This window comes from Rhinopithecus roxellana, chromosome 11 (genome assembly GCF_007565055.1).
Source record: "Rhinopithecus roxellana isolate Shanxi Qingling chromosome 11, ASM756505v1, whole genome shotgun sequence".
Taxonomy (NCBI): domain Eukaryota; kingdom Metazoa; phylum Chordata; class Mammalia; order Primates; family Cercopithecidae; genus Rhinopithecus; species Rhinopithecus roxellana.
In genome coordinates, this window is record NC_044559.1 from 95283448 (window position 1) to 95355536 (window position 72089).

The 72089-nt window shown below is 40.3% G+C and overlaps 1 protein-coding gene and 1 non-coding gene across 2 annotated transcripts; both read left to right on the top strand.

Moving 5' to 3' along the window:
* The first annotated feature begins 1638 nt into the window (after positions 1–1638).
* On the top strand, positions 1639–39495 carry MTPAP (mitochondrial poly(A) polymerase). Its single transcript, XM_010357042.1, has 9 exons — positions 1639–1850; positions 10012–10184; positions 11211–11435; positions 14999–15223; positions 25576–25787; positions 29551–29777; positions 36156–36248; positions 36330–36403; positions 38365–39495. Exons 1-9 carry the CDS (start codon positions 1682–1684, stop codon positions 38725–38727), a joined length of 1761 nt encoding a protein of 586 aa, XP_010355344.1. The 5' UTR covers positions 1639–1681; the 3' UTR covers positions 38728–39495.
* An 11293-nt stretch (positions 39496–50788) lies between these two features.
* Positions 50789–50892, top strand: LOC115900542. The gene has a single exon (XR_004060225.1). It is a non-coding gene; the product is annotated as a U6 spliceosomal RNA (small nuclear RNA).
* Positions 50893–72089: the final 21197 nt, after the last annotated feature.

The window sequence follows — 72089 nt, forward strand, 5'->3', positions numbered from 1 at the left end:
CCTAACTTCGAGATTCTTCAGCATCCATGTGGGAGTGGCAGGACTCTGTGTGGCCTGAGGGTGGCCTTGAGTGTGTGTCCGAGTGGAAGGCCCAGGATCTAGGGACCAACCTGGGGTCAAATGGCACAGCCAACTTTTTTTTTTTTTAAGACAGAGTCTTGCTCGGTTGCCAGGCTCGCGGGCAGTGGCACAATCTTGGCTCACTGCAACCTCTGCCTCCTGGGTTCAAGTGATTCTCCTGCCTCAGCCTCCCAAGTAGCTGGGATTACAGGTGCCCACCACCACACCTGGCTAATGTTTGTATTTTTAGTAGAGACAGGGTTTCACTATGTTGGCCAGGCTGGTCTCAAATTCCTGACCTTAGGTGATCCTCCCGCCTTGGCCTCCCAAAGTTCTGAGATTACAGGTGTGAGCCATCACACCCAGCCAGCACAGCCAACTTCTAATGAGGCCACCTTAGTTACTTACTGTCTCTGAGCCTCTGTGTTCTCATCCATGAAATGGGTTTAATCACCCGGAGTTGTTGAGATGATTAAAAAAGAAAATAGCTGCAAGGCAATATAGCACTATGCTAACACAGAGCTGGCTAGTTAGTTGCAGTGCTGGTTTGTCCTCTCTCACTTGAGAGGCCCCTCGCTTTCCTTTCGCCTCCAGCAGCAGTGTGTACCCCCGGGGGGCTGCCTTCAGTTGCAGGTTTCTCTGCACTGTTTGGTATGTCCTTTTCCCAGGCACCGGAGCAAGGGCCACGGGTTACGACACAGGTACTGAGGAAGAGCCTTGAATCGAGGGCAGAGCTCTGACTTTAAGCTTTGACTCCCCATGTGTGACCTATAGCCAGTCCTTGTCTGATCTGTGCCTCACTTTCTCATGTTCAAAATGAGAAGACTGAACCAGTCCTCTCCAGTGCCTTTCCTATGCCTTTAAGATGAGGTATGTACTTCTCACTTGGAGGAGGGGCTGGCAAAACCACTTGAATTTTAATTTGAATGGAGGCATATTGGCAGAGGTTGTAAAATGTCCTCACATGGTTCAAGGAAAAAGATGATGCCCTGCCTGCTCCTGGTGCCCTTTCAGAGGTTAAAAGCCTTTCCGTTATTTTAACTTTTTTTGTTTGTTTGTTTGTTTTCTGGAGACAGGGTCACGCTCTGTTGCACAGGCTTAAGTGCAATGGCGCGATCTCGGCTCGGTGCAATCTTCGCCTCCCGGGTTCAAGTGATTCTCGTGCCTCAGCCTCCCAAGTAGCTGGGATTACAGACGTGTCATCACGCCCAGCTAATTTTTTTTTTTGTATTTTTTAGTAGACACAAGGTTTCGCCATGTTAGCCAGGCTGGTCTCGAACTCCTGATGTCAGCTGATTCAACCGCCTCAGCCTCCCAAAACGCTGGGATTACAGGCAAGAGCCACTGCGCCCGGACTCTGGCTCTATTTTCATGACGCTATTTACAAGAGTAGATGGCGCGCTCCTTCTGTGGAGCTTTTCATTTGGTAAACTGTATGACTGTGGAAATAAACCATGTCTGAAAGCTCAGGCATCTTCTTTTCGGCCTCAATTTCCTTTCTTCCTCTAAAACCGAACTTCTTTCGCGTAGTTTGACCCTCGAGGCTTCCCATTTCTTTTGCCCCCTCCCCCCCCCCCCGGGCGCATGCGCGAAAACGCGCTGACCTTTCAGCTTCGCGCTCATGCTTTTAATCATGGCGGTTCCTGGCGTGGGGCTCTTGACCCGTTTGCACCTGTGTGCCCAGAGAAGAACTCGAGTCCAGCGGCATATCGTCAGACTTTTGAGTTGCCCAGGAACTGTGGCCGAAGACCTCAGGAGAGACGAGCAGCCTTCAGGGAGCGTGGAAACAGGTGATGGCGCCGTGGCCTTGGTTTGCTCTGTAGCTCCGTCCCACAGCGGGCGAGGAAGGGGGAAGAGTCCGGGATCACGGGGGAACACGTGGCCTGTGGAAACGGCCGTAGACCCTTTGGCAAGAGAGTGGGGCTGTGTCCTGTCCTCCTCTCCTCTGATCTCTCTAGGGGAACCCAGGGTCGCCGCTGTTGCTGAGGCAGAAGTGAGATGTGTGATATTTTTTCGGGGCGACTCCTGTGTACAGTAATGGAATTGTTTAGACTTCCATGAAATTCAGATCAGGAACCCAGTTTGCTAGCACTTTACAGTTTGACGAAATAGTGTTCCCAATGATAGTAATGCTACACATCTGAGCCAATCGTTGCATCATTTACGTATATTTCTGATTTTGATACATTAAGTTGTTGCTGGAGGCCGAGTTATAGTGTAGCCTGATGAATCAAGAGGATTCTTGGTTCCTAGACATGGGGTTCTGCCTAATAAAGTACTGCCGTTTACTTTATTCTTTTTGGCCATTTTGAACCCAATCAATCTGGTAACAGATGTGAATTCACTACAACAGGCTGTTGTCCCGCGTTCTCTCTACATTTATATGCTTCTTTGTGTATTGAGAAGCCAGTGTTATTGAACCTCTCTTGTGACTCAAGAGCTTGTGTATTCTATTTACAGTTCTTAAAACAATCTTGCAAGAAATGTATCACTGTGTCCATTTTATAGATGTAGAAAATGGCTGAAAGAGGTAAATAGCTTAGGCAAGGTCACTAGCTCAGTTAATTTAGACGTTTAGTTAAATTATTAAACAAAATGTATTGATTTCTATGATTCCTTGGAGCTATTTTTTTCCCTAAAATAAACTGGTGTCTTTATCGGACTGTATAAAAGACTTACGTTGACAGGCAGTGAGAAATCTTTATAAAATATTTAATTGAAATATTGATTGGATTGTATTTAGTGGAAGCTACTTCTGTTGAAAATTTCTAAGTAACGCTGAAAATCTGAGTATGGATTCTGCCAAAAAAGCTATTGTAATTTAACATTTGTATGGGAATTTATATTTGAGAGTGTGTTCATATGCACTTTGATACATAAAACAACCCTGTAGCGTAGGTGTGTAAGAAAATACTGTCATTCCATTTTATAGATGAGAGAACAGGGTAGTCCAACGGTAGCTTAAGTAGTTCAAGCTAAACTCAGCTCTTCGGTGGCAAAAGTAAAAAAAACCTACTCTTTTTTTTTCTTTTCCGGGACGAAGTCTTCCTCTGTCAGCCCAGGCTGGAGTGCAATGACAAGATCTGGGCTCACCGCAACCTCGGCCTCCCGGGTTCAAGTGATTCTCCTGCCTCAGCCTCCCGAGTAGCTGGGATTACAGGCACGTGGCACCACGCCTGGCTAATTTTTGTGTTTTTAGTAGAGATAGGGTTTCATCATGCCGGCCAGCCTGATCTTGAACTCCAGTACTCAGGTGATCTGCCTGCCTTGACCTCCCAAAGTGCTGGGGTTACAGGCGTGAGCCACCACACCCAGCCAGTAAAACCCACTTCTAATTGCAAGGCTGTACTCTTCATTTACTGTAGCTTTGCTGTTTTTTTTTCTTTTTTAAGAAAATTTTCATTTTGTATCATTAGAATAATATGACTAAATATTCAGGGATTCTTGCAGGAAATAACAAATAACAAAATGCTCATTTGGATGTCTTTACCATTTTAAAAAAGGACAGGTAACTACACCTTATACTCACCTAGAAGCATGCAATTTTATAATTGGAAGGAACCTGGGAAATATCCAATTCAGTTTTTCATTCAGTGTGCAGATTCATTACCAAAACATTCCTAGTAACAGTTTATAGCAATAAGGAACATTGTTTCATAAATCAGTCAATTCCATTTTTGGTTAGGCTCTAATGGTTGAAGAATATTTATAGTGAGCTAAAATCTGTTAATTTCGCATTTCCACATTGTTCAGTTTTGACATAGGTTTCTTGTGAATAGTGGAAAGAGCTGTAGTAGAAAGAGAAAAAGAGTATGTAGTATATTATTCAGGATTCTTTCTGATACAGGTAACATAAAATAACTCAAAATAGCTTAAGTAGAAAAGGGAGACTATACCAATCTGTGTAACCAAACTCCAGAAAAAGACATATAGTATACTTTAAGGTCAATTGGATTGACGTGGTCAGTGTGAGATATTTTCATTTTCCTTAGCTGTTTTTTGGTGGCCTTACAATCTTGGGCTCTTATACATGGGATGTTAATGGTGGGGGTGATGGTCACCAGCAGCTCCACGTTCACATGCTTGCGACTTCCAATTGATCACATGCCCACCCTTTGGATGAAGAGGAGGTATCCAAAATAGTCTGATAATCCCTATCTCATGGGGCGGGGGGTAAGTATGACAGTTCCACAACAACTACATAGAGTGGTTTTTTACTCGCAGGGGTGTGCTGTTACCAGAACTGTTACCTGAACAGGTTTAGCTGTTGTTTGGATGCCAGCAGCCAAACAAACAACAGCTAAACTGCCGGAGGCTACCCATCTTATTAGGTATTTGACTTTGGGCAGTTTTTTCACCTGCAGTGATACCTACCCTGTCTATCTTAAAAGGTTATTGTGAGTTTCAGAAGAGTGACAGTGCTTGGAAAACTATTAAGAGAAGGTGCTATATATTATGTTTAAAGCCAGTGCTCAGCTCTCAGATTCTTATTAGTTTTTTTTCCCCAGACTGTAAATCCTCTTTTATTTGTAGAAATTGTGTATTAGAGTTTCTAGACTTTTTGTTATTCCTCTCTGGTTGCTGTCTGGCTTGTTAATATCTTTCATATCCATTACGTCCAGAGCAGAACGTATACTCCATATGTGGCCTGATTAGTAAGTAGCAAAGAGGTGCTATTACCCCTTAAATTTGGATTTTTAAAAACATTTGTCTTAATAAGGCCTGAAGTTCTTTATATGAATTCATTCTCTTTCTATCCTCAATCCAGAAGTTAAGACATTCCTTTGATGCATCAAACTTTCAGGCCTCTTTTATAAAACTATGCTAGGTTAGTTTTTCCCCCATTATATACATGCATCTTTATTTTGTTTTTAATTCTAAATACAGGGTGGTATTCTGTCTTTTTTTTTTTTCTTTCTTTTGAGAAGGAGTCTGTCAGTAGCCCAGGCTGGAGTGCGGTGGTGCTATCTCGGCTCAGTGCAACCTCTGCCTCCAAGCGATAATCCCGCTGGGATTACAGGCGCGGTTACCACACTTGGCTTTTTTGTATTTTTAGTAGAGATGGGATTTCACCATGTTGGCCAGGCTGGTCTCGAACTTCTGACCTCAAGCGATCCACCCTCCCTGGCCTCCCAAAGTGCTGGGATTATAGGCATGAGCCACTGCGCCTGGCCTATTCAGTCCTTTCTTAATGTTAGTTTGTGCTTACCATATTGTATTATCAAGACCATTGCACATTCAATCTGTCATAAAATATTAGCACTTATTATTTCTTCCTTTTAATTTGTTATAGATTTGATAAACCTGTGGTGAGGCAATAAATTACCTCAACTTTCTGTTCCTGCCTTCACAACTTTGTCATCGTGTCTACATCATTCTTAACCTACTGTTGTTTAAGGCTTTAGATTCTGCCTTTTTCATCTTCTCAAGCACAATGCTCCATTTTTTTAATGAAACTTTTCTATCTCATTCTCAAATGTAATCCCTGGTCTTTGCCGGCAGTCCACCTGCAGGGATATATTTGCATAAATGTGCAGAGAGACATTGCATACAGATGACATTGCAGTGTTGTTTATAATAGTGAAAAAGTGATAAACCACCTAAATATTTATCAATAGAGATTTGGCTAAACTATGATAAATACATATTTAAGAGTATGTAATTTTTTTTTTTTTTTTTTTTTTTTTTTTTTTGAGACGGAGTCTCGCTCTGCCGCCCAGGCTGGAGTGCAGTGGCCAGATCTCAGCTCACTGCAAGCTCCGCCTCCCAGGTTTATGCCATTCTCCTGCCTCAGCCTCCGGAGTAGCTGGGACTACAGGCACCCACCACCTCGCCCGGCTAGTTTTTTGTATTTTTTTAGTAGAGACGGGATTTCACCATGTTAGCCAGGATGGTCTCGATCTCCTGACCTCGTGATCCACCCGCCTCGGCCTCGCAAAGTGCTGGGATTACAGGCTTGAGCCACCGCGCCCGGCAAGAGTATGTAATTTTTTAAAAAAATAAAGTAAATATGTATCTTCTGATATGGGAAAATGTCCCCAGTATATTAAATATCTTACAGCATGTTCCACAGAATATATGGTAAGATTTCAGTTGTGTAAAAGATGTGTATCTATGGATACGAGTGTATATGTTTACATATGCCTTGAAAATGTCTGAAAAGGTAAGTACCACAATTTAATGGTTGGCTGTTAGGGTAAGAGGACTGGGAGAGGATTTATGCTTCTACTTTAGAAAATTCTACACTGTTTGGGTCGGGCGCCATGGCTCACACTTGTAATCCCAGCTCTTTGGGAGGCCGAGGCAGGAGGATCACCTGAGGTCAGGAGTTCAAGATCAGCCGGGCCAACATGGTGAAACCCCTTCTCTACTAAAAATACAAAAATTAGCCTGGTGCAGTGGCATGTGCCTGTAATCCCAGCTACTCAGGAGGCTGAGGCAGGAGAATTGCTTGAACCCCAGAGGCAGAGATTGCGGTGAGCTGAGATCACACCACTGCACTCCAGCCTGGGCAACAGAGTGAGACTCTGTCTGAAAAATAAAAAATAAAAAGAAAAAAGAAAATTCTACACTGTTTGACTTTACTTTTGCAATAAGCAGTTGGACATCAGTTTAGACTCAGTAAAAAATCAGAGACAAGAGTGTGTAGGTGTCAGTCACAACTGAAAAAGTAGTAAGGTGGTCTAGGCAGAGCCTATAGCATAAGAGAAGGAAATAAGGACCACTTGGAGGAAGGACAGTTGGTAGGCTGAGGTCTGATTGAAAAGAATAGCCTCTGTCCTCAATAGGGAAGAAAGTATTCTTCCGTATTGTTAAATAAATATAACACTATGAATTACATTCTTTCATAGTTGTTAAAGTAAGTTAATACAGAGGTGGAAGAGATTCTGCCATGGAGAGTCAGAAGTCTTCACAGACCTGAGCAAGATTTGAAGGATAAATGGGAGTTTGCCAGACAGAAAATGAGAAGGTGGGCTTTCCAACTACAAGGAAGAAGACATAGATAGTTCACAGCATGTGATAGTATTGTGTGTGTATAGTACCATATGTGAAAAATGCAACAGAAAGAAATGGTATAAGTGACATGAAAGAGGGGAGATGGGACATGGTGCAAGCACTTTATAGCCATGCTATGGAGTTTAGATGTGATCTTAAAGGCATTTAATCCTTTAATGGGTAATCCATTAAAGGATTTAAGCAGAGAAGCCAAAGAAAAGACTTAAAAAAAAAAGACCATTTTTTAAAGAACATTTTGGCAGTTATGTGGAGGATAGCTTGAGAAAAACAAAACTGGAGTGAATGAGACTAGTTTGGGAGTCAGATTATTGTGATACAGGCCTAAAATAAGAGATTGATGTTAAAGAATTGTCATTGGGAACGGAGGCGAAGGCACATAGTTAAAAGCTGTATTTTCAGGCTTGGTGTGGTGGTGTCATGCCTGTAATTTCAGCACTTTGGGAGTCCAAGGAGGGAGGATTGCTTGAGGTCAAGAGTTCAAGACCAGCCTGACCAACGTGGGGAAACCCCGTCTCTATTAAACATACAAAAATTAGCCGGGCGTGGTGGCGCATACCTGTAATCCCAGCTACTGGGGAGGTTGAGGCACGAGAATCACTTGAACCTGGGAGGCAGAGATTGCAGTTAGCCGGGAGTGTGCCACTGCACTTCAGCCTGAGTGACAGAGGGAGACCTTGTCTCTTTAAAAAAAAAAAAAGATAATAAGATAGTGGGCTTGGAGTATTTCCTTGATCCATCAGTTTCATAGCCTTTTTGAAGAAAATGAGGCTAAAAGTTGCTGCTGATTTCTATCCATCATTTACATTTTCTGTTCTATTTAATTTCTTTGGAATTTTAAGGGTTTTGTTGTTGTTGTTGTTGTTGTTGTTGTTTTAAGACAGAGTCTCCCTCTGTCACCCAGTCTGGAGTGCAATGGTGCAATCCTGGCTCACTGCAACCACCCGGGTTCAAGTGATTCTCCTGTCGCAGCCTCCCAAGTACCTGGGACTACAGGCACACGCCACCACGCCTGGCTAGTTTGGCCAGGCTGGTCTCAACTCACGACCTCAGGTGATCCTCCTACCTCGGCCTCCCAAAGTGCTGGGATTACAGGCGTGAGCCACTGCGTCTGGCCTTGTTAAGGGTATTGATATCAGACTTGGTGGTTTATGATCTCTAGAGTCTACCATTCCAGACTTTTTAAAGAAACACCTGGCCGGGCGCGGTGGCTCAAGCCTGTAATCCCAGCACTTGGGGAGGCCGAGACGGGCGGATCTCGAGGTCAGGAGATCAAGACCATCCTGGCTAATACGGTGAAACCCCGTCTCTACTAAAAAATACAAAAAAACTAGCCGGGCGAGGTGGCGGGCGCCTGTAGTCCTAGCTACTAGGGAGGCTGAGGCCGGAGAATGGCGTAAACCCAGGAGGCGGAGCTTACAGTGAGCTGAGATCTGGCCACTGCACTCCAGCCTGGGCTACAGAGCGAGACTCCGTCTCAAAAAAAAAAAAAAAAAAAAGAAAAGAAACATCTAAAACTACTTAACTGGAAGTTAAAATCTTGGGGGAATTTAGTTGTTAACATTCAGGTTTGCGCTTTAATACTCTCTTAGAACTTGAATAATTTTTTTCTCTCTACGCTTAGTTCATTTGTTGGCTTTCCCATCGTGGCTAGTGGGTTATTAATATTTAATTCTTGACTGTCACAATTCTTGTCTTGATTCCCTGTGATTGTAAAACTCCTGGCCTCTTTCTTTCGTTAGTGAAATTATCAGTGAACTCTTCATGGGCAGCAGCGAGGTTTTAAATTCTTTGATTTCCCTGATACAGAGCACATGATAGTTGGTTAACTCATTGTTAATTGTTTGAGCCAGATCAAGACCCTTGAGAAAGAAAAATGCCTTAATAGCTTACTTCAAAACACCAAATTTCCCAACTCATTGTCTTGTTACAATCAGCCTTGTAATAATTTCTTTTAGTCTTTGGAATGTTACAATTTGCACAATTTTGTATGTGCTTATTTGTGTAAGTATTAAATAAGTGATTTTGCTTTCCCGGTTTTGTTTTTAAAGTTTTGTGGAACTCCGTTTTCAGCACTTTGCATCAAGCGTAGTAAATCAAAACAGAGAAAGTGGGCAGTTTTAATAGTAGTCATGGGAGAGTAGCCAAACGAACACTGAAGGTGCAGTAATTCCACCTTATCTGTGTTTCCATTGTCCACAGTTTCAGTTCCTCACAGTCAACCGTGGTCCACAAATAGGTGAGCACAATACAATATGATATTTTGAGAGAGAGAGACCACATTCATATAACTTTTATTGCAGTATATTGTTAGAATTGTTCTATTTCATTATTAGTTGTTGTTAATCTCTCTCTCTCTCTCTTTTTTGAGACAGAGTCTTGCTCTGTTGCCCAGGCTGGAGTGCAGTGGTACAATCTGAGCTCACTGCAATGTCAGCCGCCTGGTTTCAAGTGATTCTCCCGTCTCAGCCTCCCAAGTAGCTGGGACTACAGGCGTGCGCCACCATGCCCGGCTAATTTTTGTGTCTTTAGTACAGATGAGGTTTCACCATGTTGGCCAGGCTGATCTTGAACTCCTGACCTCAGGTGATCCACCCACCTCAGCCTCCCAAAGTTCTGGTATTATAGGCATGAGCCACCAAGCCTGGCCCATTGTTATTAATCGCTTACTGTGCCTAATTTATGTATAGGATAAAACATTGTATATATAGGGCTTGGTAATATCCAAGGTTTTAGGTATTTACGGGCATCTTGGGACATAACCCCTGTGGGTAATGGGGGGACTACTGTAGTATAGTTTAACCCTTATAAAGGAAGAGAAAAAGAATAGGTGAAGTTGGTTTTAGTCATATATAAAGTCTTTAAAACACCTTATCAAAATATTTTTAAAATTTTATGTGTGTGCGTGTGGTGGAAATGTTTTTGTCTCATTCATAGGCTTTGAAGACAAGATTCCTAGAAAGAGATTCTCTGAGATGCAAAATGAAAGACGAGAACAGGCACAGCGGACTGTTTTAATACATTGTCCAGAGAAAATCAGTGAAAACAAGTTTCTTAAATATTTATCCCAACATGGACCTATTAATAATCATTTCTTCTATGAAAGCTTTGTAAGTATTTGAAAAACAATATAACTTAACATTTATGCTTTTCAAGGGTGGAGGTCTCCATTAGTTGTTTTTTGGTGTTGCCTTTTGCAGTATGGTAGTTAGGTTCTCTTTGATACACTGCACCTTCCTTATCTGGATTTCTTTAATGAGTTTTGTTTTCCATATGAGACTACAAATTCTTATAGCAGTATTTTAGGATTTATAAGTCATTTATGACTGATTTCATTATTTGAATGCTTAATTTTAAGAGACGGAGTCCAACTCTGTTGCCTATGCTGGAGTGTGGTGGCTATTGGCAGGTAGAATCATAGTGCACTACAGCCTTGAATCCTAGGCTCAGGTGATCCTCCTGCCTCTGGAGTAGCTGGGACTATAGTCCTGCACCTCCACGCCCAGCTTGAATACTTTAGAGAGTCCCTTTAACTTGCGGATGAAGGCCAGTGGGAGGGGATCTTTGTTTTGCCTTTGGGTTTTTCTGCTTCATTCTTTTCAGTCTATTCAGCTTCTCTTAACTAACATCGTTTTAAGGTTCCTTTTCTTTTCTTTCTTTCTTTTTTATTTTTGAGATAGAGTCACTCTGTTGTCCAGGCTGGAGTGCAGTGGCATGATCTCGGGTCATTGCAACCTCTGTCTCCTGGGTTCAAGTGATTCTTCTGCCTCAGCCTCCCAAGTAACTGGACTTATAGACACCCGCCACCACTTCTAGCTAATTTTTGTATTTTTAGTAGAGTCGGGGTTTCACCATGTTGGCCAGGCTGGTCTCGAACTCCTGACCTCAGGTGATCTGCCCACCTCCACCTCCCAAAGTGCTGGAATTACAGGTGTGAGCCACTGTGCCCGGCCCAGTGTTCCTTTTCTTAATCTACTTAAAGTGAATAAAACTAATGCTGTGTTAGAATCATATCATTTGTAAATTTTAATAACTTGATATTTTGTAGCATTATAATTATTTTAAAATATGAGCTAAAATGGCATGTTAGATATATTGTGAAATGTGTTCTGTTTTTTCTTATGTTTTTGATATAGGGTCTCTATGCTGTTGTAGAATTTTGCCGAAAGGAAAGTGTAGGTTCACTGCAAAATGGGACTCAAACTCCAAACATGGCCATGGAGACTGCAATTCCATTCAGATCACGTTTCCTCAGTCTGAAGTTGAAAAACCAGACTTCTAAACAGTCATGCATACAGTCGAGTAATCAGTTGCCACCTTCAAACAGGAAGCTCTTTGAATTACTTTGTTATGCAGAAAGTGTAAGTTTTTAGATATACTTCAACTTTGAGAAATATGCATCTTTTTAATGAACAATAAAGATTCGTATAAAATATTCAAGCTACATAATTGTTTAATGGGTATAGATCTTCAGTTTTACAAGGTGAAAAGAGTTACGGAGATGAATCGTGGTGGTGGATGCATAATGAGATGAAAGAGTTTTTCTATTTCTAGCTTTCTAAGAATGTCATCATGCTCAACACATTGAGTAGATGTTGAATTTTGACATTTGAGATTATCTTGATGACTGCCGTATAATCTTGTGATTATATATGGTTTTTCTCCTGATGTCTTTTCTTTCCCCTCCTAATGTCTTAATGTAGTGAATTGTAGATTCACTGTAGATTTCCTCATGTCAAGTCATTCTTGCATTCACAGAATAAACCCTACTTAGTCAAGGTGTATTTTTAAAAATGCATTATTACATTTGTTGTGCTAATATTTGTATTACAATTTTAGTATCTCTATAAATAAATGGGATTGTATTTAAAAAATTCAAACTGCAGGATATGTTGAATGAAAAGTGATAGTAATCCTTATCTGCTCCTTCCCCGCCGTGCTCCATTTGTGCTCACAGGTAACCACGTTCTTCTGAAGTTTTGGGCCTTTTGAACAATTTAGGTTTTCTTTCTGTTTCCAGCATAATGACATAAAATTGTACATGGTTTTCTGTCAATTTTAAAATGTCTTCTTTCTGATTCTCTCTCTCTCTCTCTCTCTCTTTTATTTTGAGATGGAGTCTCCCTCTGTTGCCCAGGCTAGAGTGCAGTGGCATGATCTTGGCTCACTGCAACCTCCTCCCTGGTTCAAGCAGTTCTCATGCTTCAGCCACCCGAGTAGCTGGGACTATAGGCACGCACCACCATGCCCAGCTAACTTTTGTATTTTTAGCAGTGACGGGGTTTCACCACTTTGTCCATGCTGGTCTCGAACTCCTGACCTCAGGTGATCTGCCCACTTCGGCCTCCCAAAGTGCTGGAATTACAGGCGTGAGCCAGCATGCCAGGCCCAAGATTCTGTCTCTTTTCTCTGTTCAAATATTGTTTGTATTTGTCTTGGTGGGTTTTTTTTGTTTTTTGTTTTTGTTTTTTTAGACAGACTCTTGTTCTGTCGCCCAGGCTGGAGTGCAGTGGCATGATCTCAGCTCACTTAAAGCTCTGCCTCCCAGGTTCACGCCATTCTTCTGCCTCAGCTTCCCAAGTAGCTGGGTCTACAGGTGCTCGCCACCATGCCTGGCTAATTTTTTGTATTTTTAGTAGAGATGGGATTGCACTGTGTTAGCCAGGATGGTCTCGATCTCCCGACCTCGTGATCTACCCGCCTCGGCCTCCCAAAGTGCTGGGATTACAGGCGTGAGCCACCGCGCCCACCTGTCTTGGTGTTTCTTACTCAGACTTGCCAGACCTTGCTAGTCTTTCCAAAGAATCAACTCATGGCTTTATTTATCAAAATACTATTTTCAAGGTTTACTTTTCTAATAAGAAAATTTTTGCTTCTAGTCTATTTCCTTTTCTTTTATTATTATTATTATTATTATTGAGACAGAGTTTCACTCTTGTTGCCCAGGCTGGAGTGCAGTGGCATGATCTTGGCTCACTGCAACCTCCACCTCCCAGGTTCAAGCGATTCTCCTGCCTCAGCCTCCCAAGTAGCAGGGATTACAAGCATGTGCCACCACAACTGGCTCATTTTTTGTGTTTTTAGTAGATTCAGGGTTTCACTATGTTGGCCAGGCTGGTCTCGAACTTCTGATCGCATGTGATCTGCCTGTCTTGGCCTCCCAAAGTGCTGAGATGATAGGCATGAGCCACCAAGCCTGGTCTCTTTTATTATTTTTGAATTGAATGCTTAGTTCAGTTATTTTATTTTGTTTTGTTTTGTTTTATTTTATTTTATTGTGTTTTATTTTATTTTATTTGATACGGAGTCTTGCCCTCTTGCCCAGGCTGGAGTGCAGTGGCGCAATCTCAGCTCACTATAGCCTCAGACTCCTGGACTCAAGTGTCCCTCCCACCTCAGCTTCCTGAGTAGCTGGGACTACAGATGCATTCCACCACGCCCAGCTAGTTTTTGAATTTTTTTTGGTAGAGTCAGGGTTTCATCATGTTGCCCAGGTTGGTCTCAAACTCCTGAGCTCAAGCAATCCTCTCACCTTGGCCTCCCAGTGGATTATAGGTGTGAGCTACTGTGCCCAGCCAGTTCATATTTTCAATGTTGGTTTCAAGTAAGAGCATTTGAAGCTTTTTTTTTACTTCAGATACTCCAGTACACAGTTTCAGTATGTGATCATTTTAATGCCAGTCTTCTAGTGGATAGACAGGATTGTTATTCTGAGAAACTGAGAGGTCTTGGGCCTTCATTACTTGAATATTTCTAGTTTTTCTTGCCCTTTAACATTGATCTTTCATCCCCTTGGGTTTAAAATGTCTAACATGTGGTTTTAACCTCTTCTGGAGTACTTTACTGCTTTCATTTTCTTTTTTTTGTTTGTTTGTTTTTTTTTTTTTTTGAGACAGAGTCTTGCTCTGTCACCCAGGCTGGAGTGCAGTGGCCGGATCTCAGCTCACTGCAAGCTCCTCCTCTCGGGTTCATGCCATTCTCCTGCCTCAGCCTCCCGAGTAGCTGGGACTACAGGCGCCCGCCACCTCGCCTGGCTAGTTTTTTTTTGTATTTTTTTTTTTTTTTTTTTTTTTTTAGTAGAGACGGGGTTTCACAGTGTTAGCCAGGATGGTCTCGATCTCCTGACCTCGTGATCCACCCGTCTCGGCCTCCCAAAGTGCTGGGATTACAGGCTTGAGCCACCGCGCCCGGCCTGCTTTCATTTTCTTAAAACAATACTTTATACTCATTGCTTACAAAGTTTTAATTCTAGCCAACTTTTATTTTGCTAGTGGCATTCCTCAGAGCTTTTTAAAAATTTTAAAATATTATATAATTTATTTCTTTAATGAAATAGAGACGAGGTCCTGCTGTGTTGCTCAGGCTAGTCTCAAACTCTTGGCCTCATGTGATCCGCCTCAGCCTCCCAAAGTATTGGGATTACAGGCATGAACCACTGCGCCTGGCATCCTCAGTGGTTTTTTGAGTATTTTTTTTAATCCACTTTTAAGACTGAGCAAGAAAATGTTGCATATTTCTATCTTTTTGAGACAGAGTCTTGCTGTCGTTGCCCAGGCTGGAGTGCAGTGGTGCGTTCTTGGCCCACCACAACCTTTGCCTCCTGGGTTCAAGCGATTCTCCTGCCTCAGCCTCCTGAGTAGCTGGGATTACAGGCATGTGCCACCACACCCGGCTTATTTTATATTTTTAGTAGAGATTGGGTTTCTCCATGTTGGTCAGGCTGGTCGCGAACTTCCGGCCTCAGGTGATCCACCCGCTTCAGCCTCCCAGAGTGCTGGGATTACAGGTGTGAGCCACCGTGCCAGGCTTTGCATATTTCTAGGTTAGGTCTCCAAAGCCACCAAATCTTTCAAAGTAAAATGGTAACTCTTTTAGATGACCTGTACTTTTTCTCTATTTTGTTGGTTTTGTTTCGGCTAGCTAGATAGACGATCAGCTGAACACTCTCTTGAAGGAGTTCCAGCTAACAGAGGAGAACACTAAGCTCCGATATCTCACCTGTTCTCTTATTGAAGACATAGCCGCCGCATATTTTCCGGACTGCGTAGTCAGACCCTTTGGCTCCTCAGTCAACACTTTCGGGAAGTTAGGATGTGATTTGGACATGTTTTTGGATCTAGATGAAACCCGAAACCTCAGCACTCACAAGGTAAGGGTATTTCTCTTGACCACTATAATCATTTAAAGTTAAGAAAGTAGAAAAAGAAAAATCTTTGAACTTAATAAAATAAAACTGTTGATTTCTAAACTTATTAAACATTGTGGTTAAAGAATAAGGTATATTTGTTATTGATTCTTTGGAATTGTAAAGTCTTTCTTTGTGTTGTTCTATGTGATAATTTTTGTGAATATTCTGTACACATGCAATCAGAGAGTTCATTTCAAGGGTTCGGAAATTTTTCAGTTAGCTCAAAGTTGCCTATTTTGTTATTCAAAGTATGTATCTTAGCTACTTTTTTCTTTTTAACCTTGTGATCTAGTTACTGAGATGTTTTCCCATCTCATGATTCTTGGTTTTGTTTATTTCTTTTTAAAAATCTTTTGATTTTTGTTTTATCCAAAGGCTATATTAGCTACATATAGGTACATGATTATTATATTTTCTTATTGGATTGTTTTATTATATCCCTCACACCTGCTTTTTTCATCACTATGCTTTTGTCTTAAGTTCTATTTTATTTGTTAATGTGGCCGCTTGATATTTGTCTCACATGTCTTGTGTTTCTTTATTTTCAACCTTTATATATGTTATTTTAGTTTGGGTGTATCTCTTATAAATAGCAGTATGCTTTTGCTCCAGGCTATCAGTCTTTGAGTTCAATATGTTTATTGTTACTACTGATCATTCTTTTTTTTTTTTTTTTTTTTTTTTTTTTTTTTTTTTTTTTTTTTTTTTTGAGACGGAGTCTTGCTCTGTCACCCGGGTTGGAGTGCTGTGGCCGGATCTCAGCTCACTGCAAGCTCCGCCTCCCGGGTTCACGCCATTCTCCTGCCTCAGCCTCCCGCTACTGATCATTCTTAGGCTGATTTCTCCTGTTTTATTTTTTATTTCCTATTTTCTGTGCTTTTGCTTTTCACTTTCTTTTTTTTTTTTTTTTTTTTTTCTGAGGCAGAGTCTCGCTCTGTTGCCCAGGCTGGAGTGCAGTGGTGCAATGTGGGTTCACTGCAACCTCCGCCTCCCGGGTTCAAGTGATTGTCCTGCCTCAGCCTCCTGAGTAGCTGGGATTACAGGTGCCTGCTACCACGCCCAGCTGATTTTTGTAGTTTTTTAGTAGAGATGGGGTTTTACGTCCTTGGTCAGGCTGGTTTCGAACTCCTGACCTCAGGTGATCTACCCCCCTCGGCCTCCTAAAGTGCTGGGATTGCAGGCATGAACCACCATGCCCAGCAGCTTTTCACTTTCTTTCTTCCTTTTATTAGATTACTCCTACTTTATTCCTGCACTTCCTTCTTACCCCTTTTTTTTCTCTTGCAAGTTTGGATATTATTTCTTCCATTTATGTTCTCTTTAGCGTGCATGTCTAACAGGGTAAAAGTAACCAGTATCTCTTCCATCCTCCCAAACAATGTAAAGGATGCCTTAATTTAATTACACTGTTGAAAAAGCTATTTATTTTTATTTTATTTTGTTTTCATTATTATACTTTAAGTTCTAGGGTACAACATCTGCACAAGGTGCAGGTTTGTTACATATGTATACATGTGCCATGTTGGTGTGCTGTACCCATTAACTCGTCATTTACATTAGATACATCTCCCAATGCTATCCCTCCCACCTCCCTCCACTGCACAACAGGCCCCGGTGTGTGATGTTTCCCTTCCTGTGTCCAAGTGTTCTCATTGTTCAATTCCCACCTGTGAGTGAGAACATGTGGTGTTTGGTTTTCTGTCCTTGCAATAGTTTGCTTAGAATGATGGTTTCCAGCTTCATCCATGTCCTTACAAAGGACATGAACTCATCCTATTTTTATTTTTATTTTTTTGTTGGAGACAGTCTCTTGCTCTGTCACCCAGGCTGGAGTACAGTGACGTGATCTCAGCGCACTGCAACTTCCGCCTCCCGGGTTCAAAAAATTCTCCTGTCTCAGCCTCCCAAGTAGCTGGGACAGCAGGCAGATCCCACCATGCCCGGCTAATTTTTGTGTTTTAGTAGAGACAGGGATTCACCGTATTGGTCAGGCTGGTCTTGAACTCCTGACCTCAGGTGATCCACCCACCTCAGCCTCCCAAAGTGCTGGGTTTATAGGTGTGACTCACCACACCCAGCCAAGGCTATGTGTTTTTATACAATGTTTACTTTCTATGGCTCTATCTTTCCTTACGTCTTTCAAACTAGTAATGAACATCAGTCTTTATGTGGATGTCCAGTTGATACTTCAGGCAATGTTTTGAAACAGCTTGTGTTCATCTTCCTACAAATGTGCTAAGTTCTTAAAACAGTTCTGTATGTTTCACATGTTAATTAGTGGCATTTTAGCTTTGCCAACCATCTTTTAATTCTGCTTCTAAGTTGTTATCTTTTGTATTCATAGTTTCACAATCCCTCATAAACTCTCACTTAGATTATTATAACTACATTCTGTTTCTACTTATTCCTTTTGTCATGCCTTGGTATTTTAACCTTCAGTCTTTGTTGGAGTTACCTTCACTCACAGTTTGAATTTTCCCACAAACTTAGAATGCTTCTTTTCTTTAGCATAGTATTGAAATCCTCTGTCTCTTAATTAATTTTAGTCATCATTTCTCATTATATATTGTTACATAGCCAATTTTCCAACCACATTGTTTTTGTTTTTCTTTTTTTTGAGACAGAGCTTTGCTGTGTCACCTAGGCTGGAGTGCAGTGGCATGATCGTGGCCCACTGCAATCTCTACCTCCTGGGTTTAAGCAATTCTCCTGCCTCAGCCTCATGTAGCTGGGACTTCAGGCGCCTGCCACCGCTCTCAGCTAATTTTTGTATTTTTAATAGAGATGGGGTTTCGCCATGTTGGCCAGGCTGGTCTGGAACTCCTGACTTAAGGTGATCCACACACATTGGCCTCCCAAAGTGCTGGGATTACAGGCTTGAGCCACCATGCCTGGCGCCAACCACATTGTTTAATTACCATTTCCAGTAATAGAAGACGCTTGTAAATATCATAATGATCAAACAGTTGTTCTGTGCCTTCACTCAGGAGTGCACCTTCCCTCCATTCCCCAACTGTCACTCTTAACACAGCTTTCAAGGTCTGGTTCTAATTCTACCTTCTTGAAACCACCCTTGATTTTTTTCTCCACTCTAGCCAAAAGTAATCACTCCTTTTTTGTAGTATCTTGCTGGTATTTCTATCTGTCTTCAAATTTCTTCTGTCATGTTTAGTGAGTAGCTGATGTGTATGTCTCCCACTATATCATAAACTTGGGCAGATAGGAATCATGTCTGTTCATATACTTATTCCACAGTACTGTGTACTTAATTTACTCACCATATGCTTATTGAATTGAAACTAGCCAGCAGTAGGAAAGAGATAAAAATTAAATGGGTCAGTTTTTATTATTATTATTATTATTATTATTATTATTACTACTATACTATTTTGAGATGAGGTCTCACTCTTTCGCCCAGGCTTGGGTACAATGGCCTGATCTCAGCTCACTGCAACCTCTGTCTCCTGGGCTCAAGCAATTCTCCTGCCTCACCCTTCTGAGTAATTGGAACTACAGGCTTACACCGCTGCTCCCAGCTAATTTTTTTTTAGAGATAGTGTTTCACCATGTTGCCCAGGGTGGTCTCGAACTCCTGAGTTCAGGTGGTCCACCCACCTTGGCTTCCCCAAGTGTTGGGATCACAGGGATTATAGGCATGAGCCACCGCACCCGGCCTGGATCAGTTTTATTAAGACTAGCATGTACTTGAAAATGTATTAAGTTCCTGGCAGGGACACTTAAATTACTTTAGGCTGTCTTAAATAAAGGACTATAACTGAATAATTAAGGAGCATAATAGTGTGTTGTAATGGTTTAAAAAGCCTGGGTTCTGGCACCAAGCTGCAGAATTTTAATTCTATTTACTAGTAATATGATCCTGGGTAAGTTATTTACTTTCTCTCTGCCTCAATTGTCCTAACTATAAAATTGGAATGGTGTTATAGCACATATCTCATATAGTGTTTGAGAGGATTTATTGAGTTAGTATGTGTGAAGCATTTTGAACAGTGCTTATGGCACATAGTAAGTGTTCAAATGTTGACCACCATCAGCAGCAATTTAATTTTACTGTTATGTAAGTGGGAAGCAAAATTTTTTCTTTGGTGGAAATGGGGAGGAGTTAGAAACTTTCTTCTTCTTTTTTTAAATTTATTTTTAATTTTTTTTTTTGTTGACATGGGGTTTCACCACGGTACCCAGGATAGTTTCGAATACCTGGGCTAATGATCCTCCTGCCTCAGCCTCCCAAAGTGCTGAGATTATAGGTGTGAGCCACTGCACCTGGCCTAGAAACTTTTAGTTGAGTCTTACTCTTAGATTTCTGAGGTATAGAGGTATTTAGAAAAAGATGTTTTAAAGACAGTGCTCCAGTCTTACTAAACAATTTGGCATTTTGGGTTGGGCACAGTGGCTCAAGCCTGTAATCCTAGCACTTTGGGAGGCCAAGGTGGGTGGATCACCTGAGGTCAGGAGTTCGAGACCAGCCTGGCCAATGTGGTGAAACCCTGTCTCTACTAAAAATACAAAAACTGGGCGTGGTGGCGGGCGCCTGTAATCCCAGATACTCAGGAGGCTGAGGCAGGAGAATTGCTTGAACCCAGGGTGGACAGAGGTTGTGGTGAGCCGAGATCACACCATCTCACTCCAGCCTGGGCGAAAGAGCAAGACTCTGTCACACACACACAAAAATAACCAGAATTTGGCATTTTGTATGTTGGTTTAAATTAGGAAGGTGTTGTTCTAAACATGCATGTGCTTATTTAAGGTTTTTTTGGAAATATGTTTTTGTTCAAGATTATAATAGCTTTGCTAGTAAAAATATTAAAAATAAAATACAATTAAAAAATATAAGCACCTTACATTCATCAGATTCATTAAAACTTCTTTGACTGCTTTCTGCATTCATGAGCTCTTCTCTTACCTTTTGGTTCTTTGGTATCTTTTCGCACTACACCTTGCTTTATAATTCTTTGTGTGTGTGTTTTATTCCTCAACTCAATCTGAGGGGAGTTAGGAAGAGTGTGTTAGACTTTTTTGCATGTCTTATGGCACTATGTATGATATCCTATGCACAATAGGGACTGAAATTATTTGCTAATGAATAAACGAAAGTTACTTACGGCTGGGCATGGTGGCTCACGCCTGTAATCCCAGCACTTTGGGAAAAGGCCAAGGTGGGCGGATATGAGGTCAGGAGTTCAAGGCCAACCTGGCCAACATGGTGAAACCCCGTCTCCACAAAAATACGAAAATTAGCCGGGCATGATGGCGGGCGCCTGTAATCCCAGCTGTTCGGGAGGCTGAGGGCAGGAGAATCGCTTGAATCCGGGAGGCGGAGGTTGTAGTGAGCCGAGATTGTGCCACTACACTCCAGCCTGGGCGACAGAGCAAGACTCCATCTCAAAAAAAAGAAAGGAAAAGAAAAGAAGGAAAGTTATCTGCTAACTGAAATGGTAATTTTAATGTTCATAAATTTTTTAGTGTGTAAATGTTGCTTACATGTGAAATATGTCACCTGACATATCACAAAGATTATGTTAGCACAAAATCCTAAACTAAAATCTGCCTTTGCTCTTTCCTTCAGTGTTGCTTTTTCTTACAGGGTTCTGTATCTTAGAGGACTTAGGTAATAAAAGAAAGAATCGAATGGCTAAGTCTTGAGTGCTGCTTTCTGTTATCTGAATGATTGCTGTGGACAGTGTGCCGAACTTTTGTTTTTTCTTTGTTAGATGATTTGCTAATAGATAGATAGTGCTATAGGAATAGCACATATTAATAGGAGTTGCTTATGGATCTGTCTCTGAAGAGTTTTTCTAGTTTTTATTTAATAGAGGACAGTCATTTTTTTGAGAATATCTTTCCTTTGCTCATAATAAGTATAATTTTCATCTAAATTTTCCCTAAAAGCAGTGTTTTATTTCTGTATTGAGTCCACTGTGATTCTTCCTGGCTTGCATTTTTAGTCAGATTAGGCTTGGTGATGCTTTGGTAACAACCCATGTATCTCACAGATCTCAGTGGCTTAACACATCAGCTGTTTCTCTGTGGCTGAGGTTATATGTCACAGCAGGTCAGCAGGGCACTCTGGACATTATAGTAGTTCAAGCACCCAGGCTGACCAGTGTTTCATCTCCACCTGCACACCATCACTGAACAGTGGAAAGGCAAGGTGAAGAATTGAGCATTGACTCTTGAAGTTTCTGCCTGGAAGTGATACTTAAAACCCTGCGCACATTTCACTGGCCAAAGCAAATCACATGAGTTTGATTAACCTTAGAGGGGCAAGAACATGAAATCTTCCAAATGCCAAGAAAGGTGATACAGAACATTTGGTGAGCAACTTCAATAACTACCACACTCCTGCTCATGGTTCACAGTTCACCAGTTTCCTGCACCCAGTTTCCATGATTCAGAGCTGTTTTTTCTTGTCATTTTCACTTCTGTTACCTCAAGGATTTTATTCTCTCATTTATAGTACTTAATTTAAAAAATCTCTATCACCTTTCTTCTGAGTGATTCTAATCCTTCTGTTGCTTCTGAGATTGAGTCCACCATGACTCCTCCTGATGTAGTCTAATACTGCTTTCTCACTTGACCTCCTTTTGCCTTCCTGACCCCAAATCTGTCTTTGCTTTTGTTTGATTCCTATTCCTAACATAAATTGTGTGTGTTTGTATTTTAAAATAGAATGGACAGGGAAATAGGTTATGAAGGTAAATTATAACAAGATGGCTGAGGAAGAATCTTGAAATTTCAATTTTTTAAAGGAAATTTATTTTTAGTCCTTTTAATATAAAAATAAATGACAAATCAATAGAGAAAATACTACGTTTATTTGTAGGAATTGTATACAGTGATTTATTTAATCTGTTTTTTTTCTGATTATAAAGTGATAGATATAGAAATATATAACGTAAGTATCTCTGATGGTCCCACTGCCTCCAGAGATAACCCGGTGAATAATTTAATATATTCTGGATATTTTTCCTTTGTGTATATAAATTTTTTTTTTTAAAGAAAAAACCCAGAACATAATCTTTACAGATAGTAACTTTATCTATACAAATTATAACTTCATTTTTTTTTCCCCATTAGTAGTATCTTGGCAGTTTAATCTACTATATCACCCTCAGTGGCTGCAAAATACTCCATTGAATGGATGTACCATAATTTATTTAACTAGTACTCTTTTTGTTAGATAATGAGGGTGGTATCTTTTTTTTTTCCTCTTTCAGTGAAAGTGCCAAATCCTAGGCACTGGACCACTAGGGAACTTTTCCCCTCTTTATTGCCAACTATATGTTAGTGAATATTCTTTGATTGTATATAACAGAAATAACACGAACTAGCTTAAACAAATAAAGAAGTAGAGGAGGCATCATAGAGCCCAGGGCCAGGAATATGGATGAGTCTTAAGAAAAGACTAGAAGTAAGAAGTGTAAACCATCAAGAACCCAGGAAGTGGCCGGGCCCAGTGCTTCATGCCTGTAATCATAGCACTTTGGGAGGCTGCAGCGGGAGGATCACTTGAGCTTAGGAGTTCGAGACCAGCCTGGGCAACATAGGTTGGGCGAGACCACATCTCCACTAAAAATAAAAAAATTAGCCAGGTGTGGTGGTGTGTACCTGTAGTTCCAGCTACTCTGAAGGTTGAGGCTGGAGGATTGCTTGAGTCTAGGAGGTTGAGGCTGCAGTGAGCTGTGGTTGCACCACTGTACTCCAGCCTGGGTGGCAGAGTGATACCTTCTTTTTTTTCCTTTGGATTCTCACTCTGTCACCCAGTCTGGAGTGCAGGGGCACAATCTCGGCTTACTGCAACTTTGACCTCCTGCGTTCAAGCTATTCTCCTGCTTCAGCCTCCCGAGTAACTGGGACTACAGGCATGCACCATCACACCTGGCTAATTTTTTTGTATTTTTAGTAGAGACGAGGTTTCACCATGTTGGCCAGACTGATCTGAAACTCGTGACCTCAAGTAATCCACCTGCCTCGGCCTCCCAAAGTGTTGGGACTACAGCCACCACAGGCAGCCTATGATACCCTGTTTCATAAACAACAACAAAACAACCTAGGATGTGTTCTGTTTCTGTCTACATGTTTTTGCTTCATTTATTGCTTTCTTTCTGTCCTTAACTCCTTCCTCCCCACCCCCACTGATTTCTTTTTCATGCTTGATTTCATTTCTTTTTATGGCTGCCCCAAAGCTTCTGAGTTAGATATTTTAGCCACATGGTTGCTTCTGAACTTTAATTCCAGTTCCCAGTAACCAGTTCCCAGAAGAGACCCCCAAATGAATGTGGGGTACACTCCTACAGTGCTTAGATCAGCTGTCTTTGCCCAGTCCATTCAGCCAGAATGAAGGGGGTAGATGTCCATGATAAACATTGTTGCAGCCTTCATCCTTTTAGGAGGAATGAATTCTAGAAGAGGGAATAGTAGTTGATAGGGAACCTTATTAAACTAGATAAAGCTCCCAAAAGGTGTGTACCACATGACTAGTACTGCAGTAAGTGAACATCTTTGTGAATTGGCTCATTTATGCAGGTATTCCTTTGACATAATTTCTAACCATTTTAATAGCCATTGTATACAAGTTTCAGTAGATAAGGACAAGTTCTTTAAGAAGTATGTCGGTTGTTTACACGCCCGTCAACAGTGTATACATGTTTTCCCATACCCTTTAGTTCTGGTCACCAACCTGTTTGTCTTTGCTGGGCTGAAAAATAAAAAATCTAATTGCTGTTTTAATTTCTATTTAGTTTCTAGAAAACGTGTACAACTTTTACTATGGCTTTTAGCCATTTTTATTTTTTCTGTTTTTTTTTTTTTGTTTTTTTGCCCATTTTTAGAATTTGATGGGTTCCTCCTTTCATTTGCCTAAAACTGTCATAAATTCCCAGTTTGTATGACATGTGTTATTTGTTTTGTCCTTTAGTAGTAATGTGTGCGTTGCCTTAAGTTGGTTTTAATTTTTTATGCAGTCATATTACTTCTTTTGTGTCATGCTTACAGAATCCTTCGCTACTCTAAGATTGTAAAAGCATTCACTCATTGTCTTGTAGTGCTTTACTGATGCACGTTTTACATTTTAGTCTTTGATCCATGTTTAATTTACTTCAGTTTTGTTTTTTTTGAGATGGAGTCTCACTCTGTTGCCCAAGCTGGAGTGCAGTGGTGTGATCTCGACTCACTGCAACCGCCCACCTTGCGGGTTCCAGTGATTCTCCTGCCTTAACCTCCTGAGTAGCTTGGTTTACAGGTGCGTGCCACCATGCCTGGCTAGTTTTTGTATTGTTAGTAGAGACAGGGTTTCACCATGTTGGCCAGGCTGGTCTTTAACTCCTGACCTCAAGTTAATCTTCCTGTTTCTGCCTCCCAAAGTGCTGGGATTGCACGCGTGAGCCATTGTGCTCAGTGAATTTACTTGAGTTTTAGTAATTTATTTGTTTATTTATTTTTGAAATGGAGTCTCATTCAGTTGCCCAGGCTGGAGTGCAGTGGTGTGATCTTGGCTCATTGCAACCTCCACTTCCCAGGTTCAAGTGATTCTCCTGCCTCAACCTCCCAAGTAGCTGGGATTATAGGTGTCCGCCACCACACTCAGCTAATTTTTTTTGTATTTTTAATAGGGACAGGGTTTCACCATGTTGGCCAGGCTGGTTTTGAACTCCTGACCTCAAGTGATCCACTCGTCTTGGCCTCCCAAAGTGCTAGGGTTATAGGCGTGAGCCATTGCACCCGGCGAGTTTTAGTATTAAAGGATCTGGTTTATTTTTTTTGATGGCCACTTAACTCATTTGTTGAAGAGGAATTTTCGCCTAGTAATTTGCAGCCTTAAATATTAAATTCCTATATACAAGCCTATTTATACTGCCTGGTCTCTTTTCTTCTACTGATATGCTATTCTTGTGCCTGTACTTAACTACTACTGTGGGTTTATAGCATAGATTAAAATATAATGGCCAACTAGGAAGGGGCAAGTATATGTTTACTGAATTTATAGAGTGAATGGTTCTATGCATAATATTACTTTATGATTCATATACTGTAGTTCATAAGTTAATTACAAAAACCAGTGATTGTTCAAGTTAGTGCTTCGTATTTCTCTATATTCTGGAGAAACAAAAGGCAACTGGGGATCTTTTAAGTTTGCTTTGGGCTGTGATTTCTTGAAGCGTTTTTGTTTTGTGAGTTGTTTTTTTCTTACTTTGTTTTGCTTTGCCAGCAATGATTTAGAGCATCCTTTTACAAAAGCTTATTTAAAAATTGTTTTTTACCAAAAGCTCCTATTTAGAAATGTGTTTATTTTTCAGACCTCAGGAAATTTTCTGATGGAATTTCAAGTGAAAAATGTTCCTTCAGAAAGAATTGCAACTCAGAAGATCCTGTCTGTGATAGGAGAGTGCCTTGACCACTTCGGCCCTGGTTGTGTGGGTGTGCAAAAAATATTAAATGCTCGGTGTCCACTCGTGAGGTTCTCACACCAGGCCTCTGGATTTCAGTGTGATTTGACTACGAACAATAAGTATGATCTCTTATGTTTATTATTTTAAATATGAATATTCTAATGTAATGGCTTGGTTTTTCTCATACAGAAACAGTGGCGTTGTAATCTTAAACATGCTTGAATAATAATTTTTTAAAAATTTGAACACTTGGATTGAAAAGTAAAAAATCTTTTATATTATACCTGTTGATAATTTGGTGTTCCTAAACGGTGCTAGGATATTGTGTTAAAATGTTCACGTATCTAACCTCTGAGAAGAAATGTATTTCATTATTCTTACTTGTGGAGACAGGTAGTGTGTAGTGTGAAAGATGCCTACTTTTTAGAACAAATTTCTGATGGCAAAAAAAGAAAAAAGTAAAATAAGAAAGAAAGATGCCTATGTATAGTACAAGTCTTCTAAGAATACTTAGAAAATAAAATAACAACTTGAAGTTGACCTTTGAATTGCCTCCAGATATATAGTCAACTTTGTGTACTAGACATATGTCCTCTTTACTTCGGTCCAAAAGTGGTTGGAAGAGCTTAAGACTGGATGGCTTTTGTTCATCCTATATGTATTGTATTATCCTAGTGATTTGTTTGCTTAAAAAAGTGGGATGGGAATAAGTTCTTTTGTACTGATGACTTTCCTGGACTTACAACAGGGAAAATTTCTTTATTTCATTTTTTTATTATTATTGCTATTGAGACGGAGTCTTGCTCTGTTGCCTAGGCTGGAGTGCAGTGTGGCTCGTGATCTTGGCTCACTGCAACCTCCACCTCCCGGGTTCAAGTGATTCTTGTGCGGTTTCACCCTGTTGGCCAGGCTGGTCTCGAACTCCTGACCTGAAGTGATCCGCCTGCCTTGGCCTCCTAGAGTGCTGGGATTATAGGCGTGAGCCACTGAGCCTGGCCCACAGTAGGGAAAATTTCTTAATTGAGAAGTTTATTTCTTAACTTCTCATTGCATGAGTTCATTTTCACTATGTTATTTGTTAGATAAATAATCATTACTGAAAATAGATTCAGAAAATCAAAACTAGAGCAGTTTTGGTTAAACTCGAATCTTTACCAACAAACCAATCCTAAGTACCTGTGGATTTCTCTCAAGTAAAACTCATGGAGTAAAGTCTGTGATTTCTTGCCAAACTTTAATATAAAAATATAATACTGTACTTTCTATCATTATTATATTTTCTTTATAGTATGTAAAATAGGACAAAATGGCATTTATCTTTCTAATTATGTTATTTTCTTTATATCAGATACCTTATACTTTTTGATATATATTTTTAGCTTAATTTAGCTTCATTTTCATACATAAAACACTTAATCACCATGAAGTTCTAAGTTGCTGTTTCTTCTTTTTATTTATTTATTTTTTTTTTTGAGACATAGTCTTGTTCTATCGCATAGGCTAGAGTGCAGTGCCAGGATCTTGGCTCACTGCCATGCAACCTCCGCCTCCCAGGTTCAAACAATTCTCCTGCCTCAGCCTTCCAAGCTGGGATTACAGGCACATGCGATCATGCTGGTGTATTTTTGTAGAGACAGGGTTTCATCATGTTGGCCAGGCTGGTCTTGAACTCCAGACCTCAGGTGGTCCGCCCACCTCGGCCTCCCAAGTGCCGGATTACAGGCGTGAGCCACCACGCCTGGCCTTTTTTCTTCTATTCTTTTTAAACTCAGGATGTAAATGCCATTTTAGAGACAGTTTTAACTTGATGCTGTTAAATTATTTTTTGTACCATGTGTTGGTTCTTGGAGAAATTACAAGACACGTTTTGATCAGTAGGAACTTAATATTTTTAATTTAATTTAATTCTATTTTTACTTTTTTAGAGACAGTCTCTCACTCTGTTGCCCAGGCTGAAGTGCAGTGGTGTGATCATAGCTCACTGTAGCCTCGAACTCTTGGGCTCAAACAATCCTCCTTTCTCAGCCTCCCATGTAGCTAGGATTACAGGTGCATGCCACCACGCCTATTTTTTTTAATTAAATTTTTTAAATTTTTTCTTTTATATATATATATTTTATTTTTATAGAGACAAGGTCTTCCTATGTTACCCAGGGTGGTCTCGAACTCCTGGGCTCAAGCCATCCTCCTGCTTTGAAATGCTGGGACTACAGGCGTGAGCCACAGTGCCCAGCCAATAAATGCCTTTTTGTCTTTACCAATTATATATATATATATATATATATGTATGTATGTATGTATGTATGTTTGAGATGATGCCTTACTCTGTCACCGAGACTGAAGTCCAGTGGCTTAATTTTGGTACACTGCAGCCTCGACCTCCCTGGGCTCAGGTGATCCTCCCAACTCAGCCTCCCAGGTAGCTGGGCCTACAGGTGTGTGACACCACACCCAGCTAACTTTTGTATTTTTTGTAGAGACAGGGTCTTGTCGTGTTTCCCAGGCTGGTCTTGAACTCCTCGGCTCAAGCCATCTGCCCACCTCAGCTTCCCAAAGTTCTGAGATCACAGGTGTCAGCTACTGTGCCCAGCCATTTATTAATAAGTATAAAGAGCCTTTGTGTGTTTTACTTATTATTTAAATCATGTTTAGAAACTTTGATTTAAAAATTCTGAGTTCTAGGCCGGGCTCGGTGGCTCACGCCCGTAATCCCAGCATTTTGGGAGGCCAAGGCCGGTGGCTCATGAGGTCAGGAGATTGAGACCATCCTGACTAACACGGTGAAATCCTGTCTGTACTAAAAATACAAAAAAATTAGCCAGGCATGGTGGCGGGCACCTGTAGTCCCAGCTACTGGGGAGGGTGAGGCAGGAGAATGGCTTGAACCCTGGAGGCAGAGCTTGCAGTAAGCCAAGATCGTGCCATTGCACTCTAGCCTGGGCAACAGAGCGAGACTCTGTCTCAAAAAAAAAACAAAAAAAAATACATAAATAAATAAAAATTGTAAGTTCTAGATCTACATTTTCTTTCTTTCTTTTTCTTTCTTTCTTTTTTTCTTTATTTTTTTGGCAGGGTCTTGCTCTGTCACCCAGGCTGGAGTGCAATAACGCTATCTCGGCTGACTGCATCCTCTGCCTGCGGGGTTCAAGTGACTCTCCTGCCTCAGCCCCCCAAGTAGCTAGAATTACAGGCGTGCGCCACCATGCCCAGCTAATTTTTGTATTTTTGTTTGAGGTGGAGTTTCACCGTGTTGGCCGGGCTGGTCTCGACCCCTGACCTCAGGTGATCCGCCTGCCTTGGCCTTCCAAAGTGCTGGGATTACAGGCATGAGCCACTACGCCTGGCCCTAGATCCACATTTTCTTTCTTTCTTGTTTTGAAACGAAGTCTTGCTCTGTCTCCCAGGCTGGAGTACAGTGGCTTGATCTTGGCTCACTGCAACCTCTGCCGCCCGGGTTCAAGCAATTCTCGTGCCTCAGCCTCCTAAGTAGCTGGGATTACAGTGGCACGCCACCACACCCAGCTAGAGAAGGGGTTTCACCTTGTTGGCCTTGAACTCCTGGTCTTTAACTCCTGACCTCAAGTGATCCGCCCACCTCGGCCTCCCAAAGTGCTGGGATTACAGGCATGAGCCACCGTGCCCAGCTTACATTTTAATTATCAATTTTAAGAGGATATGTTAATGGGAATGAATGTATTTGATATTCAGCTATTCATATTAAATTATCTATTGCAAATTCATAATGCTTTTGATTAATCATGATGTTCTGAATACATTCAGATATAGTAGGATATTTAGATATGTTTCTTGGCATATGTTTAATTTTACCTTTGGTTTATAATTTGGGGATTTGAAAAATTTTCTTATTTTTATGTTTTGAAGGATTGCCTTGACAAGTTCTGAACTCCTTTATATATATGGTGCCCTAGACTCAAGAGTGAGAGCCTTGGTGTTCGGTATACGATGCTGGGCTCGAGCACATTCGCTAACAAGTAGTATTCCTGGTGCATGGATTACAAATTTCTCCCTTACAATGATGGTCATCTTTTTTCTCCAGAGAAGATCACCCCCTATTCTTCCAACACTAGATTCCTTAAAAACCCTAGCAGGTAAGACTAGAAAGAAACTTCTCCATTTTCTTTTTCCGATGTTATGAGTAAATATAATTACCATGTGTTACCAAAGCCCCATCTATTTGTTTATTAGTCATAAAATTTGTCTCGACTTTCAAAGCCTTGTGGTTCTAAACTTATTATTATTATTATTATTATTATTATTTATTTTTTTTAAAGCCTACCGGAGTCATAAGAACAGATGATTTGGGAAGCCAGGGCCTTTAGCTAGCTTTTTAAGCTTTATTGATATACCTTTATATGCCTTCAGCTAAATTTATATACCTTTAGCGAAATTTTTTGAGAGTTCTGTTTTCTGTGTATCAGTTGGCAAGGTTGTTTACAGCAGTTGTGAGATAGCTGGAGCTCCCCCCTAGTTGACCAAGTCTAGAATGACCTTTTTCAGATACAACTTTTGATTGGATCACAGTCTCAGAGATGACTTTCAAATTGGAACTTATGTTTAGACTTGTATTAGAGATATTAAAACTGTTTCATGATGTTTCAAAGATTCTAAATGTGTTTTTAATGAAAAGCTTATAAGCAGTCTTAGGTGCCTTATTTTAAATTTGACATACTATATCGTTGGTATTATAAATGATTTTATAAATGCCTCCCAGGTTCAAGCGATTCTTGTGCCTCAGCCTCGCTGAGGCCTGCTGGAGAAGTTATGCTATGAAATCTTGCAATTGTAAATGCTAAAGGGAAGATAATTAAGGGGTACATACATACAAATGCATACTCTGTCTTCTACCCATCTTATGTAATTGCTGCCTGATAATTCAATTAAGTGCTTTCTTGAATCTTCCTGTTTAAAATGACCTTAAAAGGCAAAGTATTTATGTAGCTTGGTGTTTAAAATCTTTAGCTGTCTAGACACGGCCCAGTTTTCCTTCCTCTTCTCTACTCCTCTTTATGTGTCCCACATTACAGCCAGTGCTGTGATTACCCTTGTAACATTTCATCTTAGCTCTTTGTTCACACCGTTTTTCTGCCTGGAATCTGCCTTCTCTTCTCTCAGTCTAAATTATTTTTTCCATGCTACCTTCCCTTCTCCACATTAGAAGTGATCTCTTCCTGTCAACACCGTAAGTGTTGATATTGTTTGAAATCGACCTCAAAAAAAGCTTGATTTGTGTTTACAACTAATTGATCACAGCCAGTTACAAATTTCTGTGTTTCTTCTCCACTCCCACTGCTTCACTTGACTAGCCTAAAGAAATAAAATAAAATGAAATAAAATAAAATAAAGCTAGATTTGATAGGTTAAGGGAAAACGGGAAGTTTTCAGTGGAGTAGAGTGGTGGTCACTTATCTCACTTTTGAGATTAAAATAGAGGGCAGCATCAATATCTGTGCTCATTTCGTCCCTTAGTGTCATTCATTCAGTATTTACTGATTACTTCCTATGCATCAGGTGTTATTGGAGCAGTGGGGATATGAACAGTGTTCCCAGATAACTCACAATCTAGTGGAGAGGTAAGCGATACGTAAGATATGGGCAGATCTCCACCATTAAACTACCTGTAAGTAGCACTTCCTTTTCCACTCCTGCTGTGTGCAGTGATGCTTAATGCTACTCTCACAGAAACCATCGTGGGGAAAAGTCACGGAACTTTTGGAGTTCAGAAACTGAGAAACAGTAGAAGCTATGAAAGGAGGAGCAGAAGAAAGTTGAACTTGGTATAGACTACTCCTAAACATCTTGATTGCTCCCTTCAGTCTTACAAGTACTGGTACCCCTGCCCATGTCAAGGCCCTGTTGTCCTCTGCCTGTGAAGACTTACATTGTCTTTCTCCCTTATCTCCAGTTTGGTTCCCACCAATCTATTCTTAGTTAAGAGAGTGATTTTCACAAATACATATGATAGTATTATTCTGTTTTGCAGTCCTTCAGTAAATTTCTATTATCTTTTTTTTAAATGTCCACTAATTTTTTAAAATTTTGTTTATTATTTATTTATTTATTTTAAGAAAGGGTCTTGCACTGTTGCCGAGGCTGGATTACAGTGGCGCAAACTCGGCTCACTATAACCTTGACCTCCCCGGCTCAGGTAGTCTCACTTCAGCCTACTGAGTAGCTGGGACTATAGGCATGCACCACCATACCTGGCTAATTTTTAAATTTTTTGTTGAAACGGGGTCTTGCCATGTTTCCCAGACTGGTCTTGAACTGGACTCAGGGGATCCTCCCACCTTGATCTCCCAAAGTGTTGGGATAACAGGTGTGAGCCACTGTGTTCTACATTGTAGGCAGGCTGGAGTGCAGTGGTACAATCTTGGCTCACTGCAACCTCTGCCTCCCAGGCTTAAGTGATGCTCCCACCTCAGCTTCCTCAATAGCTGGGATATACAGGCTTGTGCCACCACTCACTCAGCTAATCTTTTAAAAAACTTTTTGTAGACCTGGGGTCTCACTATATTGTCCAGGCTGGTCTCAAACTCCTAGGTTCAAGCAATCCTTCTCGGCCTCCCAAAGTGCTGGGATTATAGGTGTGAGCCACCTTGCCTAGCCTCCACTAATTATTTTAGGAAAAGAATATGATACGTGGACAAATTTTAAATGACCTGTTGAGTTTTTAATTCCAAATCTACTTTAAAATACATTTAAATATGTTCACATAGCATCAAAACAGGCAAAACTAGCTTGGAATTCTTTAATATTTCACTTGAAACATCACATTTGATTGTTTTTAAATTTTTGCAGTAGTTTTTAAATGTGGTAAGAGAATTTTTCAGGCTAGTTGTTACAGTTGCGTCTCGGCATATAGCACATTGTAGATGCCTAATTGTCAAAAAATGCCAAGCAAAATTTGATACATTTTTTGCCTTCCATCACCTATGGTTTTTGAAGTTGCTACAAAATAACTTGTCTTAGATTAATGAATATTAAGAATTGGGTGAAGATCATTTTGAGGAGAATTTATCAACATTTTCCTTATCCTTTTTTTTTTTCTCCAAAATCCATAGTTTTTATACTTTCTGATTTTGACCAGTAGTTCAACATTGGTGGACATTAAACCTAAGGGAGGAAACAATTTTAAACTGTGAAACAATCAAAACCATCTTGAGTCTCGGTGTTTAATCATTTAAGTGACTTGAATCTTGTGTACAGTCATTTCATTTCTGCTAAGCTATACCACTTACTTGATACACAAATAAAGTAGCAATTTGTTCTTTTTTAAAAGAAAAAAATATTTTGTTTGCTTCCTTGCTTGTTTATTAATAGAAGGCAGCATGAATTCCTAGAATACCTTCCAGAACTTCTAGGACTTGGTAAACTACTATTTAGAACCTAAGCTAAGATAAAGACCAAACTTTTTCACATTGTGTGCAGGGCCCTTTGTCAGCTTCCTTTTCATCCTCTTCTCTTACGTTGATTCCTGTATACCAGTGGGGAGCGTTAGCCAATCTTGAACTCCTTGATGATGCTTGATGTTTTATGCTTTTTTTCATTGCTCCATGCTTTTGCCTGAAATGGCCTTCTCCCAGCCTCCCCCTGGCCCCGGTTTTTTTTATGGAGAATCTCAAGGTTAAGCCAGAAAAGACAGACAAACCCAGTACAGGATCTCATTTGTTAGGTCTTTTCTCGCCGTCCTCTGCCTCCCAGTGGGTAGTGCTTTGTTGCTTTCCAAGCCCGTGGTACACACGTGTATTGTAACAACTGTTAGATTGTTGTAGTTCTTTTATCTGCCTGCCTCAGCGTTGTCAAGCTTTTCTAGGGCTGGCTGTCTTTGCTTCATCTCTGCGTCTTCTGTTCCTGGCATAGTATTGGCTTCACAGTAAGAGTTCACTATATAGATTTCAAAATGATTGGATAACATTTTAAAGTTGAGGGCTGTTTGTACTGGGCAAGATGTACCATGATGTTAACTTTCATATTTGGTTCCTCTTGAATTGCCCTGTTTCATTGTGTTTTCTTATAATCTCCACCGTGTTCTCTCATGCGTCTCATTTTCTTGTGTTTTCCATGCTTTTTGGTTTTGCTATTTTTGTTACATTTACTTCTGTGCTTAGTGCTTTCTTTGAAGATTCATTCCTGAAAAAAGACACAGCAATTAAAACAGCATCAATATATGTGACTGACACTGCCTCACAAAAAACATAAACTGTTAATTACTTGAAGTAGTAAAACATGTGCCCAGGTTCCTTAAAAATAGATCTAAGTAGAAATATATATATACACACACACACATTTTATATAGCTCCTTCAACATATTATAAATTGTATAGTAGAGCACATAAAATGTGCTATTAAAATGTTAGAACCTAGAATAATTTTTGATAAATTATGCAAGTAACCAGGTCTTGACAAAAAAATAATAATAAACACAAAAAATGGGAGACAAATTTATAGGAGGCTTATTATCTCTCTGGTGATTATAGGCATTTGAAATCAAATATCAGGGCTGGGCATGGTGACTCACGTCTGTAATCCTAGCATTTTGGGAGGCCGAGATGGGTGGATCACTTAAGGTCAGGAGTTTGAGACCAGCCTGGCCAACGTGGTGAAACCCTGTCTCTACTAAAAATATAAAAATTAGCCGGGCATGGTGGTGCTTGCCTGTAGTTCCAGCTACTCAGGAGGCTGGGGCAGGAGAATCACTTGAACCTGGGAGGCGGAGGTTGCAGTAAGCCAAGATCACTCCACTGCACTTCAGCTTGGGTGACAGAGCCAGATTCCATCTCAAAAAAAAAAAAAAAAAATTAAAATAAAAAAATAAAGTATCAGCAATCATTCAGATGATTGGTTATATGCCTGCTATATGCTAGATGCTCGTTGCGGGCAGGTCAGTGGTGGGGAGTTGGGCAGTAATGAATAGGATAGTGGCCTTTGTAGTTCCAGACTGGGGCAGAGGAGTGGACAGCATACAGACAGTCAGAATGCAGTCAGATAAGTCAGATGGTGAATGGAACAAAAAGGATGGAGAACCAGTTTGAAATTATGAAATGCTTTCAGATAAGAAGTAGCCATTCATGAGATTTCTGAAGAGTGGGAATTTGCTCTTGTAAACAACATATTATCTATTGCAGATAGTGTGGGCCAGGGATTTCATGGTGGTTGTGTATTTATGAAAATGATTACCTCTAAAGATATAAATACTGGTAGAAAAGGTGAATGCCTGAGTCTAATGTGCTGTCATTGAGTTCGTTTTGCTGAATTACTGAATTCCAGTTACTCTACAGTGGACATTTTAGAAATTACCTGAAGCTTTCTTAGTTAGCATTCAGTTTGTGTCATGTATGAAAATGGTAAGAATGGAATTGGATATGTAAGTTAAGTATTGACTAGAGATAGTGCTGAAATTTGGTTTGGTGAAAGATGGGGGAACTCCCTACATTTTCATCTACTATTAGAAAACTGATTACCTCAAAAATTGATTACGAATCATTGGGTTGTTGAAAGACAATAATTCTAGTATGCTAAATTAAATGTAATGTTAATTTCACTGTGGCATAACTAGTCTCAAATCTTTTTTTAAATTTAACTCCATTAAAAGAAGATAAAAAGATTTGAGATTAGTTATCCCATAGGGAAATTAACATCATTAAATCATAGACAAGAAATTATAAATTAAATCATTATTAAATCATTCAATCATCATTATTCAATCATTTATAAAATCTATGATTTAAATAAAGAATAGAGTAGAAATTTATTTAAACTTATTTGTTTTGTTTTGTTTTTTGAGATGGAGTCTTGCTCAGTTGCCCAGGCTGGAGTGCAGTGGCGTGATCTCGGCTCATTGCAACCTCTGCTTCCTGGGTTCAAGCGATTCTTGTGCCTGAGCCTCTTCAGTAGCTAGGATTACAGGAGCACGCCACCATGCCTGGCTAATTTTTGTATTTTTAGTAGAGGCGGGGTTTCACCATGTTGACCAGGCTGGTCTCGAACTCCTGACCTCAGGTGATCTGCCCGCCTCAGCCTCCCAAAGTGCTGGGATTACAAGTGTGAGCCACTGCGCCTGGCCTTAAATTTATTTAAATCATAGATTTTTATTCTGAGGTAGGGAATATCTTTGAAATCTATGAAATAGGCCAGGCGCGGTGGCTCACGCCTGTAATCCCAGCAGTTTGGGAGATGAGGTAGGCAGATCGCCTGAGGTCAGGAGTTCGAGACCAGCTCGGCCAACACGGTAAAACCCCATCCCTATTAAAAATACAAAAATGAGCTGGGCGTGGAGGCATGTGCCTGTAATCCCAGCTTCCCGGGAGGCTGAGGCAGGAGAATTGCTGGAACCCGGGAGGCGGAGGCTGCAGTGAGCTGAGATCATGCCACTGTACTCCAGCCTGAATGACAGAACAAGACTCTTAGGCAAGAAGAAAAAAAAAAGGGAGGGGAAATATGTGAAGTATTTTTTGTTTGTGTTTAAGATGCAGAAGATAAATGTATAATAGAAGGCAACAACTGCACATTTGTTCATGATTTGAATAGAATTAAACCTTCAGGGAACACAGAAACATTAGGTAAGTGTCTTTCTGTTTATTTGATCCTTTTTGGATTGAAATAGGCTTTCCTCTGATTTTCCTTGTTTTATTTTCTTACAGAATTACTACTGAAGGAATTTTTTGAGTACTTCGGCAATTTTGCTTTCAATAAAAATTCCATAAATATTCGACAGGTAAATAATGTTTCACTATTTAGTTATTAGTATCTGGTCTTCCACTGTAGTAATATTTAATTAACTGTTTTCAAAACACTCTAATAAATGTTATTTTATTTCTTTTCTATAGTAATTGGTAGTAACAAGGAGGTTGATGTCCAGAGAAGTTACATGACTTAAGTTTTAAGATCAGTCATCCCTTTACACCAAAGGACAAAAGCTAGCTCTTTAGCATCTGCCTTCTTATTATGCCATGGGACTTCTCTCCTCACTTAGTGTAATACTGTTTCCCTCACAATATGGAATACATTCTAGAAAGTTTCCTGAAAAATATTATTTACATACAGCTGTTTTTAAACTGGATTTGTGTCTATGGAATAAATTTAAGTCCCAAAGATAGATTTCAGTGATTCCCTCAATTTGAGCCCTTAGGATTTAGGTTTTTTTTTTTTTTTTTTTATTATTAGAGCAAATGAACTTATGATTTGGATTCTTCTGAGCACCTGGGATGAAAGACATTTTTTCTTTCAAAAAAGAAACTCAGGCAGAAGCCTAGACAAAATTTGTTTACAAGTGGGAGATAACTTGGCATAGCCCGCTATTTGGGTTTATTTTGTTTAGCATTTGACTACTTGATTACAAAACTTACAAGATTGGCTTCATAAAACACAAACCCAGATATACTTTCTCCTTACTTCTTCACCTCTCTTTTTATCCTTCCCTCTTACCCTCCTCGTGGACTCTGTTAAAAGATTGGGGAGAGGAGAAAGGATTCATTCAGAAAGCTTTGCAGATGCAATCTAGAAGGAAAAAGTCATAAGCATACAAAGTTTGTCACCCTTTTTGTACTCCAAAGCTCAGAGATGCTAAGCATGAAATAAGTTAGGGAATAAATAGTTGCTGCTCACATTGGGGAATTTTGACCATTGGCTTTGTAATAGTTAATTAAGTAATATTTATGGTATCATTTGAAAGAGGAAAAGATATATAGACTAATGGCTTATGTTGGTCATATGATTCATAGCTTTAGCTTTTCTTTCTCTCTCTCTTTTTTTTTTTTTTTTTTTTTTTTGAGGCAGAGTCTCACTCCATTGCCCAGACTGGAGTGCAGTGGCACGATCTTGGCTCACTGCAGCCTCCGCCTCCTGGGTTCAAGTGATTCTCCTGCCTCAGCCTCCTAAGTAGCTGGGATTACAGGCATGCGCCACCACACCTGGCTAATTTTGTATTTTTAGTAGAAATGGGATTTCACCATGTTGGTCAGGCCTGTCTTGAACTACTGACCTCAGGTGTTCCACCTGCCTCCCTCGGCCTCCCAAAATGCTTGGATTACAGGTGTCTTTTTTATTTCTGTGAGATACTATCTTATGTGGCAGAGCCCTGTGGTTGGATCTATAGGAAGATAATGGAAACTTTTTAGTGTTTTAAATAAATAACGAATAATCCTTTGCTCCTGCTCTTTTTTCCTCATCTCATACTTGGGAAACATTAATTAATATATTTAATTTAAGGTTTCTAATTTTGTGTTTCTTTTTCTACCATAATAGGTATGCTTTTAGCAAGTCTCAGAAATAAATATAGCTTCATCTTACTTTCTGCCATTTTTAATCATTTTTTTCTCCTTTCATGCTCTACCTTGTCAGGTAAAAGTTATATCATACTAAAAAGGCTTTTGTCAGTTGACTTAGTCCAGATACCTCTTCTCTGAGCAATGACATCATCATCCATAGATGATAAGCCTAAGTTATTTCTTCAAAGGACACTCATAAAACTACAACTGGGAAAAGAAAACCACAAAAAATGAGAAGTACCCACACCCAGCATGCATACATACTCAGTCCCCTGAGAAGGAACTTCTTTACTGTGTAAAGTTAATGCTGGTGTTTTATGTGTTTTGACATTTTATTGAGTTAACTGTTTTTATATTTAAGCCCTTCATGTACAGTAACTCATTTTTTCTTCTGTGTAATCATCTATAGGGAAGGGAGCAAAACAAACCTGATTCTTCTCCTCTGTACATTCAGAATCCATTTGAAACTTCTCTTAACATAAGCAAAAATGTAAGTCAAAGCCAGCTGCAAAAATTTGTAGATTTGGCCCAAGAAAGTGCCTGGATTTTACAACAGGAAGATGCCCACCGACCTTCCGTATCAAGTAATCAGCCCTGGGGGCTGGCAGCCGTATTGCTACCATCTGTTCCAAACAGAGGGTCCCTTACCAAGAAGAAAAGAAAAAGGTCTGCAAATGAAAGAGTCAAAAACTTGTTAGAATCTTTAAAAAGTAACAGAACAGCAAATTTCACAGAAACCAATGAGAAGAGAACAATTAGTACTCAAACATGATGACTGCTACGTTATGTAAAGAACTGGGCTTATCCTATCAAACTGTCTGTGGACTACTTGGAAAAACTGATTTGAAACTTTCACAGATCTCAGCTTTCATCTGATGTCACTTTTCATGATCTTCTCATTGGCCCCCCCTTAACCTGGTCTGAAGTTCTGGGATGTTTTCAGTCTGATCAGTCTGATACTCAGTGGCACTTTATTAAAACATCAGCTGTGGAGTGTGGCAGCACACACCTATAGTCCCAGCTGCTCGGGAGGCTGAGGCAGGAGGATCTCCTGAGCCCAGGATTTTGAATCCATCATGGACAACATAGCAAGATTCCTTCTCTAAAAAAAATGAAAATAAACATAAGCCACAAGGAACAGGTGAAAGATTATTGTAATGTGCTTTAAGTAAATAGGTAAACTATACTAAACAAATGCTAAAACTCAGTTTTAGGATGAAACCGTTGTTGATATCCACATCACTCCCTGTTTAGAAAACATTTAAAACGACTTTTAGTTATGTACAATACGTTGGCAGTGAATACATTAAGCTTCAGAATTTGGTAGTGCTCTTGAATATGTATATTTGTATTTTTCAAGCGAAGTTCTCTTACTTATACATTAAAGTGGGTTGAAACAAAAAATGTTTATGTTTTTAGAACAGACATTTCAGTCACTGCATTCTTAGGTATTCCAAACCAAATATGATGACATCAATGGATTGCATTTTAAAAATATTATTTGATTTTTGTTTTCAAAAAATCCTGTTTCTAACTAAAATGTGATATTCCCAGTATTCCTTCACATCTCTTTTGAGAACTCCCCGCTTCCTGTGGGAAGTAGACATACCTGTCTCTCAGTATATGCAGAAAATTGGTTCCAGGACCATCCACGTACACCCAAATCTGCACACACTCCTTCAGTCCTATGGAGCCCGTGCATGGGAGAATTCCACCTTGTGCATGAGCAGATTTTGCATCCGGTGACAATACTGTATTTTCAATCCAAGTTTGGTTGGAAAAAATCTGTGTGTAAATGAACTTCTCAGTTCAAACCCATGTTGTTCAAGGGGCAGCTGTATGTTAAAATTTAATTTCCATTACGTTCTCTGTGGAGTAACGGAGTTTTGCTCTTGTCGCCCAGGCTAGTATGCAGTGGCACAATCTCAGCTCACTGCAACCTCTGCCTCCCGGATTCAAGCGATTCTCCTGCCTCAGCTGGGATTACAGGCGCCCGCCACCTCACCCAGCGTTTTAATTTTTTTAATTTCAGTAGAGATAGGGTTTCACCATGTTGGCCAGGCTGGTCTGAAACTCCTGACCTCAGGTGATTGCCCACCTTGGCCTTCCAAAGTGTTGGGATTACAGGGATGAGCCACCGCACCTGGCCTCTGTGGAGTAACTTTCTATTTAAGAAGCAAGTAAGGCCCAGGCATAGCGGCACATGCCTGTAGTCCCGGCTACTTGGGAGGCCGAGGCACAAGGACTGTTTGAACCTGGGAGGCAGAGGCTTCAGTGAGCTGAGATCACACCACTGTACTCCATCCTGGGCGACAAAGCAAGACTCTCTCAAAAAAAAAAAAAACAAAAAAAGAAACAAGTAGTATAGTGTTTAAAAACAGACTTGAGCCGGACTGGCTCCATGACAAGGTATTCAGTCTCCTGGGGCCCCCGTTTCATCTGTAAAATGGGGATCATGATCAGATCAACGTGAGGATTAAGCGAGGGATGTAGGAAAATGCTAGGTCAGAGCATTCTCCTGGCGCAAAGTAAATGTTACTTCTCTAACTGTTGCCTTTCGGTGTTTGTGGCATGTTATTACCTTTTTTGCTACTCAAAATTCAGATTTAGAGTTTGTAGTACTTTAAAAAATTTTCCCATTTAAATTTTATGTCAGAAATTATAATGGGTTCTGCTTGGGATATTTTAAGAAACTCAGCATTGTTATGAAGCAAATGAATTCTGTGTCCTTGTGTCTATGCTATTGGATTACACATTTGACACCAACAAACAAATATCAGTGTTCTTCTGTACAGGCAATGTCTTTAAAAGACATTTTTCATTTGTTCTTTATTTTGTTGGGCTAGAAATCCGTATTGATTTAAAAAGCTTAAAAAGCATTAACCACTTAAGGGTTTCTAAATGAAAATTTTTTTTTTTTCTGTTCACAGATATTTAGTCAGATATTTCCTTTTTTAGGTTGGTGCTAGGTGTAAAATGGTTATTTAAGCACATAAAGTATGTGTATGTGTTAGCATTTTCTTTTCTTTTTGGTAATTTGTAGGACAGCCTTGACACTAGGCTGTTTTACTTTTCAGAATCAGATTTAATTATGTGATTAATTTTAAATCTACAGACTTTTTTTTTTTTTAGAGGGAATCTTGCTCTGTCACCCAGGCTAGAGTGTAGTGGTGCAATCTCGGCTCACTGCAACCTCCACCTCCTGGGTTCAAGCAATAATCCTGCCGCAGCCTCCCAAGTAACTGGGATTACAGGTGCCACCATGCCCAGCTAATTTTTGTATGTTAGTAGAGGTGGAGTTTCACCATGTTGGCCAGGCTGGTCTCGAATTCCTGACCTCAAGTGATCTACTGTCTTAGCCTCTCAAAGTGCTGGGATTACAGGCGTGAGCCACTGTGCCCAGCCCGTTGATGGTTTTTGTACAAAGGGATAATAAAAAAGCAATGCTTTTAGATGATTAATCTGTTGATACCTAGTAGTTTTAGATCATGGCTTTTTGTTGTTGTTGTTTTTGAGATGGGGTCTTAAGTTTGTTGCCCAGGCTGCGCTGGACTGCAGTGGCACAATCTCAGCCTCACTGCCACCTCCACCTCCCAGGCTCAAGCTATCCTCCCATCTTAGCCTCCTGCGTAGCTGGGACTACAAGTGTACACCACCACTCTCAGCTAATTTTTGTATTTTTTTGTAGAGACAGGGACAGGATTTCACCATGTTGCTCAGGCTGGTCTTGAACTCCTGGACTCAAGCAATCTGCTCACTTCAGCTTCCCAAAGTGCTAGGATTACAGGTGTGAGCCACCATGCCCAGCCATGATTCCTTTCTTTTGAAAATAGCACATTTGGCTGGGCATGGTGGCTTACACCTGTAATCCTAGCACTTTGGGAGTACGAGGCGGGCAGATCATGAGGTCAGGAGTTCAAGACCAGCCAGGCCAACATGGTGAAACTCTTATCTCTACTAAAAATACAAAAATTAGCCAGCTGTGGTGGCAGGTGTCTGTAGTCCCAGCTGCTCAGGAGGCTGAGGGAGGAGAATTGCTTGAACCCGGGAGACAGAGGTTGCAGTGAGCCGAGACCGCGCCACTGTACTCCACCTGGGGTGACAGAGCAAGACGCCATCTCGGCAAAAAAAAAAACAAAAACAAAAACAAATTTGAGTACTTGAGTTACTTGAGTATAGGTTTTATCATTAAGTTAGATAAAATTTGGCTGTTAAATTTTCCACAAAAAGCCAGAAGGTGACTGTCTCTCATATGCCTCAGAAGAGTCTTTCTCCTTAGTGTTTAATAAGAAAGTAAAGCTTAAGCAGTTTAAAGCTATCAGCAGGAAGTAACAGCTCATGGCTTATGTATGATTGTATGTAAAGCCTTATTAATGAAAAATTCTTTACATATATACTTGGAAAGGAATGAAAACTTGACCAGAAATCACTTTTCATCTTGGTATGAGGTTGGAAAATTTATTTTAAATACTTGAAAGACTTATTTGGGTTTCCACAATGAATTCAATTACTTGTGGATACAGATTCCAAAGAATATAAACATTACAGTGTTCCTCTGGAATTCCCATGTAGCAACTCTCAGAAAGTATCTGCTGTAGATAGAATCTTTAACCTGTAGTATCTGTGATACAGGATATATCAAATCACAAATTATTTAAAAAGGTACTTTATCTTTTAAATGTAATTGCTCATGTTTTATGTTATCTGTGTGTGTATCCATGCCCTTTCAGTACTCAGTGGAGCCAAAGCTAGATTAAAAGCATTATTCATGTTTCTAAGATGAATGTATTGAAAAAATTTTCCCCCATCGCAGAGTTCCTAAGCTTCTAGAATGTGGTGCTAAGGCATATTTTAAAGAGAGTATTAAAAAGGTCTAACTTGGCTGGGCACGGTGGCTCACGCCTGTCATCCCTGCACTTTGGGAGGCCAAAGTGGGTGGATCAGTGGAGGTCAGGAGTTCGAGACAAGCCTGACCAACATGGTAAAACCCCGTTTCTACTAAAAATACAAAAATTAACTGGGCGTGGTGGCAGGCACCTGTAATCCCAGCTACTCTGAGGCAGGAGAATCACTTGAACCCAGGAGGTGGAGGTTGCAGTGAGCCGAGATTGTGCCACTGCGCTCCAGCCTGGGTGACATCGAGACTCCACCTCAAAAAAAAAAGAGAAAAGAAAAACATTTAACTTGAAACTCTAGATACTATACTATGATGAATACATGGTATGGGGAAAATACCTAATTTGGAACAGGCCAAGTCTAAATTAATGAAAAGTTGGCCAGGCCTAGTGCTCACTCCTGTAATCCCAGTACTTTGGGAGGCCAAGGTGGGCAGATCACTTGAGGTCAGGAGTTCAAGAGCAGCCTGGCCAACATGGTGAAACCCTGTCTCTTCTAAAAATACAAAAATTGGCTGGGCGTGGTGGCACACTCCTGTAATCCCAGCTACTCGGGAGGCTGAGGCAGGAGAATCATTTGAACCTGAGGGTCAGAGGTTGCAGTGAGCTGAGATCACTCCACTGCACTCCAGCTTGGGTGACAGAGTGAGACTCTGTCTCAAAAATAAATACATTTAATTATTAGAGAAAAAACTGTAGGTTGTTATTTTTGCCTGGGTTTATTTTGAAGTGTGGCACCTTGAAAAGTTACTGTAATGGATGCTATCAAATAAAATGGAGCAAACTATGAAAAGATTCCACATTAAGCCTGCATCATGCTCCATGTCGCTGAAATTCTTTAACATGTTAAACTTGTTAGGTACAATGGAAGTCTTACATTTCTGAAGCTTTTCCTCTTATAAAATTAAAGCATATGACATTTCTCTCTAGTTCTACCCCGTCTTGAAAACTGGAGTAAAAGGTGGGTTATGAAACTGGCTGATTAACAAGGAAAGCAAGCTCGCTAATAATTGTATGAAACTTTACTATGGAGAATTTTGAACACAGGCAAAAGTAAACAGTGTAATGAACTTGGCACACATCCATCACCTCTTGCAACAATTCATGGCAAATTGCCTTTAATTTATAACCCCATTAACTTACCACTTCTATATTATTATATATTATATATATAATATATTATTATTCCATTCTGCCATTTCATCTGTAAATATGTAATATTTCTAAAAGATAACTTTTGTTCTAATGTCATCACAAAATCATTGTCAGACCAAAATGAAACAAACAAAACCAGTAATTCTCTAATAATATCATATTTGATTACTGTTCAAGCTCCCCATTGTCTTGTGGATATCACAATGGCTTTTTCCTAGTGCAGCTGTTTGAATCAGTATCCAATTAGAGTGCACATATTGTGATTGGATGGTCTGTTTCTTAACTCTCTTACACTCCAGGTTTCTACTTCATCTCTTTTTTCGCTTACAATTTATTGAAGATAGGGGATTGTCTTAGGGACCCGTTCTACAACATAGATTATGCTGATGATGTCAGCACATATGATTGTTCAACATTGTTCACATGAGCTGTTCAACATTACTTAATGACTTGAAAATATTTTTTATTAGTTTTAGAAAACTCAGCAATTTTCAAATATTGCTTTGGCTACGTTCGCCTTCGTTCCTCTGGGATTCCACTTAACATTAGTTCTTTTTGCTTAATTCCCTATGTCTCTTCTATATTTTCCTGTATTTTCTACTCTTGTGTCTCTCTCCATTCCAAGAATTTACTGCTGTTTTGTATGTTTGTTTGTTTGTTTTTGAGACAGGGTCTCGCTCTGTCGCCCAGGCTGGAGTGCAGTGGCGTGATCTCGGCTCACTGCAACCTCCGCCTCCGGGTTTCAAGCAATTCTCCTGCCTCAGCCTCCTGAGTAGCTGGGATTACAGGCGCTCACCACCACACCCAGCTAATTTTTGTATTTTTAGTAGAGATGGGGTGTTACCATGTTGGTCAGGCTGGTCTTGAACTCTTGACCTCAGGTGATCCACCTGCCTTCGCCTCCCAAAGTGCTGGGATTACAGGCATGAGCCACCGTGTTCAGTCAGAATTCTGATCTATATAACAGTTTATCAGTTTTTTTCATCTGTGTCTAATTTTAAAAATCCACTTACCGAATTCTCAATTTCAGTTTTTTTTTTTTTTTTCAGTTTGACACAGTTATTTTAAAGCCTGTGTCTGATAACTTGATCATGTGGTTCCCCTGTGGGTCTGTTTCTGTTTTTCATGATGTTGACTTCTCTCCTGGTATACCTGGTGGTGGCAGTGGTGGCTTTGTATGTTGATATTGGCTGGGAGAAGTAGTAGGAATTACTTCGAGGGAGGATGATGTTTTCTCTTCCTTCAGAAAGGATTTACTTTTGTTTCTGGGAGGTGGGTAGGGGTATTTATGATCCTGGATCACTTTAATCCAGAAAGGGTTTGAGATTTTCAAGTTGGATTCAATTCCAGATTCTAGTTCATCGTTACTCGCACTGTTGGGGAAGATCTCAGTCCAAAGCCTGGAGTGCTGACCAGGGTCCCTTTTCCTTGGCGGGCCCTGAAGTCCTTTTTGTCTCCTATCCCTGCAAGTCTTTTGAAACCTCTGCTCCCTCTGATCTACCTCATCAGCAGATGTCCCTAGGGGGAAGCAACCCCAAATGCTAGGCTCACCTGTTTAAGTGTATTCCTTCACAGTTTTGTAATTTTTCACTGCCTTGTTAGCATTCTGATGCTTTCAAGCAGCTGTTTTGTTTTTCCAAGCTTCTTTCTCCTTTCTCTCTTTTTCTTCCTTGCTTTCCTTCCTTCTTTTCTTTCCCTTCCTCCCTTCTTCCTTTCTTTCCCCTTCCTCCTTCCCTCCCTCTTTTTCTTTTTCTTTCTCTTTTTTCTTTCTTTCTTTCTCTCTCTCTCTCCCTCTCTCTCTCTTCCACCCGTCTCTCTCTCTCTCTCTCTCTCCAAGCAGCTGTTTTTGTTTTTCCAAGCTTCTTTCTCTCCCTTTTTCTTTCTATGTCTCCCTCCATCTTTTCTTTTTCTTTCCTTTTCCTTTTCCTTTTCTGTTGAGATGGAGACTCACTCTGTCGGCATGTACCACCACACCCAGCTAATTTTTTACATTTTTAGTGGAGACAGGGTTTCGCCATGTTGGCCCAGTTGGTCTCAAACTCCCGACCTCAGGTGATCCACCTGCCTCGGCCTCCCAAAGTGCTGGGATTACAGGCGTGAGCCACCGCACCTGGCCTATTTTGCCAGGCTTTTCTGGTTGTTTTCATTCAGTGAGAGAGTTGATGGATATTACCTACTCTGCCATTACTGAACATCATTCTTTTTGACTCCAGCTTCTGACCTTTATATATATTTTGTCTTATAGGAATGTGTACTATTTAGTTTGCTTCCTTGTAAGAAGCTTTCAAATGTCTCACTTGCTGGTGCCTGTTCAATTAAGCTTTGGATAACAGTACAAAATTTGGCCAACATCAATGCCTAGTTCACCACTAATGAAAGCTGGGCACTGCAAATGTTCTGCTGTGCTTCAGAAATCAGAAGTTGCCAGCTTTTATATCTAGACTGTGATTTCCTCATAGAGGATTTTGTATATGCCAATTCAAAGTTTAAATTTGTGCCATGTGTGAATAAGTGCACAAAATGCCCAAATAAGAATGAGAAAAATAACTCCTTTTCCCATCCACATTGAGATACCTGAAACAACTATGAAATACAGTTTTTCTTCCAGTTTTCCAAAACACTTATTTGGGTTGAGACCAAGAATGGAGCATTTTAGGCCAAAATGCTTTTTGAAAATTTTATGATTTATGACTTTAGAAAAAATCTCTTTTGGACTTTAAGAATATGTTATTTTTAGGATGTCTTATTCATGAACAAAACAAATTTTTTACATAGGTGAAATAATTTAGGTGTTTGTATATTATGAGTCAGTTATCTCTATAACATATGACTTTTATATTTGTGTTTTTCAGTTACATTCAGTAGCCCACATTTGTTTAGTAACAAAATTAACAAAATTGCTGTCATTATTTTGAGTTAATTTTCAACTCGTATTTTTAATTTGCTAAATACATTCTAGCACTATTGTATTGTCAGAGACCTTAATTCAGGTCTTTAAATATTTAATAAAATTATGTTAAAAACTGAAATTATTTGATGTTTTAGTTTTGATTGCTCTGGACAAAGACAGTGTTTACATCTTGATGCTTCAGGATAAAAGTTGCGTTAAACAGTACTTGCATTTAAATGTGGTTTAAAATGTTTCTTCATTCTAAAGCTTTTTGTAGTTTCTATTTTCTAAGCAATATTAGCCATATTGGATCTTCTAGATGAAAGAGTTGACTATGGTTAAATATGTGCAGTGCCATCCTGGAATAGATTTTATTCATAGATTAATAAAATATGTGCAGCATGATTTAGGAGAAAATATTTTAGGACATTAAATGTAGTTACATAAGCTACAGTCTGTTTTAAATTCTGTGCAACCAAAATCTGTTTTGCTTTAAAAAGAAAAAATGTTCAAATTTCACTGGGAAATGTAGAGTATTTGTTTTCCAAGACCATCAAAATGATACCCAATCATACTTTTAGGGAATTTTCAAAATACTAGATTTAGCTTTTCAACGTAATGACGATTATTATTGTTTAATTTTCTTACCTGCACTTACCAGTATTAAGAACACTCTGATTTCGTTACATATTTCTTATAGTACCTCCTTGGTTCAAATGTAATTCTTTTCTGATATTGAATAAACTGTAATGTCAAGGACCTAGCACAATGCCTGGTATATATTTGGTAATCAATACACATTACTTTCTTTCCTTTATCATGTTCTTAGCTACTGATTTCTAAAGGTATTGAGAAATGGTCGCAAGAAAAATTTAGGAGCTCAACTTCCATTCTAAATCTCTAAACTTCTTTTTCTAAAAGAAAGATTCAAACTAATGCATGATGTTTTAGGCGTAATTCTGTACTGACCTCTGAGACTTCTATCCTCAGGAGCACACACCCTGGAAAATCTCCTCCCCGTGAGTGTGATTGCAATCTGAATTTGATGGGATAGTCATTCCCTTGATTGAGTTGCATCAGATTGCAAAGGTGATGGTGTAATTATTCCTGTGATTATATTATATAATATGATTCCTTCTTAGTAGACTGGAGAGAGAAATTCCTGCTGGCTTTGAAGAAGTAAACTGCCATGTTTAAGAGGGCCATATGGCTAGGACCTGAGGGTGGCTTCTAAAAGTTGAGAGCAATTCCTGCTGACAGCCAACAAGAAGTCAGGGCTATCAGTCCCAGCCAAAAGGAGACTGTGAGAGCTTTATTCATAACAAGTTTGCCACCAAAATATATGTATTGTGAAAACCACCACTAAATTAACCCATTTATGCCTAATGTTCCATTATTGGAATGCTAAGCTTGTGGGAGTTATTTATATCCTGTTGAAGGTCATTGCCAAGGTCTGATTCCCCGCCCCTCCCCCCACCCCCAATTTGCAACCTTTGGCATAAATGAGTTAAGGCTAAAATGGGAAAAACAAAGAATCATATCAACATTGCTGTTATTGGATATGTAGATTCAGGCAAGCCCACCGTCTGATCGACAAAAGAACCATCAAAAAATTTGAGAGGGAGGCTGCCAAGATGGAAAAGGGCTCCTTCAAGTATGTCTGAGTCTTGTAAAAACTGAAAGCTGGATGTAAACATGGTTTCACCATTGCTAACCCCTGTGGAAATTGGAGCCACCAAGTATTATGTAACCATTATTGATGCTCCAAAACAGACTTTTTAAAAAGCATGATTATGGGCACATCAGAGAAACATTCTCTAGAGCTACCATAGGAATACAGCTCTTCCAATACCCTGATTTTTAGGATTTCTGGGCTCCAGAATGGTAAGATAATGAATTTGTGGTATTTTAAGCCACTAAGTCTGTGAGAATTAGTGCAGCAATGGAGAAATAATACACTCAACATCAGAAGAGCCTCTTAACATGGAAGAAACCAAAGTAACTCGAAGGACAGAAACTATACAAGAACAAGAGCCTCTCTAGGATGAAAACTTTTCCTATACTTGGAGAGACAATATACTTGCAAAAACAAGTGAATATAGGCATCCAGTAAAGAATAGAATCATACATATACATAGCAAACACTCAGAACAAAAAATTCTTGAAAAGTGAAATGTAATAATGGAATTTTAAAATACAATATAAGGGCTGGTGGATAAAGTTAAGGAAATTTCCCCCAAACAAAGATTAAAGAAAGATAATAGGGGAGAGAAAATAAGAAAGAAAAAGTAAGCAAATTAAAGGAGCAGAGCAGTAGGTCCAAAATCTGAATAACAGAGGAAATCATCAACAAAAAAATTTGCCGGAACTGAAGGATATGCACTGTCAACTTGACAACATTCACTGAGTAACCAGCACAATGTGTAAAAATAAACTCATACTAAAGCACATTACCATGAACTTTGATGGGTACAACTGAAGATTCTATAGGTCTCCAGGAAGATGGGGGATGGGGAGAGAAGGAAAGATTATGTACAAAGAAACCAAAGGGTGTATGAAAAGGAATATATCAGGAATCAAAATAGATTTGATCTTTTTAACATCATCGTGGAGTAGCAAGATAGTGGTCAATGCCTTCAAGGTTCTGGTGGAGAAAGACTTCTAACTTGGAATTCTATACCTAGCCAAACTGTCATAAATTGATGCAGGAAAAGATATTTTTACAGAAGCACCCTTACTATTTCACTGAGGGGTGTCTTCCATCAAAATGAAAGAGCAAATCAAGAAAGAGGAAGAAGGAATTCAGAAAAAAAAAAGGAGGAAGTTGAAGAGAATATCATGTGATAGGAGATCTCTGAAATGCCCAAGGAACAGTCCTTGAAGTTCTTTTCTTTTTTTTTTCTTATTGATTTTTTTTATTTTTACCATCCTCATGGATACCATGGATGAAGCTCTTTTCTATCAACAACTCACCATGAAATTATTACCTTTTTTCAAATTGAGTATATGAAACTGTGCATATCTAAAACATACAATTGTATAAGTTCTGATGTGTACATCAATCACCAAAATCAAGATACTAAATATGTTTGTCACCTCCAAAGTTTTTATGATGCATCTTTGTATCCCTCCCTCTTCTTCTTTTCTGCCTCTGCTCCATTCCCAACCCAGGCCCTAGGCAAGCACTTATCTGCTTTCTATAACCATAGATATTTGTATATTCTAAAAAATATTATAAGGGGAAGATACAGTATGTATTCTGTCTGACTTCTTTTAATCTGCTGAATTGAGTTTCATCCATGTTTTTGCATATATTGATAGTTTTGTTTTTTGAGATAGGTTGTTGCTTAGGCTGGAGTGTAGTGGCATAATAATGGCATAGTTCAATCTTTTATTGCCGAATATTGTTCCATTTTATTAATCATTTGGGTTGTTTCCAGTTTGGGGCTGTTATAAGTAAAGCTTCTGTGACCGATCATGTACAAGTCTTTATATGAACATGTGCTTCCTTTTTCTTGGGCAAATGCCTAGGAGTGGAAGTAATGCATCACATAGTATATATATATTTGGCTTTTCAAAAAATTGTCAAATTGTTCTCCAAAGTGGTTTTAAATTTCACTTTCTCATGATATGTATATTAATAGTTCCACTTCCTCCTCACCTTCACCAACATTTAATATCGTCAGGCTTTTAAATTTTAGCCATTTAAAGATGTTATAGTCACTCTTTATAAGAAGGATGGACCTTCACCCAGAATTTGTTTCAGATTCCAATATTGATAATGCCACGCACACACACAGACACACACCCCAAAAGATGTGAAAGGACTTGTTACATAATGAGTCTCTGAGAAGATCAGGGAAGGCTTCCCAGCTGGTTTGAAAATGGTTTGGGTGCTCGCTTCAGCAGCACATGTACTAAAATTGGAGTGATACAGAGAAGATTAGTATAGACCTGCACAAGATGACAGCCAATTCGTGAAGCATTCCATATTTTAAAAAATGAAAATAAAAAGAAAATGGCTTGAGAGGCTGGGTACAGTGGCTCGGGCCTGTAATCCAAGCACTTTGGGAGGCCAAGGCAAGCAGATTGCTTGGGCCCAGGAGTTCAAGACCACCTTCGGTAACAGTGAGACCTTGTCTCCACAAATAATAATTTATGTGTCTTTTTTTTTTTTTTTTTTTTGAGACAGGGTCTTGCTCTGTCGCCCAGGCTGGAGTGCAGTGGCACGATCAGGGCTCACTGCAGCCTCGAATTCCTTGGCTCAAGCAATCCTTCTGCCTCAGCCCCCCAAGTACCCCTAAATAGCTGGCACTATGGGCACACACAACCATGCCTGGCTAATTTTTCTGAATTTTAATAGAGATGGGGTTTTGCTATGTTGCCCAGGCTGGTTTTGAACACCTGAGCTGAAATGATCCTCCTGCCTCAGCCTCCCAAAGTGCTAGGATTACAGGCGTGAGCCACTGTACCTAGCCTACAAATAATAATTTTTAAAAATTAGCCAGGCATGGTGGCATGTAACTGTGGTCCCAGCTACTCAAGAGACTGAGGCAGGAGGATCACTTGAGCCAGGGAGGTCAAGGCTGCAGTGAGCCACTATTGTGCCACTGGACTCCAGCTTGGGTGACAGAGTGAGACCTCATCTCAAAACAACAACCACAAAGAAAATGGCTTGAGAGAGCAAGGGAAGGAGATTGGCTTGGGGATTCAATGGTGATTAAGAGGAGGGTTAAGAAGTGAAGATTCTTAAACATAGGTCAGGGTTGTGTGGTTTAAACTTCCCACTGGCATTGAAGAAGGGAACGCCAGTTTTCTTATCAGCTTTCCCAGTTGTTTGGCAGGAGAGGGAGAGCTGAGCTTCAAAGCTAGCTACCAAAATCAAAATTGAAGTCAGATACTTTATTACAAATGAGCATGTAATGGGGTCTGATTTTGGTGTTAATCTGCATTTCCCTGGTAACTAATGATGTTTACCATCTTTTCACCTGCTTACTGGCCATATATATTTACATCTTTTTTATTGAAGTGTTTGGTCAAATCTTTTGCATTAAAAAATGATTCTCAAAGTAATAAAAGCCATATATGACAAACCCACAGCCAACATCGTACGAAATGGGGAAAAATTGAAAGCATTCCCTCTGAGAACTGGAAAAAGACAAGGATGCCCATTTTCACCACTTCTATTCTGTTCTATTCAACATAGTACTGGAAGTCCTAGCCAGAGCAATCAGACAAGAGAAAGAAAGAAAAGGCATCGAAATTGGAAAAGAGAAAGTCAGACTGTCACTGTTTGCTGATGATATGATTGTATACGTAGAAAACCCTAAAGACTCATCCAAAGCTAGATCTGATAAATGAATTCGGTCTCAGGATTCAAAATTAGTAGGATTGCTTTACACCACCAATCAAATTGAGAATCAAATCAAGAACTTAATCTCCTTTACAGCAGCTGAAATAAAATAAAATACTTAGGAATACACTTAACCAAGGAGGTGAAAGATCTCTACAAGGAAAACTGCAAAACACTGCTAAAAGAAATCATAGATTTCACAAATGGAAACACATCCCATGCTCGTGGATGGGAAGAATCAATATTGTGAAAATGACCGTGCTGCCCAAAGCAATCTACAGATTCAGTGCAATTCCCATTAAAGTATCATCATCATTCTTCACAAAACTAGAAAAAAAAAAAAAAAAAAAAACCTAAAATTCATATGGAACCAAAAAAGAGCCTACATAGCCAAAGCAATGCTAAGCAAAAAGAACAGATCTGGAGGCATCACATTACCTGACTGCAAATTATACTAAGGCTATATTTACCAAAATGGCATGGTACTACTGGCATAAAAATAGCCACATAGACCAATGGAACAGAGTAGAGAACCCAGAAATAAACCCAAATACATACAGCAAACTGATCTTCGACAAAGCATGCAAAAACATAAATTGGGGAAAGGGTACCCTATTTCATAAATGGTGCTGGGAAAACAGGTGAGCCACATGTAGGAGAATGAAACTGGATCTGCATCTCTCATCTTATACAAAAATCAACTCAAGATAGATCAAAGACTTAAATCTAAGACCTGAAACCGTAAACATTCTAGAAGATAACATCAGAAAAACTTACCTGGACATCAGCTTATGCAAAAACTCATGACTAAAATCCCAAAAGCAAAAGCAACAAAAATAAAAATAAATAAATGGGACTTAATTAAACTAAAAATCTTCTGCACAGCAAAAGAAATAATCAGCAGACAACCCATAGAGTGGGAGAAAATATTCACAAACTATTCACCCAACAAAGGACTAGTATCCAGAATCTACAAGGAACTAAAACAAATCAGCAAGAAAAAACAAATAATCCTATCAAAAAGGGGCAAAAGGACATAAATAGAAAATTCTCAAAAGAAGGCGTACAAATGGCCAACAAGCATATGAAAAAACACCCTGGCCGGGCGCGGTGGCTCAAGCCTGTAATCCCAGCACTTTGGGAGGCCGAGACGGGCGAATCACGAGGTCAGGAAATCGAGACCATCCTGGTTAACGCGGTGAAATCCCGTCTCCTGCAGGAGAATGGCGGGAACCCGGGAGGCGGAGCTTGCAGTGAGCTGAGATCCGGCCACTGCACTCCAGACTGGGTGACAGAGCGAGACTCCGTCTCAAAAAAAAAAAAAAAAGAAAAAACACCCAATATCACTAATTATTAGGGAAATGCAGGTGAAAACCATACTGAGATACCACCTTACTCCTGCAAGAATGGCCGTAAGTAAAAAGTCAAACAACAGTCGATGTTGGTATGGATGTGGTGAAAAGGGAACACTTTTACACTGCTGATGGGAATGCAAATTAGTCCAACTGCTATAGAAAACTGTGGAGATTCCTTAAAGAACTAAAAGTGGAACCACCATTTGATCCAGCAATCCCACTATTGGGTGTCTACCCAATGAAAAGAAGTCATTATATGAAAAAGATCCATACACATGTATGTTTACAGCAGCATGACTCGCAATTGCAAAGATATGGGACCAATCTAAGTGCCCATCAACCAAAAAATGGATAAAGAAAATGTGGTGTATATATACACCACAGAATACTACTCAGCCATAAAAGTAATGAAATAATGTCTTTTGCAGCAACTTGAATGGACCTGAAGGCCATTAGTCTAAATGAAGTGACTAGGGAATGGAAAACCAAATATCATATGTTCTCACTTACAAGTGGGAGCTATGCTATGAGAACACAAAGCCATAGAATGATACACTGGACTTTGGGGACTTGGTAGGGAGAAGGTTGGGGGTAGTGAAAGATACAAGGCTACATATTGGTACTGCTAAGGTGACAGGTATGCTAAAATCTCAGTAATCACCACTGAAGAACTTATCCAGGTAACCAAAACCCACTTGTACCCCCAAAACTATTGAAATAAAAAAAATGAGTTATCACTGAGTTTTGGGTATTATTCATATGTTCTGAATGCAAGTCCTATATCAGATAGATAATTTGCAGGTATTTTCTCCCAGTTTGTAGCTTATCTTTGAAGTCTGTCATCAGTGTTTTTTGAAGAGCAGAAGTTATTAATTGTGATGAAGTCCAGTTTATCATCTTTTTCTTTTCTGAGTCATGATTTTGGGGTCCTATCTTTGCCTAACTCAAGGCAGCAGATTTTCTCATTTATTTTCTTCTAGATGTTTTATGGTTTTACATTTTACATTTAGGTCTATAGTTCATCTGAAGTTGATTTTTATATTTGATAAGGAGTATGGAATAAAGTTCTTATGGGATACAGCAAAAGCAGTTCTAAGAGGAAAGTTCATAGCTATAAATGCCTACATTAAGAAAAAAGAGACTGGGTGTGGTGACACACCCTGTATCTCAGCACTTTGGGAGCCCTAGGTGGGCGGATCACTTAGGTCAGAAGTTCTAGACCAGCCTGGAATACAAAAATTAGCAGAGCATGGTGGTGTGCGCCTGTAATCCCAGCTACTTAGGAGGCTGAGGCAGGAGAATCACTTGAGCCCAGGAGGCCGAGGTTGCAGTCAGTAGAAACTGCACCACTGCACTCCAGCCTGGATGACAGAGAGAGACTCCATCTCAAAAAAAGAAAAAAAAAAAAAAAAAAAAAAAAAAAAAAAAAAAAAAGAAAGATCTCACAAAACAGCCTAACTCTACACCTAAGAGAAATTGAAAAGGAACAAACTAAGCCCAAAGTCAACAGAAGCAAGGAAACAACAATCTGAGCAGAAATCAAGGAAACCCAGATGAGGAAAACAATTGGAAAGATCAGTGAAACTAAGAGTTGTCTTTTGAAAATCGAAATAAGATTGGCAAACCTTTAGTTAGACTAAGAAAAAGAGAGGACTTTGCAGGACAGTGGCCTCTTCAGAGTGGTCTTGAACCACCCAGTTTTTTCCCTGTCTCACTTGCAGTTCTCAAGAATAACTATAGAATGTGGTAGAAATGCATTACCCTGAGGCAGGAAGAAATTGCCTGAAACAATCTGCACCTTAGTCCTGTCCTTCCTAGGGAATGTAACATTGTAAGTTAGGGAGAAAGTACCTGGGACAGCCTGGACATTTTATCCTCCCTCCCCTGGAATCAGGATGTCCTTCAAAGCTTTGCCCAGGGTGTCATGCGGTCCTTGAGATATGTAACCTGAGGTGGGCTGCGTTTCAAGGTCCCTCAGCTGTGGTGCAAACGAGGACCATGCAGTCCAGATATTATCCATCCCATCCCATGCAGCTTTAATGAATGTTGGGGGACTGGCTCACAAGGGATCCTAGGCTTTTTTGATTGGCCCCTTGCTGTGTATCTGGAAGCAATCCATCTGCTTCATATAACATGTGTTTGTTCTGTCTTACCAGACTCAGGGAAATGGTAATTATAGACTCAAACAAATAAAATTAGCAGTGAAAGAGGAGAGCTTACAACTGATGCCACAGAATATACAAAGGATAATAGACTAGCATAAATAATTATATGCCAACAAATCAGATAACCTAGAAGAAATGAACAAATTCCTAGAAACATACGTACAAACTAGCAAGACTAAATTATGAAGAAATAGAAAATCTTAACAGACCAATAACAAATAAGGAGATTAAATCATCAATCAAAAACCTCCCAACAAAGAAACGCCCAGGACCAGATGACCTCATTAGTGAATTGCATCACTCTTTTAAAGAAGAATTAATGTCAATCCTTCTTAAACACTAACAAAAAATTGAAGGGGAGAGAATGCTTCCCAACTCATTTTATGAGGCTAGCATTACCCTGATACCAAAGCCAGAAAAAGACATTACAAAAAAAGAAAATCAAAGGCCAATATCTCTAATGAATACAGATGCAAAAATTCCCATTGAAATACTAGCAGACCAAATTCAACTGCACATTTAAAGGGTCATCCACCACTATCAAGCGGGATTTATCCCTGGGATGCAAGGATGCTTCAATGTAAACAAATTAATAAATGTGATGCACTACAATAACAGACTGAAGGGTAAAATTATATGATCATCTTGTTAAAGGAAAAACTTCAGTCGAATTACTTTTAAAGGAGTTTAATTGAGCAATGAATGATTTGCAAATCAGGCAGCCCCCAGAATCACAGTCAGATTCAGAGAGACTCCAGGGGTGCCTTGCGGTCAGAACAAATTTATAGACAAAAATGTAAACTGACATACAAAAATCGGAAGCAAGGTACAGAAACAGCTGGATTGCTTACAGGTTGGCGTTTGCCTTATTTGAACACAGTTTGAACACTTGGCAGTGTATGAGTGTTGAAGTACAATGCCAATACTCAGCTGTATTTACAGGCGCATACTCCTAAGTTAGGTTTTCAGTGTTGTCTACCTATTAAATTAGGTTACAGTTCATCTACAAGGACTCAAATATAGAAGTACGGAGTTCTTCTCAGGCCATATTTAGTTTGCCTTAATAATCTCAACAGATGCAGAAAAAGCATTTAACAAAATTTAACTTCCTTTCATGATAAAAACTCTCACCTGGCCAGGCGCGGTGGCTCATGCCTGTAATCCCAGCACTTTGGGAGGCCGAGGCGGTGGATCACTTGAGCAGGAGTTTGAGACCAGCCTGGCCAACATGATGAAACCCTGTCTGTACTAAAAAAGCCAAAAATTAGCTGGGCCTGGCGGTGCCCACCTATAATCCCAGCTACTTGGGAGGCTGAGGCAAGAGAATTGCTTGAACCCAGGAGGCAGAAGTTGCAGGGAGCCGCGGTTACACCACTGCACTCCAGCTTGGAGGACAGAGCAAGACTCCTGCTAAAAAGAAAAAAGAAAAAACAAACAAAAAAACTTCTCACCAAATTGGATATAGAAGGAATGTACCCTAGCATAATAAAGGCCATATATGACAAACCCACAGCTAAAATCATTCACAATGGTGAAAAGGTGGAAGTTTTTCTACTAAGATTATGAACAAGACAAAGGTACCCACTCTCGTGCTTTCTCCTCAACATAGTACTAGAAATCTTAGCCAGAATAATTAAGCAAGAGGAAAAAATAAAAGACACCCAAATTGGAAAGAAATTAAATTGCTTCTGTTTGCAGATGAAATGCCATGATCTGAAATATATAAAACCCAGCACACTCCACCAAAAAACCTGTTAGAACGATCAAGTTCAGTAAAGTTTCAGGATACAAAATCAACATACAAAAATCAGTTGTGTTTTTATTTTATTTTATTTTATTTTATTTTATTTTATTTTATTTTATGTTTATTTATTTATTTATTTACTTTTTTGAGACGGAGTCTCACTGTTGCCCAGGCTGGAGTGCAGTGGTGTGATCTTGGCTCACTGCAACCTCCGCCTCCCGGGTTCAAGCGATTCTCCTGCCTCAGCCTCCCAAGTAGCTGGGATTATAGGCTTGTGCCACCACGCCTGGCTAATTTTTGTATTTTTAGTAGAGACGGGGTTTCACCGTCTTTGAGACAATGACTGTTGGTCAGGCTGGTCTTGAACTCCTGACCTCAGGTGATCCATCTGCCTCGGCCTCCCAAAGTGCTGGGATTATAGGTGTGAGCCACCTCGCCCTGCCCAGTTGTGTTTTTATACACTAACAATGAACTATCTAAAAAAGAAACTAAGAAAACAATTCCATTTACAACAGCATCAAAAACAATAAAATAGAAATACATCTAATTAAGGAGATGAAAGATCTGTACACTACAAACTATTTAAGACACTGATTAAAGAAATTTAAAGTACAAATAAATGAAAAGATCCTGTGTTCATGGATTAAAAGAATGATCATTGTTAAGATGTCCATGTTACTTTCAATAATCTTTTTCACAGAACTATAAAAACATCCTAAAATTTTTATGCAAACACAAAAGAATCTGAATAGCCAAAGCAAAACATCCCACTACCTGATTTCAAAATCTACTACAAAGCTATAGTAATCAAAGTAGTATGGTATTGCAGTAAAAGCAGGCACACAGACCAAGGAAATAATAGAATTTCTTTAAATACAATCTCTTCTGTGGGATCTTTTATATTGTGGCTCTTTTTCCTTTCTTCCTTTTTAGTTATCATATGGAAGGCTGGTTGGAACGTTCCTGTAGATGTTTTCCGATGCACATATGAAAGACGTTTTCCTAGAGCATGTACCCAGGAGTGTAGTTGCTGGTTCAACTTGATGAGATATTTCCAAATTGCTTTCCAAGGATATTTACCAGTTTGCTCTCCTATCAGCAGGATATGATTCTGCATCCTCCATAACATTTGCTTTGGTTCTGTCAGGCTTCTTTCTTTTATTAAAAAAAAAAAAAGTTGTTTTTATTTTTTTGACTGGGTAAAGCTTTCAAGTGCTGCAAAATTCAAAACTGTATAAAAAAAAATAGAATGTAGGCCAGGAGCAGTGGCTCATGCCTGTAATCCCAGAACTTTGGGAGGCCAAGGTGGGTGGATCACGTGAGGTTAGGAGTTCAAGACCAGCCTGGCCAAAAGGATGAAACCCCCTCACTACTAAAAATACAAAAATCAGCTGGGCATGGTGGTACACACTTATAATCCCAGCTACTTGGGAGGCTGAGGCAGGAGAATCTCTTAAAGTTGGGAGGCAGAGGTTGCAGTGAACTGAGATTGCACCACTGCAGTCCAGCCTGAGAGACAGAGCAAGATTCTGTCTCAAAAAAAAAAAAAAAAAAAGAACATGAGCATGAGCATGCTATGACCCTGATCTGACCCTGATCTCCAGGCAGCCCATTTACAGTTTACAGTAGAAGTTCCTAATGGAATCTTACTATGGGTATTTTTATGTGGACACTGGCAAGTGTATGTGTGTGCGTGCACGTGCGTGTGTGTGTGCTTTTTTGTTTTTTGACTTCTCAATCATTGTCTCATCAACATCCCTTTTGTCTCACCTGAAAAATATCTTGGAGATCATTCCACATCAGTACACAGAACTTCCTCAGTCTTTGTTTTTTAAAACATTAACTGCTACTTGATTCTTTTTTTTTTTTAATTAATTAATTTATTTTGAGATGGAGTTTCGCTCTTGTTGTCCAGACTGGAGTTCAATGGGGTGATCTAGGCTCACTGCAACCTCTGTCTCCTGGGTTTAATTCTCCTGCCTCAGCATCAGCTGGGCTTATAGGCATCCGCCACCATGCCTGGCTAATTTTGTATTTTTAGTGGAGATGGGGTTTCACCATGTTGGTCAAGCTCGTCTTGAACTCCTGACCTCAAGTGATCCACCTGCCTCGGCCTCCCAAAGTCTTGGGATTACGGTGTGAGCCACCATGCCTGACCATGACTATTTTTTAAATTAAAAGAATTTTTTTTGTGTGAAATGTATCATGCATAATAGAATAGAAAACATTTATGTATGAGCAGAAGAAGAATAAAATTAATTCCTGCATACACTTCTCTCAGGCTTAGAAGAATCATGTCAGTAGCTTAGAAGCGCCCTTTGATAGTCTTCTGTATGACAACCCCGAGCCTCTACACCAAGGAAATTCCTCTCCAAACCTTTGTGTTACTGATTCCTTTGCCTTTCTTTATAGATTTCCAACTCATGTTTGTATCCTCAAAGGATGCATTGCTCAGTTTTGACTGAGTAGCAAATACAAACTTAACTGCAATAAAATGAGTTAATTGCCGGTAGGTTCCTGGGATAAGGTAAGTTCAACTGAATCTCTGGATTTAAATTCCCTGGATGTGAAAGAGCATCCCTTCTGGAAAGGTCAGGGACAAGGCCATTGTTGAAACCTGGAAACATGGGAGCACATCACTGAGGCATCCATTTGTGGAGCAGGGTCTGGAATCAGCAGTGACATGGTCAGGCAAGTAGGCTACCCAGAACTTCCTGGGTCCAAAGTTACCATAATCTACCTCCAGCTCTCAAGAGTAGGTCAAAGAAGAACATTTCTGTGAGGGTGAAATGAGGATTCTCAGCTGATCCAAGTAGCAGGTCATAGAGGAGAAAAAAGAAACCTCAGTACATAGACAAGGTAGTCAGTGAGCTCCATTGGACATGTGGCCCTTGGCTTTAAAAAATGGCAGTGTGAATCTTGCTCATGACCTCCCAGGACATCACTGGATGATGGTGCTTCTGTCTGGACTATGTTCCCTCTGTCTGGTCATTTTGGGACCTCCCTTTGTATGCCAGGGATGCTCTGCCTCTCTGTTTGTGGGATTTCCCGTGTTCCCATTCCTCTTCTTTCTTGGTTTGCTCTCATTTTTGTGGAGTGCTTCCTCTAGTAGCTTTCTGAGAAAGGATATATGTGAGATACATGTTTTGAGGGTTTGCATATGTTAAAATGTGTTTATTTTACCCTCATATTTAATTAGTAGTTTTGTTGGGTATAGAATAATAGGTCAGACATTTTCCTTTAAGATATATTCTTGCTTCTGGTGTCTCAAAAAGTCTAAAGCCATGAATATGAATTCTATGCATGCCCTATGTTTTACTCTCTGGAAACTTGTAGGATCATCTCATGCCTCTCAGGACTTGAAATTTCACGTGATGGGCTTTGGTGTGAATCTCTGTGCACTCTCTCAAGCTGGCTACTCAGGTCCTTCAGTCCTGAGAATTTTTTTGAATCATTTCATTGATGATTTTCTTGCCTCATTTTTTGCTGGAACTCCTATTAAATATCAGCAGTGGACCACCTGGACTGGTCCTCAAATTTTGTTATCTTTGCTCTTCTATTTTTCATCTTTTTGTGGTTTTGACTACTCTCTGGGAGATTTCCTCAAATTTAACTTTTTTTTTTTTTTTTTTTTTAAGACAGTTTTGCTCTTGTTGCCCAGACCAGAGTGCAATGGTGCAATCTCAGCCCACTGCAACCTCCATCTCCTCTGTTCAAGCGATTCTGCAGCCTCAACCTCCCAAGTAACTGAGATTACAGGCACCCACCACCATGTCTGGCTAATTTTTTATATTTTGGTCGAGATGGGGTTTCACCATGTTGGCCAGGCTGGTCTTGAACTCCTGACCTCAGATGATCCTCCCACCTCGTCATCCCAAAGTTCTGGGATTATAGGCATGAGCCACTACACTTGGCCCAATTTTTACTTTTGTTTGTTCTATTGAGTTTGTCATTGTTGTGTTTCTGTAATCATATTTTAGATTTCCAAAAGCTCTTTTTTGATTTCTGAATGTCTGAATGATCCCTTTTTAAAAGACTCTGTTCCTGTGTCATGGATGCAAAGATTTCTCTTGTGTCACTGAAAATATTAATTATATATGTAATTATATGTAAACTGAGTGTCCATCAGCTTCTGTTCTTAGGTTCCCTTGAGATCCCTGTTTATTTAACTCATATGTACATCTTTACAAGGGACCCCTGCTACTTGAAGAAACTTGAAAGAGAATATGTTCTAGCAAGCAGAAAAATTGAACACACCTCTTGTCTCTAAATAGTCCATATTTGAATACAAGGCAGATGCTGGATCCTTCATATTCTCTAGCTGCTGAGTAAGCATAATTAATTTGGTTTACAGTTTTAGGAGCAATGATTAGCTCATGATTCACACTGAAGAAAACGTTCCTTTCTCTTAGGCTCCTTAAGGGTTTAAGTTTCCTGATTGTTTATGTTGAGAGTTCCAAGACCCATTAGCTTAATGAAATGTACAACAAATCCACTGTCTAAATAAACAGCACGTTTCACTGGGCCTGTTGGATACAGACTATTTATTTTTGTGTAAAAGTGACCAATATCAAGTTACACATTTGTTCCAGATGTTGCATCCAAAAAAGCTAAACTAGCCAGTGCATAACAGGCTAGTCACCTCGGCTCCAGAAGTGAGAAAGCTGAAGCCTCCACATGCTTGGAGAACAACGATGGTTAGGCCAAAGACTGGGACATTGAAGGCTGTTGTGTTTTGTGAAAGGCTGGGACATTGAAGGCTGTTGTGTTTTTGTGGTTAAGTGTGGCCATTGTGAACATCTGACCCATCCAGATACTCAGAGTGGTCACACACTTAACTAGTAGCGATCTGCCGGTGTGTGGGTCTGTATTGCATTACTTTGTGTGTGAATGTGTTAGGGAAAGTCATAGAATTGGGTTTAATAGAAAAACAGTTCTTCACTTGGACTCAGACAAGGGAGGAGGAGCTTGTGGTCATCATTAAGGGGCCTCACGCACATTCCCTTTCTCCAGGGCACACCTGGAATGGCACTGCCCTCTTGCCTGGAGCTCCGGTCAGGAATATGACTTGCTTTGGTCAATGAAATGTGAATGAAAACTTCAAGTGCCAGTGTGCCCTTATTGGCAGTCACTGCTCATCAGTACATTAGACCCACCCAAAGTGCTTAAAATTCAGATTGCCAAGCTGAACTCCAGACCAATTGGAATAGAATGTCTCCAAGTAGAACCAAGGCAACAATATATTTTAAAGCCCTTGGGTGTTTACAGCATTGGGCCCAGGTTGAGTCCCACTGCTTGAGCTCCTGGTTCTATTTGATGTCTCTTCATAGCACTTATTAAAATAGTGCTAATATTATTAATTGGCACTAATAGTGCCAATTACTATTGGCATGGTGTTATATATTTGTTTTCTAGTATTTGCTCTTGTGCTTTGAGATGAGGCATCAGCTGGGAGCATGATTGGCCTCCTTCCAGCACTCCCACAACACCTACTGAGGCCCTGGGCTCCCCTATCGAGTGCAAGAGGGGTCCCTGGACTATATGCCCAAGTGCTACTATATTTTTGCTTGGCATGTATGTTTCTCATTGTGTAAAACTGCTATTCTTTTGATAATTCAAGTAACTGTTTCATGTACTATAGCTTTGAAAACAAACAATTGTAAGAAAAAACATCCAATGACTGTGCTGTGGTTGGAGACTTCATTACCCAAGTGTTTACATCTTCCTTTTACCTCTCATTTTGAGGAGCTATCTTGATAGAGGCAAGAGGCAGAGAAATTCTAGGCAGACAGGAGTGGGTCTGTGGCAAAACCCCACCTTCTGAAAATCCTGAAACCTGCGACCCAAAGTGAGAACTTCCATCCTTTTGTGCCTGCTCTCTCCTGATTGGTTCTTTCTGAATAATGATTTTTCCAATCAAATGTTGCCTTTTCCAAAGCTACCTATGGCCTGCCCTACCCCCCATCCTGTGCCTACAAAGACCCCAGGCTCAGCCAGTAGAGTGGAGAAGTAGCTGGACATTGGGAAGAGGTGACTTGACTTCAGAGACAGCAGCTAGATGTCAAAGAGAGGCAACTTGACTTCAAGGGAGAGCAACCTGCCCTTCCCATCTCCTTTCCAGCTCCCCTTTCCATTGAGATCTGCTTTCATTGATCAATAAAATTATCCACATCCACCATCATTCAATTCCTTCATGTGACCTCATTCTTCTTGGGCACCAGACAAGAATTCAGGATGCACCAAGGGCTGATACCCCAAAAAGCTGTCACACTGGCCCTTTTCCCTCACTGGCAGAGGGCAGCTGCCCCATATGATGAGGCAAAAGGCCCACTGAGCTGATAGCACACTGCTGTCTGCGGACAGTGGAGCTAAGAAAGCATTGTAACATGCCCTCTGGGGCTTTGAGGTCACAGGCACCTTCACCTAGACACTGCTGCGGGGCCTGCCTAGAGTTTGCTCCTGCTGGCACCAAAGCAGCCAACGGATTCCTGCACCCACTTGCCTACATGCTCGCTCCTGTGAAGGGTGGAGCATGGCAGACCTGAAGGATTGGAGTTTGCTCCTGCTGGTGCTGAAGCAGCCAGCTGGTTCCTCCATTCATTTGCTCGTGTGCTCCCTCCTACAAGGGGTTAAGTGGGGTGGGCTGAGTAAAAAGGGCACCCCGTCATGAGTCCCGCGAAACAGTCAAGAAAATATCCTGCATCAGTTTGACTCCTCGTCCTCCTCCCCTAATGGTTTTCAGTCTTTCCTAGGTCATAATAAAGCTACATTTTATTCTGTAAAAAAAATTTACTCTAAAGTTTAGAGACTTTCTGTGTCTTGTTCGCTGCCAATTCCTTAGGACCTAGAACAGTTCCTTGCAAATGATAGAGGCTCTTATTTAATTTCATAAAAGAAAGGACACTCCTCCCTGCAAAAGAGAAGATGATTTCAGAAAAAAATAACAGATTTTTGCTAAGAAAGAAAAACTGGCAGATTTATACTGATTTTTTTAAAAACTGTGATTACTAGAAAAAATATTGCACACTATTACATTATGGGTTGTGTTAAGACAAGATTTTTCCCTTGACTTTGACCCTCTTCGTGGAACTGGAGTGACTCATTTCACTCAGCCTGCAGCCTGCAGTCTGTGGATGGCTCAGTGTTAACAGCTCAGTGAAAGGGTAGGGTGACAGCCTTCTGCACCTGCCCTTTTTGACACCCCAAGTTCTTGTTCAATATCCTGGGAGAATCAGGTCACATGAACTGCTTGAAAGATGATGAGTACAGAAGACTCTTGAGCAGTGGAAGTGGCTCTCGGTGGAAGGGGAGCTGGAAAAGGGATGGAGTGGGAAAAAGGTGATCTTTCCCTGAAGCCCAGCCTGTCTCCAGCCAACCTCCCCTCTGAAACCTCACTGTCTGAAGTTAGCTACGTTTATCGTAGTCTCCAGTACGCAGTTGCTGCTTCTCTGCTCACCACTCAACTGCTTGTATTCCCGACGGTCAGCAGCTTGTGTGTATGTGTGTGTATGTTTTTTTTTCCCTCTGCCAGCTGCAGTCTGTTTTCTTATGGGCACAGGACAGGCAGCAGGGTGGGCCAAAAAGGAAATCATTTGGGTGGAAAGACGGGGTTGGCTGTTTTCACTTAGGGCCAAGGTTCCAGGCTTGAGGGTAGAGTTTAGCTTGGAGCCCAGCCCTTCTTGGATCAGTGCGATTATTTTTCCCTTAGATACATGTCTTTAAATTAGGAGTCTGTATTCAACATTACAAGAGAAGTGAAACTCAAATGTCCAGCTTGCTCAAGTACTTCATTTTCAGTGGTGTACCAAAATGGAAGCAACACTCACTGCTCTTTTACTCAATTCGAGATAGTCGCCCAAGATACCAAGCAGATACCTAGCAAAGCCCAGGAAAACCAGCCCTCACCGCCCCTCCAGAGCTGAGGGCTGGGAGCTGCCCTCGTGCACGAGTGATGGCTGAGTGTGGGAGGGCCCTGCCATCCCTTTCCAGCCTTCAGTAGCGAAACCCTGGGACTGTTCTTTCTCTCATTCCCTTGCGGGGAAGGCAAGGGAAAATTCATATAATCCTTCTGAGAGCATGAAGATCCCAGGATAGCACATCTTTCCCCATTTCGAAAGGGAAACAGTGGTTTCCTTAATCTTTTGAACAAAGAAGAAACTTCCTATTTCATCTCTAAGAGCAGAAAGTGGAACAGATGACAAGCTGTTTGTGAAGGGTGTGAATATCTTCATGTCAACAGGAAACCCAGGGCCCTTGTGTAACTCTGAAAAGAAGAAAGGTGTCTTCTACTCCTGATTAAGTCAGGTTCATCCTAAAGAGAGGAGCTGGACAATTCTTGGTGGCTGAATAATCTTCTTTTCCTCTAGGTGCCATCCTGGGGAAATGGATTATTACATAATCTCTCTCTCCTCAAAACCTAAGAAACTTAAAAGAGAGTTAAGTCAATTTACCTCACAAAAGAGAAATCGGACTTATTATCAGAGTTATTTTCACCATATTTATATGAGTTTCTGACAATAGCAATACAAAGACTATAACCTCACTTAAAATTTAAAACAATGTAGGATTAAAATGTAGACAGCTCCCAATTTTACATTATCCATTTCACTCCTGAAGAGCAAATGCTATTTGCAGTTTGGGGGGGGCCTTCTAGACATTTGCTATGTATATACCCCCCCCCCCACACACACACAGTGATTTCCTCCGTTCTATGCCATCAGATGTAAAGCCCAGGAGTGAATTAGTGCCACTCCTCTAGGCTACTGTCCCCTCCTATTGTGTCCTCTCCTGTTGTGCCCCAGGTATAGGCATAGCCCAGTCCCTTTCTCCACAGTAAGACTAATCAAGTAACTGATGGTCTGCATAGTGATACTGACATTTTTGAGGGACAACTGGCAGGAATTCCATCAAGTAACAAGCCAGAAAAGAAAACTAGATTATTGCTCTGGAACTGGACAGCCTGGGTTTGTATCCCAGCTTTTCTACTCTCTAATGACCTGACTTTGAAAAAATTACCAAGGTGTCTTAATTTCTTATTTGTGAAATGAAGATAATAATAGTACTTGCCTTATAGGGTTGTTCACAGAATTATATTAAATATATGAGAAGAGCCTATAGCCATGCTCGACAAGGAGTGCTCAGCAAATGTTAAACTTGTGTTACTCTTTCAAAAATCCATGTGTTACACTACAATGCAGGGGTCAGCAAACTTTTTCAGTAAAGGGTCACATAGTAAATATTTTAGGCTTTGGAACCCATATGACCTCTGTCAAACTACTCAACTTTACACGGGGGAAAGAAGCCCTAGTCAATGTGTAAGTGCATGGGTCTGGCATGTTCCGATAAAGCTTTATTTATGACATGTGGATTTCAGAAAATGTGCACAAGTCATGAAATATTCTTTTAAAAAATTATTTCTCAATCATTTTAATGTAAAAAACAAACAAACAAAAAAAAAACCATTCTTCCCTCCTGGGCCATGCAAAATCAGGTGATAGGCTGGATTTGGCCTACAGGCTGTAGTTCACCAACAAATTCCACCACCAGCATCACAGGTGTCCCCACCTGGCCATTTCTGTCCCCTCTCTTTTCCAGGTCCCCGTTTCCCTGATTTTGCTCATCTTTCCTCTGTAGGAGAAAACAAAACTCAGTAACCACCTTTCTACTCAAGAAGAACCCTTTCCCATTAGGACACAGGGAGCATGGTCCCTCTGTCTCAGCATCTACACTCTACACTCCAGGTTGAGCTCTGCCCTCACCTTTGCAAACCAGAGGGACCCAGGAAAATGGTCACATGTGTTATACGTGGAAGCATTCCTTCTGTTGGGGACATATATTTTAATGGCTGCATAGCAGTCAACTGCTTGAGCCCACTAACTTCTTTAACTTGTCTCTTGGTGATTGTTATGGTTTGGATGTGTGTCTCTGCCCAAATCTCATGTTGAATTGTAATCCCCAGTGTTGGAGTTGGGGCCTGGTGGGAGATGATTGGATCATAGGGGTGGATTTCTCATAAATGATTTAGCGTCATCCCATCATCCTCTTGGTGCTGTCCTTGTAATAGTCAGTGACTTCTTGCAAGATCTGGCTGTTTAAAAGCATGGCACCTCAGTCTCTCTCTCTCTCTCTCTCTCTCTCTCTCTCTCTATTGTTCCCACCGTGTGAGATACCTGCTCCCCCTTCACTTTCTACCATGATTGTAAGCTTCCTGAGGCCCTCCCAGAAGCACATGCCTGTGTTATGCTTTCTGTACAGCCTGCAGAACCATGAGCTAATTAAACCTCTTTTCTTTATTTATCTAGAGTCAGGTATTTCTCTCTTTTTTTTTTTCTTTTTCTTTTCTTTTCTTTTTTTTTGAGACAGGGTCTTGCTTTATTGCCCAGGCTGGAGTGCAGTGGCATGATCTCGGCTCACTGCAGCCTCCGCCTCCTGGGTTCAAGTGATTTCTCCCACCTCAACCTGCTGAGTAGCTGGGATTACAGATATGCACTACACGCCCAGCTAATTTTTGTATTTTTAGTAGAGATGGGGTTTTGCCATGTTGGTCAGGCTAAGTATTTGTTTATAGCAATGCACAAATAGCCCAATACAGTAATGAATGTTTATATCATATTGTTTCCAGGTTTGCACTATACAAAGAATGTTGCATTTTCTCATAAAATCCTCAAATAACTCTATGAAAGGGGAACAATTTAATCTCATTTTACAGATGAAGTAATGGAGAGAGGCACAGAAAAATGAAGTAACTTGGCCAATTTCACACATGGTTATGATGGAAGCTGCTCTGACTCCACTTCCTGGATACAACTGACCGACCTCCAAGAGTGGTCACCAGAGCCAAGATATTGTTACTGTTGTGTTCATTTTCTTGTATTACTTAATTGGTCTATAATCAGGCACATGGCCCATGCTAAACCAATCAGTGTCCTTTTCCTAGAATTTTAGAACTGGAATCAGGAAACTCTTATAATTCAAACTCAGGTCTACTAGTCTACTAGCAGGCTTTTAGAGAAAAATTCCTCTGTTTTCATGAGAATCTTGAGGGCACTCAAAGCTTGGTTCCAGGTGTTCCCAAGGCCCAGGTATACCCCATACCTCCCAGAAGCTAAGTTGCTTTGTAAGAGCCCACAGTATATATATATGTCAATTCCTTTTTTTTTTTTTTTTTTTGAGACGGCGTCTGGCTCTGTCTCCCAGGCTGGAGTGCAATGGTACGATCTCGGCTCACTGCAACCTCTGCCTCCCAGGTTCAAGCAATTTTCCTGCCTCAGCCTCCAAAGTAGCTGGGACTACAGGTGCCTGCCACCACACCCAGCTAATTTTTGTATTTTTAGTAGAGATGGGGTTTCACCATTTTGCTCAGAATGGTTTTGATCTCTTAACCTTGTGATCCGCCCTCCTCGGCCTCCCAAAGTGCTGGGATTACAGGCATGAGCCACCGTGTCTGGCCTCATCAATTACTTTTTAAAGTTTTTTATTTAAAAAAAATTTTCCTTCACTTTTACCTGAAAGAGTTCTAATTACTTTAAGTAAATTAATCACCTAGTGGTACTGTAAACATTATAAGAAAACAGCTATCATGGATGTGGATGATTTCTCTGATGGCCACTTTAATAGGTTTGTAAACCAAAAATAAATTTCTAAGCCCCCCAGCCAACCAAATAGATCCCTTCTTGGTCAAGAGGACCCCAGATAAATCTGAAAAACTGAATTCCCGGCCATGACAGGAAGGGAGGTTGGACATACCTCATTATATTCCCTCCCTTTTGGAGTTTAGGCACAACTGACCAGCATTAACATTAAAATACAGACCATAAGACTGAAGAAAACAGACTCTTTGTGGCAATAAGATAACAAATTTCAACCTGACTCTGGTATAGCATTGCATGACAGGTAGCAGACCTGGAGAGAAATCAAAATATTTTATCCCAAAATATATTTATTTGACATAATTTGAAATTGTCTTGCAAAGCCATCTTTTGTGGGGGAAATTTGCATCTGCAGAGAATCTCTATTAATGGAGAATGGAGATAATGCAGCCAGGCCTTTGCTGGATCTAGGAGAGATTAAGAGTGAAATCTTTTAAGATCCAAAAAGATATATTTACTATCTTTTCTCTCTGAAGGCTGCTACCTATGAAACTTCATCTACATAACAAGAACTTTGGTCTCCATAAGCCCCCTTATCTTAAGTACTTTTTTCTACTGACTTCAAGTCTTTAGACAAAGCTTAACTCTTTCAACCAATTTACCAATCAAAAAATTTTTGAATCCACCTATGAACTGTAACCCGCATCCCCCATTTCGCTGCCCACTTCAAGATATCCTACCTCTTTAGGCCGAACAAATGTAGACCTTCTGTTATTAGTTTAGTATTTTACCTGCAAGTCCCATCTCACTAAAATGTGTAAAACCAGGCTGGGTGTGGTGGGTCATGCCTGTAATCCCAGCACTTTGGGAGGCTGAGGCAGGGGGATCACTTGAAGTCTGGAGTTCGAGACCATCCTGGTCAACATAAAGAAACCCTGTCTCTACTAAAAATACAAAAATTAGCCAGGCATGGTGGCACACACCTGTAATCTCAGCTACTTGGGAAGCTGAGGTTGGAAAATTGCTTGAACCTAGGAGATGGAGGCTGAGCCGAGATCACACCATTGCACTCCAGCCTGAGTGGCAGAGTGAGACTCTGTCTCAAAAAAAAAAAAAAAAAAAAAAAAGTATAAAACCAAACTGTAACCCAACTGCCTAAGGTACTCTTTATCAAAAGCTCTCAAGACTGTTCCCTGGGCTATGGTCACTCATATTGGCTTAGAATAAAGCTCTTTAAAATATTTTACAGTGTTGGGGTTTCTTCTTCCATCAGCAGATTACAGACTCATGACAAGTATGTCTACTGAATAGCCAAAAGAAAATACATTTAGCAAACCAAGAAACATACTCTATTAGCCATGGCGTAAAAAGAGACAAACGTAAGCCACCAGTGTTCCAGAACTTTCTTTGCTAAAAATAAAGAGGGGGAACAAGTAGAGAAGTAAAGTAGGAATAACAAATCTCAATCACCAGGAATAAACCATTTAAACTCTTTTCTGTAACCTCCTCACTTTTATGTAAAATAAAGGAGGTAGACCAGATAACTGCCTAGCTCCCTACAATCTCTAAAATTGTAATATTTAGCTCTGATGTTAAAAATGTCAACGGTAATTCACAAACTTAGACTGAATGCTTTTAATAGTACCCAAGTCACCTCTTGAATGCTTTGCTGCTTAGAAATTTCTTCCACCAGACACCCTCAATCATCTCCCTCAAGTTCAAAGTTTCATAAATCTCTAGGGCAGGGGCAATATGCCACCCGTCTCTTTGCTAAAACATAACAAGAGTCACTTTTACTTCATTTCCTAACAAATTCTTCATCTTTATCTGAGACCACCTCAGCCTGGATTTCATTGTCTATAGCATTATCAGCATTTTGGTCAAAGTCATTCAACAACTCTCCAGGAAGTTTCAAACTTTCCCACATTTTCCTGTCTTCTTCTGAGGCCTCTAAACTGTTCCAACCTCTGCCTGTTACCCAGTTCCAAAGTCGCTTCCATATTTTTGGGTGTCTTTACAGCAGTGTCCCACTCTATCAGTACCAATTTACTGTATTAGTCCGTTTTCATACTGCTGATAAAGACATACTTAAGAGTCCGTAATTTATACAGAAAAAGAGGTTTAGTGGACTCACAGTTCCACGTGGCTGGGAAGGCCTCGCAATCATGGTGGAAGGCAAAAGCCACCAGTTACATGGCAGCAGGCAAGAGAGAATGAGAGCCAAACAAGGGGAGACCCTTTACATTTTTTTTTTTTTTTGAGATGGAGTCTCGCTCTGTCACCCAGGCTGGAGTGCAGTGGCCCGATCTTGGCTCACTGCCAGCTCTGCCTCCCAGGTTCATGCCATCCTCCTGCCTCAGCCTCCTGAGTAGCTGGGACTACAGGTGACTACCACCATGCCCAGCTAATTTTTTGTATTTTTAGTAGAGATAGGGTTTCACCGTGTTAGCCAGGATGGTCTCGATCTCCTGACCTTGTGATCTGCCCGTCTCGGCCTCCCAAAGTGCTGGGATTACAGACGTGAGCCACTGCGCCCGGCCAAGGGGAGATCCTTTATAAAACCATCAGATCTTGTCAGACTTAGTCACTACCCAAGGAACAGTATGTGGGAAGCCACACCCATGATTCAATTATCTCTCACCAGGCCCTTCCCTCAACACGTGGGAATTATGGGAGCTAAAATTCAAGATGAGACTTGGGTGGGGCACAGCCAAACCATATCAGCAATTGCAATAGAGAAAGAGTAATCCATGCAGTGCTGGATGTGTGGCAGACCAAAGTTTTAGTCTTACACAAATCAATCTCTCCAAGCATTTGAGGATCAGAGTTCTTAAGGATAGTTGGGTGGATGGGGGAAGGCCAGTGAGTCCAGAGTGCTGATGGGTCGGGTTGGAGATGAAATCATGGGGAATTGAAGCTATCCTCTTGCTCTGAATCAGTTCCTGAGTGGGGGCCACAAGATCAGATGAGCCAGTTTATCGATCTGGAT

Bases quoted from the DNA above. Each gene is read 5' to 3' on its own strand.
- MTPAP (XM_010357042.1), top strand. From the start codon at position 1,682: ATGCTTTTAATCATGGCGGTTCCTGGCGTGGGGCTCTTGACCCGTTTG. The intron at 11,436-14,998 runs GTAAGTTTTTAG...TCGGCTAGCTAG, and splicing joins TACTTTGTTATGCAGAAAGT to ATAGACGATCAGCTGAACAC. The intron at 25,788-29,550 runs GTATGATCTCTT...TATGTTTTGAAG, and splicing joins GATTTGACTACGAACAATAA to GATTGCCTTGACAAGTTCTG.